Source organism: Chiloscyllium punctatum, chromosome 14, assembly GCF_047496795.1.
Source record: "Chiloscyllium punctatum isolate Juve2018m chromosome 14, sChiPun1.3, whole genome shotgun sequence".
NCBI classification, from domain to species: domain Eukaryota; kingdom Metazoa; phylum Chordata; class Chondrichthyes; order Orectolobiformes; family Hemiscylliidae; genus Chiloscyllium; species Chiloscyllium punctatum.
Genome location: NC_092752.1, coordinates 100,932,552 through 101,004,640, shown reverse-complemented (window position 1 = coordinate 101,004,640; position 72,089 = coordinate 100,932,552). Strand labels below are relative to the sequence as shown.

The following is a 72,089-nucleotide window of genomic DNA, read 5'->3' as shown; positions in this document are numbered from 1 at the left end:
TCCTTTCCTAATCTCGTCCCATCTGCCAGCACTTGGCCCATATCCCAATAAACTGGTTTTATTCATATACCAATCCAGATGCTTTTTGAATGCTGCAATTGTACCAGCCTCCACCACTTCCTCTGGCAGTACATTCCATACATAACCACACCCTGGGTGAAAATGTTGCCCCTTAGGTCCCTTTTAAATCTTTCATCTCTCACCCTAAACCTACGCCCTCCATTTCTGGTCTCCACTACCCGAGGGAAAAGACCTTGTCTGTTTATCCTATCCATGCCTCTCATAATTTTATAAACCTCAGGAATGTCACCCCTTAGCCTCTGAAGCTCCAGGGAAAACAGTCTCAGTCATTTCAGCCTCTCCCAATAGCTCAAATCCTCCAATCCTGGCAACATCCTTGTAAAACTTTTCTAAACACTTTCAAGTTTCACAACATCTTTCCAATAGGAAAAAGATCAGAACTGCATGAAATATTCCAAAAGTGCCCTAAACAGTGTGCTGTACAGCTGCAACATGACCTCCAAACTGCTATAATCAATGCTCTGACCAATAAAGGAAAGCATACCAAACACCTTCTTCACTATCCGCTTACCTAGGTAACACTTACGGGGGCATGGGCATGGACATGGATTGGACGGTGGGTGTGGTGGGCGGGGGGGGCGGTGTTGAACGGGTTTGGGGACGGGCTGAGGGTGATGTCGGACGTGTCTGGGAAGTGGGGGCAGGCGTCGGGTGGATGGTGGTGTCGGACTCTTTTGGGGGCAGGATTCGCTGTTGGGTCAGTTTGGGGGGGTGACATTGAGAGGCAGGTGGGGGCGGTGTTGGATGGGTTTGGAGGCAAGCGAGTTTTTCGGGGTCTGACAGGGTGTGGGGGCTCACTCATGGCTTGCTGCTGCCTAGTCACCTGAACAGGGAGCAGACTAGATGGAAAACCTCGAGCCCCAGAGGAAAGGCATTGAATCGTTTAACCAAATAATGAATTATCCGAACGAAATAGTGCCCGCCCATCTCGTTCAGATAATTGGGGTTTCTCTGTAAACCATCTGGACGATAGCCTGGTGGTGTGTGAGTTTTACCTTCTCCCAATCAACCCCTGCTCGATCCTGCTGAATGGTCCCAATATTGGCCCAGTTCCAGTTTAAGACCGAAATCTGTCAACCTGTCTGATCTTTCTCCACAACTATGTTAAAACAAAGACAGTTGTGGTGACTGGACGCAATGTGCTCTCCGACCGATACTTCAGTCACTTGCCTGACCTCGTTTTCTGATGACAGGCCCAGTGTTGCACCCGCCTGAGTAGCATAGAGCCATCTACGTCTTGGTTAAGGAAACTTTCTTGGACACATTTTACAAATGCCACCCAGTACGGGCCTTTTACACTCTGGGTGAACCAGTCAATCCATGGGAAGTTAAAATCTCCATCCAATACTACTCTGTTATTTTTATAGGTACCTGCAAACTCACGATATATTTGCTCCTCTCGTACCTGCTGGCTATTTGAGGGTCTAGAACACGATTCCAGCAGACTGACCATCCCCTCTTTGTTTCTAACTTTTAAATTTATGGCCTCATTTGATGACTGCTTAACAGAATTGTCTCGATGCATAGGTTTTATGTCCTTCCTAATCAAAAGGACAACTCCCCCTCCTCACTTACTTGCCCTTCTATCACGCCTATAGTTTCTTTAACCTGGAACATTGAGCTGCCAGTCCTGCCCATCTCTCAGCTATGTTGCTATTATGGCTATAATATCCCAGTCCCCAGAGCTAATCCATGCTCTGAGCTCGTCTGCCTTACCAGTCAGGCCTCGTGTGTTGAAATAAATGCCCTTTTAACCAGACGTCTTTTCCCTCCCTCGACTGTGCCCCTGGATATCCTGAATAGGTAACTTTCTCTTGATGGCTGATATATTTCCCCTGTCTTTTCGATGGTCCCTCTCCTCACTCAGAGTCTCAACTCCCTGCCAAACTAGTTTAAATCCTCCTGGGTAACACTAGCAAATCTCCTCCCTGGGATACTTTTGCCCCTTTGCTTCAAGTACAAACCATCCCCCTTGTACAGGTCCCCTCTACGCCAGAAGAGATCCCAATGACCCAAGAACTGAAAACCCTGCCCGCTATACCAGCTCCTCAGCGACACATCCATCCAGCCTCCCTTTCTATTTCTATCCTCACTGGCACTTGGCACTGGGAGCAATCTGGAGATCATTAAGGTCAATATCCTGCTTTTGTAACTTCTCACCTGACTCCCTGTACTCATTTCACAGGACCCCATCCCTTTCTCTACCTCTGTCATGTGGGCCGATGTGCACAATGACCTCTGGATGTTCACCCTCCCCCTTCATAATGTTCAATAACGACTCAGAGACATCCTTGACCTTGGTACCTGGGAGGAAGCACATCATCCTGGGATCTCTTCTGGAACCACACAGTCTCCTGTCTGTCCCCCTCACAACTGAGCCTCCTATCAGTATCACCATCATTACAGAGGATCTGGCAAACATAGACTGGGAGGAACTCCCCGCAGTTGTGTCCATGTTAGGAAAGTGGAGTATTTTAAAGTGATGCAGTGAGAACGCAGGGCCAGTGTGCTCCTTGAAGAGTGAATAGTAAAGGCAGCAAGTCCAGGGAAAACTGATCAAGTGATATGGTGAGTTTGATAAAGAAAATACAGTGCAATAAAATCAGGTGAAGCCCTTCACAAGCATAGAGAGTGCAAGGGGATTGTGGAAAATGAGGGACAAACAATGGTCATTAAATATATTTGGCAGATACAATTGCGGAAAAGCCACAGGTATTTTATCAGCATCGTGAGAGTAAGAGGATTCCCAGCGAAAGAAGGAGGCCTGTGAGAATCCAAAGGGACAATCTGTGCATGGAGCCAGATAAAGCAGGTGAGGTATTCACTGAATACTTCCCACCTGTATTCACACAGGAGAAAGGCATTGTAGCCGGGGATTTCAGTTGGGATGCTAAGATTCCAGAACATGTTAAGATCAATAAGGAGGAGGTATTAAATGTTTTCACAGGCAGAAAGGTGGGGAAATCTCCAGTGCCCAATGAAATGTAGAGAACATAGATAGAACATAGATCAATATCGCACAAAACAGGCTCTTCGGCCCACGATGTTGTGCCGAACATTTTTCCTCGCTTAAACACCCATCCATGTACCTATCCAATTGCCGCTTAAAGGTCACCAATGATTCTGACTCTGCCACTCCCACAGTCAGCGCATTCCATGCCCCCACCACTCTCTGGGTAAAGAACCTACCCTGGACATCCCCACTATACCTGCCACCCTTCACCTTAAATTTATGTCCCCTTGTAACACTCTGTTGTACCCGGGGAAAAAGTTTCTGACTGTCAACTCTATCTATTCTTCTAATCATCTTTTAAACCTCTATCAAGTCACCCCTTATCCTTCGCCGTTCCAATGAGAAAAGGCCTAGCACTCTCAACCTATCATTGTACGACCTATTCTCCATTCCAGGCAACATCCTGATAAATCTTCTCTGCACCCTCTCCAAAGCTTCCACATCTTTCCTAAAGTGAGGCGACCAGAACTGCACACAGTACTCCAAATGTGGCCTAACCAAGGTCCTGTACAGCTGCAACATCACTTCACGACTCTTGAATTCAATCCCTCTGCTAATGAATGCTAATACACCATAGGCCTTCTTACAAGGTCTATCCACCTGAGTGGCAACGTTCCAAGAGCTATGAACGTAGACCCCAAGATCCCTCTGCTCCTCCACTTTACTAAGAACCCTACCGTTAACCCTGTACTCCGCATTCTTATTTGTCCTTCCAAAATGGACCACCTCACACTTGACAGGGTTGAACTCCATCTGCCACTCCTCAGCCCAGCTCTGCATCATATCTAAGTCCCTTTGCAGCTGACAACAGCCCTCCTCACTATCCACAACTCCACCAATCTTCGTATCATCTGCAAATTTACTGACCCACCCTTCGACTCCCTCTTCCAAGTCATTAATAAAAATTACAAACAACAGAGGACCCAGAACTGATCCCTGCGAAACTCTACTTGTAACTGGGCTCCAAGCTGAATCTTTACCATCTACCACTACTCTCTGACTTCGACCGGTTCTCCATTTTTCTATCCAACTGGCCAGATTTCCCTCTATCTCATGTCTCCTGACTTTCAGCATGAGCCTACCATGGGGAACCTTGTCAAATCCATGTACACTACATCCACTGCTCTACCCTCATCCACATGTTTGGTCACCTCCTCGAAGAATTTAATAAGACTTGTAAGGCAAGACCTACCCCTCACAAATCCGTGCTGCCACTCCCTAATCAAGCAGTGTATTTCCAGATACTCATAAATCCTATCCCTCAGTACCCTTTCCATTACTTTGCCTACCACTGAAGTAAGACTAACTGGCCTGTAATTCCCAGGGTTATCCCTATTCCCTTTTTTGAACAGGGCACAACATTCACCACTCTCCAGTCCTCTGGTAACATCCCTGTTGACAGTGAAGACGAAAAGTTCATTGCCAACAGCTCTGCAATTTCCTCTCTTGCTTCCCACATAATCCTAGGATATATCCCATCAGGCCCGGGGGAATTGTCTATCCTCAAGTTTTTCAAAATTCCCAACACATCTGCCTTCGTAACAAGTATCTCTTCTGACTTACCAGTCCTTTTCACACTCTCCTCTTCAACAATACAGTCCCTCTCGTTTGTAAATACTGAAGAAAAGTACTCATTCAAGACCAATCCTATCTCTTCCGACTCATTACACAGTCTCCCACTACTGTCCTTGATCGGACCTACCCTCGTTCTCGTCATTCTCATGTTTCTCGCATACGCATAAAATGCCTTGGGGTTATCCTTGATCCTACCCGCCAAAGATTTTTCATGCCCTCTCTTAATTCTCCTAATCCCTTTCTTCAGCTCCCTTCTGGCTATCCTGTAACCCTCCAACGCTCTGTCTGAACCTAGTTTCCTCAACCTTCTGTAAGCCTCCTTCTTCCTCTTTACAAGACATTCAACCTCCCTCGTCAACCAAGGTTCCCTCACATGACCATCTCTTCCCTGCCAGACAGGTACATACATATCAAGGACACGTTGGACCTGTTCCTTGAAAAAGATCCACATTTCCACGACATTCTTCCCTGACAACCTATGTTCACAACTTATGCTCCTCAGAGCCTGTCTTACAGCATCGTATTTACCCTCCCCCGATTGTAAAACCTACCCTGTTGCACATACCTATCTCTCTCCATAACCAAGGGGAAAGTCACAGAATTGTGGTCACCATCACCAAAATGTTCACTCACTAACAAGCCCATTACTTGTCCCGGTTCATTACCAAGTACCAAATCCAATATGGCCTCCCCTCTGGGTGGACAATCTACATACTGAGTTGGAAAAGCTTCCTGGACACACTGCACGAACACCACTGCAGGTATCCCAGGCTGCTATGTCATTCAGAGAAGGACATCTGCCCATCCTCACGTGGTCTGCACGACACAGCCACAGCAAAGTATTTGCCTCCCAATTACCCTCTTCAAAGGCCAAGCAAGTTACTCAGTTCAAGGGCAGCTAGGACTGGGCAAAAAAGGCTGGTCAGCCAGAGACACCCTCATCCCATACCTGATTTAATAAATAATCCATTAGGATGGTCCCACTGGAACCGTGCTGGGACCAGGGTCCTGGCTGATCATGTCTGTAGGTTTATGAACAGGGTTTTGAGCTGACAGAGAGGATGCTGGGACAGGGTTCAGGTGAAAGGAACTTTCCAAATCCAAAGAGAAAAGGCGAAGCAATGGAACAGCATGGGGATTTAGCTGAAGACAAGCAGAAAGGAACAGGAAGGGACAGAGTTTAACTAAAATTGTATATCAGCGAAAAGATTTGTGACAGAAGATCGTGGGAAAGAGTAAGTTATGCTTTTTTAATGGACAACGTCACTGTAATAAGGTAGATGGATTTGTGACACAGAGATAAAAGAGATTTAGACACCAGGGAGACATGGATACACGGTGAACAAAAATATTCAATGGTTCACAATCTTGCGGAAACTCAGGAAAAATGATTAACACTAGAAATAATGGATAACAAAGACATTGCAGAGAAAGCATTTGGCTGCAGATCATGAAGTAGAGTCAGTCTGAATTTAAATTACTACTTGCCAAGGACACAAGCAGCAGAACAGTTTTAGCCACTGAACAGTATTCCATTGCTCATCATTGAATTACAAAGGGACTCATTGGAATTTTTTAACAAAGGCTTTGTGATAATTTTGGGAAACTGCAATATTCGTATAATGGTGGACAACACACGGTCAACATTGATATTGGAAGAGGAGTTCGGTTAATTGTTTTTAAGTGTTCTTTTGAAAAACACATTGTGCAACTGGCTAGGGACATAACTATCGCAGAGCGACCGTGTAATGAAACTTAGTGAATGAGTAATGTCACCTCGGAGATCTTTCAGGAAATTGTGATAACGTGCAGTTTAAAGAAATGTAAAGTTTTAAAGTGATTCACAGAGAACAAGCTACAACTAGAAACAAAAATAGCCAATTACATGTGTGTGAGAGGGGAGATGACCAAGGTAAACTGGCTAAACAGACTGAGAAATGTGTCTGTAAATGGACAGCAGAAAATATTTGAAGGAACAGTGTAAAACACTCAACAGAATGACATTCCATTGAAACAGTAAAAACCTCAGCAAGAAATCCCCACTGGGCCCTCACTCAGGACAAAAGGGATCATACTAGATTATGAGGCTGAGAAGATCCCCAAAAAGTACTTAAAATCCTGAAGTGAGAGAGTGTTTTAGGAGTTAAATACATTGCAAAGGGTATGCTAGCAGGAGGAGGGCAGTGGGAAGGGGAGCCACGGTCAGGGTTTATTGACACGATAGGAACAGGGAGAGGTGAAGGTGCTGGAGGTGGTGAGAGTGTTACAGAGAGTGGTCAGCGTCTGAATGGTGTTGCAAAGCCAGGACGGATTGCTGCAGCTGGAGGGGTTTGCAGAGGTAGGGAGGGACATATGGATTTTTATTTATTCATTCCTGGGATGTGGGTGTCACTGCCTGGACTAACATTCTTTGACCCAACTGCGAATTACCCAGAGGGTAGCTCAGAGTCAGTCATATTGCTGTGGGTCTGGAGTCAAATGTTGGCCAGACCAGGTTAGAATATTTAATGCCCTTCCTTAAAGCAAGTAAGTGACTAGAGGAGTTCTTCCTCCTGATCAACAATGTTTTTATGGTGACCCCACCAATGTCTTTTACAGATACAACATGACATCCCAACTCTGACTCTTAATGCTCTCCCTAATGAAGGTAACCACCCCAAATGCCTGCTTCACCAGCATGTCTACCTGTGACACCACATTCAAAGAACTGTGTACCTGCATCCCTGGGTCTCTGACTGATAACACAACCCAGGGCCCGAACATTAACTGTACAAGCCCCACCCTGGTTTGTTTCACCAAAATGGAACACTTCACATTTATCTAATTAAACTCAATCTGCTATTCTTCAGCTCACTATCCCAGCAGTTCTGTTCATCCTGTTGTATCATAGATAACCTTCTCCACTGTCCACTTTACCACCAATTTCAGTGACACCCAAAACAATTACTTACCAGGAAACCAATACTTCCATCCAAACCATTTATCCAAATGACAAACAACAGTGGACCCACTCCACCGCTGGTCACATACCTCCAGTCAGAAAAACATGTCTCCCATCACCCTCTGTCTCCTACCAGCAAGTAATTTTTGTATCCAGTTTACTAGCTCCTCCTGAATGCCATATCCTTTTTACACTGATCTGAGCTTTTTATCCAGTTTACCAAACAGAACAGAGAACACAGAACAGTTCAGCCCAAGACCATTCGGCCATCTTGCGATGCCAACCTTTTATCCGACTGTAAGATTAAACTAGCCTACATACCCTTCATTTTACTACTATCCATGTGTCTGTCCAAGAGTCTATTTGATGTCACGAATGTGTCTAATTTTACTACCACCATTGGCAGTCCAACTAACCACCTACTATTCTCTATCCTCTTATCCACCCTCCAATCTCCTTAAAACTATGCCGCCTTGTAATAGCCATTTATGCCATAGGAGAACAAGTCTCTGACTATTCACTCTCTCTGTGCCTCTCATCACCTTGTTCACCTCTACCAAGTCACCCCACCCCCTTCTTCACTCCAATGAGAAAAGCCTTAGCTTCCTCAAACTTTCTCCATTAGAAATGCCCTCCTTTCCAGGCAGCATCCTGGTATATCTCCTATGTACGCTCTCTGAAACTTGCACATCCATACTGTAAAGATGGGATGAGAACTGAACACAATATGCCAAGTGTGGTCTCACCAGGTCGCTGTAAAGATGCAGTAAAACCCAACGGCTCTTTAAATCGATCCCCTTGCGAAGGAAAGCCAACACAACACATGACTTTTTAGCAACCCTATCAACGTGCGTGGCAACTTTGAGGGATCTATGGACATGGACCCCATGATCTCTCTCTTCCTCCACAATGCCAAGTACTTTTGCCTTTTAACGCTGTATTCTATATTCTGAATCGACCTTCCAGAATGAATCACTTCACACTTTTCAAGATTGAACTCCATCTGACATTTCCAGCCCAGCTCTGCGTCCTGTCAATGTCCCATTGAAACCTACAACAGCCCTCCACATTACCCACCACTCCACCAACCTTGGTGTGATTGGCAAACTTACTAACCCACTCTCCAACATCCTCATCCAAGTCATTTATAAAAATCACAGAGAGCAGAGTCCCAGAGCTGATTGTTACAGATCACCACTGGTCACTGAGCTCCAGGCTCAATACTGCCAATCTGCTGCCACACTCTGTCTTCCCTGGGCCATCCGATCCTGCATCCAGATTTCGCTGCATCCCAATCATCCTTCGTTTCTGAATGAGCCATCAACGTATTCTGTCATATCCTCAAAGAACTCAATAAGGTTTGTGAGGCATGACCTGCCCCTCACAAACCCATGCTGTCTCTAATTTAACTATAGCTTTCCAAGTAGTCATAAATCCTTTCTTTAGAGTCCTCGCCAATAATCTGCACACCACAAACATTAGACTAAATCCGTAATTCCCAGAATTCTACCTCCGTAATATGGTCCAGACGCGACAAATCTTCTCTCCTCTGCCATGTTCCCCAGAAGGGCACTGGAGGGTGGTGGGGATTACAGAGTCAGGGAGGGATATCAGGACAGGAGGATTTTGCAGTCAGTAGGAGGGTTGCAGTGCCAAAAGGAGGCTTCAGTAATTGTGAGGTTTTGTGGTGATGAAGGCATTTCAGGAGGGAGGGAGGGAGGATTTTAGGGAAATGAGAGGTTTCACAGTTTATGTGTTTCCTTAAGACTTCAAGAGGTTACTGAGTCGGGGAGGTTTAAGCACTGGAGGTTGTTACATAAACAGGGTTTTGGTTGCAATGGCAGGAAGAGAATTCAGGAAGCTGGTAGAGTATGGGGTCTGAACGAAGTTACACAAATGGGAAGAGTTGTTAGGAATGGAGGTGTTTACAGAGACAGCAATGGTCTGATCTGGAGCAGAGGACCCAGATTGGAAGGGACGTGGGAACTGGAGGTGGTTTCACAGGGAGGGAGGACCATAGAGCCATAGGAGGCTACAGGAATGTGGAGCGCTGTAGGGCTGACGGGTTCATGTAGTTGGGATTGTTGGGAGGGATAGAGAAGGTTACAGGGATAAGGATGTTTGTAGGCCACTGCTGGATTACACAGACAGGGAGTGTTATAGGGAGCTGCACAGATTACAGAGATAAAAAGATGTGTATCATCTGGCGGAACAAACAGAGATATGGAGGGTCATCGTGACTGAAGATGTTTATAGATATAGGAAGGCTTAGGTTCTGGGGTTTATTTAGACATGGAGGCTGTGGAATCTGGATTTTTTTTTGAGATTGAGTAGCACGTTTGGTTGGAGACAGTTTCACAGATAAGGGAGCATAGCACAAACAGAAGGAAGTTCCTGCGGGAGGGAGGGTTCGACTGGACAGTGATGTTTACACAGATGGGGGGTAAGAGCTGGAGAAGGTTATGGAGATGAGTAAATGTTTGGAGATACAGGAGGAGCTTACATTGACAGGGTGGGTGATAGTGACGGGAGGATGTTACATTGTTAATGAGTCTTGTAGGAACAGGATCGGGAGAGGCACAGGCATTGGAGTGGGATCTACAGATCAGGAGTGTTGAAGGGATCTGAGAGGATAACACAGATAGGGATGGTGGTAGGGTCTCCACAGACTGATGGCGTTTTAGGGACTGGAAGAGGTTTGGTAGATTGGGAGGGCTGTAGGAGCTGCAGGAGCTTATGGAGAGTTGAAGAGTTGGAGCCGTTCACAGAGGGAGGGTTCTCCAACAGGAGTAGGTCACAGATAGTGAGGGTTCTGTGGTCTGGTAAAGTTAAAGAGAGGGGAGTTTTCAGGACTGGAAGATATTACACTGATAGGGACAGTTGAAGAGACTGTAGCAAAAAATGCATGGAGAAGGTTACACAGATAGGGAGGTGAGTAGGGACTGGAGGTGTATACACAAACATGGAGGGTTGTATTGTTAGACGGAGCTGAGAGGGATAGGGACTGGTGTAGGGATTTACACAGATAGGGAAGGTTGTGTTTTTGGAGAAGGTTACACTGATACAGACAGTGTTAAAAAGTGTTTAATGGACTACAGAGGAGGTCAGAGAGAATGTATTATGGGGAGTGGAGGAGATTACAGACACAGAGATGGCTGTCGGTTTGAAAAGAGCTTCTACAGATCCGCAGTGCTATAAGGCTGGAGGGAGGTTACAGTAATAAGGGTTACCTACACTTCAGGACTTTTTTGATATAGAGAAAGTCTCAGAACGGGACTGTCAAATGGAAGTACAGACGGTCCAGATAGGTTTACTGAGATATAAATGTTTTTGGGGGTTTCAGGTTGGAACAGTGATTGGGAGTGATGTAACAAATGGCAATAGTTATAGGGAGGGTTCTAAAAGCAGGAAGAGATGACAGTCGTATCGATTGTGGTAAGGACTGGAGAAGCTGACATCGCCAAGGAATGTTTTAGAAACTGTTGGAGATTACACATAAAAGGAGAGTATTGGGGATGAGCTGAAAACATGTTGCCCGAAAAGCGCAGCGGGTCAGGCAGTATCCAAGGAACAGGAGAATCGACGTTTCGGGCATCAACCCTTCTTCAGGAAATGATTTTCAGCTCTGATCTCCAGCATCTGCAGTCCTCACTTTCTCCTCGAGTATTGGGGATAAGGCAAGGTTCAAGAGACAGGGATGGTCGACAGGACTGGACAATAAACTGAATAGAATCTCCACAGTCTGGAAATAGGCCATTCGGCACAACAAGTCCACACCAAACCTCTAAAGAGCATCCTAACCAGACCCATACCTCTCCCTGTCCAATAAACCCTGCATTCCTCATGGTGAACTCACCTAAAACACACTTGCCCGAATACTACAGTCAATTTATGACGGCCCATTCACGTATAATGAAAATGTTGGACGACGGCAGGAAACCAGAGCACCCGGAAGAAACCCACACAGTCGGGGGGAGAACATGCAATGTCCACACAGACAGTCGGCCAAGGCTGGAATTGAAGCCAGGTTCCAGGCACAGTGAGGCTGATTATACAGAGCACTGCAGAGATTGGACTAGGTCACAAAGTTTACAAGGGTTTTTTGAAACAGGAGGAAAATATAGTCAGGAACAGGAGAAGCTTTATAGATGGTGTCCATGAGAGGGACTGGAGGAGGTTAACGCAATAGGGAGGGTTGTGCATTCTCTCGACAATTAGAGGTAGGGACAGTTGGGGACACTGGATGAAGTTAGTCATACTCAGAGTTTTACACACTCTGAGTAATGGCAGATGGAGTTTACTTCTGATCACTGTGAGGTAATGGATTGTGGGAAGTCTCATAAGCGAAGGATATACATCATGAAGGGCAGGTCCTCCTGGAGAACTGAGTAACACCGGGACCTTGGTGGGCAAGTCCCTGGATGTCTGAAGGTGTCAGCACAGGTTGACAGGGTGGGGAAGGCACCTGAACTGGGAGCAGGAGGGGGACCCACATCCTAGTGGGGCGAATTGTTAGAGCTGCTTGAGAGGATATAATCTAATCTGGCAGGGTGTTGCACCTTAAACAGTCATAAGGCCAGAAAGAAGATTGAGGTTGGTGCACAAGTTAAAGACAGCAATTTCCGCAGACAAGGCAGGCAAGAACATAACAGGGAATGGGGGAGGGGGAACTGATTATTAAACTGCATTTATTTCAACGCATGGGGCCTGACGGCTAAGGAAGATAAACTCAGGGCATGGATTGGAACATGGGACTGGGGGATTATAGTTATTACAGAAGTAAAGCTGATGGAGGGGCAGGACTGGCAGTTCATTGTTTCAAGGTAGAGATGCTACAGGAAGCATCGAAGGGGAGGCAAGAGAGGACACGTGGTGGTGGGTTTTCATTACATGAATCATTACATCAGTACCTAGAGAGGATATTCCTGTGGGATCACCCAGTGACGCTATGTTAGTGGAACTGAGAAACAAGAATGGGTCATCACTCTGACACAATTGTCTTACTGACCCCGAATAATCAGTGGCAGACTGAGGAAGAAACATATCAAGAGATCTCAAATATCAATCATAATAATAGGCCTGTTATGGTTGGGGTTTTTAAACTTTCCAAACCTAGACTGGGACTGCCAGTGTTCAGTGTTTGCAAGGGAGGAATTTGGTAATTGTGTTCCAGAAAACTCCCAATCAATATGTAAATGGCCTGAAAAGAGAAAGGGGCAAAACCTGACCTCCCCTTGGATAACAAGGTAGGGAAAGCATTTTGCCAAAGTGACTCAAGTCTATTCATTTGAAAATAGCGATGGAAAAGGACAGGGCTGGTCCACAGGTTCAAGTTATAAAATGGGGCCAGGAATATTAGCCGGGAACTCTCAAAAGGTGATTGGGGAGTCTATTTGCAGGGAATGGGAAGTCTGGCAAGTGAGAATATTTGAAAAGTGAGATAAATTGAGTGATCACCACCTGTTTGTGTGCAGTTCAATGCTGACAGCATTCGGAAACACTGGCTGTCTACTGAGGGTCTGGTCAAGGAAAAGGGGGCACGTGTCAGGTATAGCCAGCTGGATCAAGGGGATCCCTGAGGATCACAGGGGCTGTAGGAATACACTTTGGGTCGAAATCGGGATTGCAGAAAGGGTACATGAAATGGCGTCAGCAGAGAATGATAAGGAGAATCCAAAAGTGATTGTATAAATATATTGAGTAAAAGAGTATCGCGAGACAAAATGCTGTCCATTAAAGATCAATGAGACCATTGCTGTGTGGAACAGCAGGATATGGGTAAGACCTTAAACACATTTTTCCCTCCAGAACTTACTTTGGACAAAGACTGGGGAACTCAGGGAACAAGAGGCATACATTAGACCACATTTGGAGTTCTCTGCAATTCCAGTCTCCCTGCTATAGGAAGGATGGTGTGAAATTTGAAAGTGTTCAGAACAGATTTACAAGATTTTCCCAGGGTTGTTGCTGAATAAGCTGGGGTTATTTTCCCTGCAGCATCAGAGACTGAGGGGTGACCTGACAGAGGTTTATATAAACATGAGGTGTATGGATTTGGTAAGCATTCAAGGTATTTTCCCAGGGGTTGGAGAGTCCAAAACTAGAGGGCATAGGTTTAAGGTTAAAGGGGAAAGGTTTAAACGGCACTGAAGGGACTGATTTTTTTATGCACACGGTGGTGTGTGTATGGAATGAGCTGAGAGAGAAAGTAGCAGATACTGATACTATGACAACATTTAAGAGATATTTGAATGGGTATATGAATAATAAGAGTTTAGAAGTACATGGGCCAAATGCTGGTAAATGGGATGGATTTATTTACAACTTCTGGTCAGCATCGACGAGTTGGACCGAAGGGTCTGTTTCCATGCTGTACATCTCTATGACTTGAAAAGAGTGCATGTTATAGAAGGTTTGAAAACACAAAGCTGTGGAAAAACCCAGGACCTGATTAAGTGTATCACAGGACATTGTGGAGCCCCGAGCAAAGATACTTGTACCATTGATAGCCATGTGAGATGTGCTGGAAAGGCTGGAGGGTGGCATATGGGACAGTGAAGACGTTGCAATCGAGGATAAAGCGGATGGCCCTCAGGACAACGCCATACCACCCTGTCACGGTGGACGCTGCAAGACGTGTCAGATTGTGGATATAGATACCACTATCACGCGTGGGAACACCTCCCACCTTGGACATGGCAGGTACTCATGTGACTCAGCCAACATTGTCTATCTTATACATTGCAGGCAAAAATGCCCGGAAGCGTGGTATATCGGGGAAACCGAGCAAAGGCTATGACAATGGATGAAAGGGCACCGCACAACAATCAATAGACAGGAGGGTTCCCTCCCAGTTAGGAAACACTTCAGTAGTCCAGGACATTCAATTTTGGACTTTCGGGTGACCATCCTCCAAGGTGGACTTCGGGACAGGTAGCAGAGGAAAGTGGCTGAGCAGAGGCTGATAGCTAAGTTCGGTACCCATAGGGAGGGCCTCAACTGGGACCTTGGGTTCATGTCACATTACAGGTGATCACCATTGCACTACACACACACAGATATTCCTACAAACACACATACTCTCACATACACACGGACACAGGTACACACAGCTGGGCACACAGACACCCACACAAACACTCCCACACTCACACGTGCACCCCCTCACAGACTTAAGACACTCTGCACTCACTACATACACACTTTCTCACACTCACAACCCCCACCCCAGACAGACACACACAGACAGACAAAGAGCCACAGACACACATATTTTGTGGGGTGAATTTGTACTTGCAGGATTACATTGTACTTTGCTCAAAAACTGCATGCATTCATGTAGAACTCTGAGCTCAAAAACTGCATGAATTTATGTCAAACTCTTATCTCACTTTTTAGATTAGAATCAATCTAAATATCAGGGCATAGACAGAGAACACAGGGGGCTAACATCTTCACATATTGTCTAGCTATCACCATTGTTAACAGCTAACCCGAGAATGCAACTTTTAAACAATGTTTTGTGAATTACACATGAAAGAAGTGAAACTATCACTGTATTCTAAACGATGAAAGGCTTAACAGACAATCAATTTTTCAATGTATAATGTCAGTTACATCATACTGTAAATTTTTGTTATAAATTCTGTGTTACGATCGAGCTCTCCACTATCACCTGATGAAGGAGCGTTGTTACGAAAGCTAGTGTGCTTCCAATTAAACCTGTTGGACTATAGCCTGGTGTTGTGTGATTTTTAACTCTCTTCAATAAGGTAGATTGATTGGTGACACAGAGATAAAAGAAATTTAGACACCAGAGAGATGTGGTTACAGGGCAAACAAAAGGTGGACATAAATATTTAATGGATCACAACCTTGTAAAAACTCATTCAAAATGGGTAATGCTAACCATAATGAGTCACAAAGGCAGTACAGAGAAATCATTTGACCTCAGATCATGAAGTAGAGTCAGTCTGAATGTAGATTCTGGCTACTACTTGCCAAGGACACAAGCAGCAGAACAGTTTTACGCCATCGGACAGCATTCCATTGCTCATCACTGCATTACACAGGAACTCATTGGAATTTTTTAACAAACACTTTGTGATAATTTTGGGAAACTTCAATATTCCCATAATCTGGGACAGTCACACTAACAACAGTGATATTGGAAGAGTAGTTCAGAGAATTTTTTTTCAGTGTTTCTTTGAATAACAAATTGTGCAACTGGCTAGGGACATAACTATCTCAGAGCGATCGTTGTGTGATGTAACTTATTGAATGAGTAATGTCACCTGGAGAGATCCTTCGGGAAATTGTGATAACGTGCAGTTTAAAGAAATCTAAAGTTTTAAAGTGAATCACAGAAAGGACATGCTACGACTAGAAACAAAAACAGCCAATGACATGTGTTTGAGAGGAGAACTGACCAAGGTAAATAGGCTAAACAGACTGAAATATGCGCCTGTAAATGGACAGTGGAAAACATTTGAAAGGACAGTGTAAATCACTCAACAAAAGAACATTACACTGAAACAGACAAAACCTCAGCAAGAAATTCCCACTGGCCCCTCACTCAGGACAAAATGTATCATATTAGATTATGAGGCTTAGAAGATCACCAAAAAGTACTTAAAATCCTGAAGTGAGAGAGTGTTTTAGGAGTAAGAGTTAAAGGGATTGCAAAGGGTCTGCTAGAAGTAGTTGGGCATTGGGAAGAGGGATCAGTGTCAGGGTTCAATGTCACAAACGGAACAGGGAGAGGTGAAGGTGCCGGACGCGGTAAGAGTGTTACTGAGAGTGGTCAGGGCCTGAATGATGTTCCAAAACCAGTACGGATTGCTGCAGCTGGAGGGGTTTGCAGAGGTAGAGAGGGACATACGTATTTTTATTTATTCATTCATGGGATGTGGGAGGCACTGTTAATTACCCAGAGGACAGCTCAGAGTAAGCCATATTGCAATAGGTCTGGAGTCACATGTTTGCCAGGCCAGGTTAAATGTCAGATGTTCTACACAAAAGGAGGTCAGTGAACCAGATGTGTTCTTTCCACTGATCAACAACGCTTTTATGGTGACCTGACCAATGTCTTATACAGATACAACATGACATCCCAACTCTTACTCTTAATACTCTCCCCAATGAAGATAACCACCCCCAAATGCCTGCTTCACCAGTCTGTCTATCTGTGACACCACATTCAAAGAACTGTGTACCTGCATCCCTGGGTCACTGACTGATAACACAACCCAGGGCCCGAACATTAACTGTACAAGTCCCACCCTGATTTGTTTCGCCAAAATGGAACACCTCATCTTTATCTAATTAAACTCCATCTGCTATTCTTCAGCCCACGATCCCAGCAGTACTGTTCATCCTGTTGTATCATAGATAACCTTCTCCACTGTCCACTTTACCACCAATTCAAGTGACACCCAAAACAATTACTTACCAGGAAACCAATATTCCCATCCAAACTATTTATCCAAATGACAAACAACAGTGGACCCACTTCACCGCTGGTCACATGCCTGCAGTCAGAAAAACATGTCTCCCATCACCCTCTGTCTCCTACCATCAAGTAATTTTTGTATCCAGTTCACTAGCTCCTCCTGAATGCCATATCCTTTTTACACTGATCTGAGCTTATTACCCAGTTTACCAAACAGAACATAGAACACAGAACAGTTCAGCCCAAGACCATTCGGCCATCTTGCTATACCAACCTTTTATCCGACTGTAAAATCAAATTAGCCTACATACCCTTCATTTTACTACTATTCATGTGTCTGTTCAAGAGTCTATTCGATGTCCCGAATGTGTCTAATTTTACTAGAACCATTGACAGTCCATCCGACCACCTACCATCTCGATCCTAATATCCATCTTCCAATCACCTGAAAATTATGCCGCCTTGTAACAGCCATTTATGCCATAGGAGAAAAAGTTTCTCACTATTCCCTCTCTCTGTGTGATTCTCATCATCTTGTTCACCTCTACCCAAGTCACCCCACCCCGTTCTTACTCCAATGAGAAAAACCTTAGCTCCCTCAAACGTTCTCCATAAGAAATGCCCTCCATTCCAGGCAGCATCCTGGTAAATCTCCTGTGTACGCTCTCTAAAACTTGCACATCCTTCCTGTAAAGGTGGGACGAGAACTGAACACAATATTCCAAGTGTGGTCTCAGTAGGTCGCAATAAAGAGGCGGTAAAACCCAACAGCTCTTGAAATCAATCCCGTTCTAAGGGGAGCCAACACAACAAATGTCTTTTTAACAACCCTACCAACGTGCGTGGCAACTTTGAGGGATCTATGGACATGGACCCCATGATCTCTCTCTTCCTCCACAATGCCAAGTATTTTGCCTTTTAACGCTGTATTCTATATTCAGAATCGACCTTCCAGAATGAATCACTTCACACTTTTCCAGATTGAACTCCATCTGCCACTTCCAGCCCAGCTCTGCGTCCTGTCAATGACCCATTGCAACCTACAACAGCCCTCCACATTACCCACCACTCCACCAACCTTCATGTTATTGGCAAACTTACTAACCCACTCTCCAATATCCACATCCAAGTCATTTATAAAAATCACAGAGAGCAGAGTCCCAGAGCTGATTGTTACAGATCACCACTGGTCACTGAGCTCCAGGCTCAATACTGCCAATCTGCTGCCACACTCTGTCTTCTCTGGGCCATCCGATCCTGCATCCATACAAACAGATTTCCCTGTATCCCAATCATCCTTCTTTTCTGAATGAGCCATCAACGTATTCTGTCATATCCTCAAAGAACTCAATAAGGTTTGTGAGGCATGACCTGCCCCTCACAAACCCATGCTGTCTCTAATTTAACTATGGCTTTCCAAGTAGTCATAAATCCTTTCTTTAGAGTCCTCGCCAATAATCTGCACACCACAAACATTAGACTAAATCTGTAATTCCCAGTATTCTACCTCTGTAATATGGCTCAGACGCTTCAAATCTTCTCTCCTCTGCCATGTTCCCCAGAAGGGCACTGGAGGGCAGACATCACCGTCTGTCTTCTGTGGGCCAGTAATCCTGTATCCGGACAAACAGGTTTCCCTGTACCCCATGCCTCTGTACTTTCTGAATGAGCCATAAAGATGTTTTGTCACATTCTCTAAAGATTCAATAAGACTTGTAAGGCATGACCTGCCCCTTACAAAACCATGCTGACTATCTCTGATCAAACTATGGTTTTCCAAGGAATAATAAATCCTGTCTCCCAGAGACTTATCCAATAATCTGCACACCACAGACATAAGACTGACAGGTGTGCAATTCCCAGGATTATCCCTATTCCCTTTCCTGAACAAGGGAATAATATTTTCCTGCCTCCAATCATCTGGTCCGACTCCAGTGGACAGTGAGGCTGCAAAGGTCATCACCAGGTGCTCAGTAATCCACTCCATCGGTTCCTCTAGTAACTTTCGACGCATCCAGTCTGGTTCAGCGACTTAACTATCCTTATCTTTGACAAAATTCTCAGCACATCCTCCTTCTTAACATCCATCTGTTCACATACATCAGCCTGTTTCACGCTGTCCTCACAAACGTCAAGACCGTTCTCAGCAGTGAATACTGAGGCATAGTATTCAAGAAGGACCTCCCTTACCTCCTGTGACTACAGGCACAAGTTCCTTCCACTATCCCAGATTGGCCTTATCCTCACTCTGGCCTTGTTCTTGTTCCTCGCATAAGTGGAGAATGCCTCACGGTTTTCCTTAATCCTTTCCAACAATGCTTTTTCATGCCCCCTTCTAGTTGCCCTAAGTCCGTCTCTCGGTTCCTTCCTGGTACCTTCAGAGAATCCCTACTGTGTGGAAACGGGCCATTTGGCCCAACACCTCCATATCAACCCTCCAAACAGTATCCAACCCAGCCCCATTCCCCCACCCTATTAATCTCCATGCCCTGACGAATGCCCCATACCTACCCATCCATAAACACTATGGGTAATTTAGCATGGCTAAGCCACCAAACTGGCACATCTTTGGCCTGTGGGGGGGAAACCGGAGCACCTGGAGGAAACCCACAGGGAGAATGGGCAAACACCCCACAGACAGTCGCCTGAGGCTGTAATCGAAATGGAGTCCGTGCTGCTATGAGGTCGCAGTGCTAACCACTGAGACACCGTGCCATCCAATGTAACTCTCTGGAGCCCTGTCTGATCCTTGCTTCCTCGACCTTAAGTAAGCTTCCTTCTTCCTCTTGACTAGATGCTAAAGTCCATGTGGACAACGTTGACGACTCTGCCTTCATCTATCATTGGCCACCTCTTCGAAGAGTCAATCCGGTTTGTGAAACGTGGTTTTCCATGCACCAAGCCGTGCTGACCACCTCAAATCAGCCCTTGCCTTTGTAAATGTAAGGAGCTCCTTTCTCTCAGAATCTCCTCCAACAACTTCACCATCACTGGGCTCATGGGGCTGTAATTTCCTGGCTTTTCCCTGCAGTCCTTCAGTGATGGAACAGCATTAGCCAACCTCCAGTCTTCCAACATCTTAAAGTGCCTGTTGATATTATACATATCTCTGTAAGGGATACTGCAATCTCTTCCCTAGCTTCCCACAATATTCTGGGATTGACCTAATGACCTACTGAGGATTGATCTACCTTTATTTGTTTTAAGATTCCAACACTTTCTCTTCTCTGGTGAGGATTCTTTCCAAGATATCGCTATTTATTTCCCCAATTTCCCGAGCTTCCATGTCTTTCTCCACAGTAAATGCTGACAAGACTATTTTGTCCAATATCTCACCCATTTCCTCTGGTTCTACACATAGGCGACCTTATTGATCTTAAGGGGCCCTATTCTCTACCAAGTTACTCTTTAGCCCTTTTTGAAACTTGCATAAAGGCTTATGATAATTCAAATATACCATATCCTCTATACCAGTACACCCCTCCTACGCACGTACAATTCTGCCATTTATATTCACACCAACAAATATAATCCAACAGGCTCGTTGCTGCATCAGTCGGCATGGAAACCACTGTCTCACACAGTTACTGTACTGCCCTTGCCATAAGTACATTCAGTGTCCCGACTGTAACCATATTGACATTCCCATCACTGTTTGGTGCCTACAAAAGAATTCCTGATAACGGTTGCTGCTACTTGCTTATTCTCAGCCCTAATTTTCATATTCAGATCTACATGACTGTCTCATTAATGCATTAACCTCATGCTTCCTTCATAACTTGTTGGCTTTTTGCCTAGTCTGCATATTGGGACTGGATTGGGTTGGGATATCTGCACAGCGTGGATGGGTTGGACTGAAGGGTTGGTTTCCATGATGTACATCTCTCTGACTCTATGACTCTATCCAAACAACCCTTCAGTATTCCCTTCCCAGCGATGATCATTCTGCAGCTACATCTCCGGATTGACAGTTCCATCATATCTGTTCACTGTCATTCCTTCTGCCTTATGGTGAATACAGGGAGTCATTCCTCAGTACTGAGTGTTTGAACGGATGGGGAGAGGTTACAGAGATAGGGAGGCTTACAGGGTCTCGAGGATTTCGAGTTAAACAGAGTTACATCTGGGCAAGAATATCTGTGGGACAAAGGTGTTTGGGCATTGGAAGAATTTACAGAGATCGAGGGAGCTGGATTAGATTCTGGAGATAGGGATATGGATGGAGATAGGAAGAGGCAGGCAGACTGAGAGGCACAGACAGGGGGCTATTTCATCTAGGAGAGTATTGTGTACACTAACAGAGATATGGAAGGTCGTCGTGACTGAAGACGTTTACAGATATAAGAAGGCTTCTAGGCTCTGGAGGCTACATAGATAGGAAGGCAATGGAGAATGCCAGGTTAATGGGTTGGAGACAGTTACACAGGTGGAGAGGATTGCACAAACTGAAAGAGGTTCCTGTGGTCGCGAGGGGTATGGTGTTGGGAATGAGGGTGAAATTTATAAGGTCAAGATCAAAGAATTGGAGAAGGATAAGGAGATTACAAATTTTTCACAGCTGAGGAAGGGTTGTAGGAGCCGGAGAAGATTACATAGGTAGGGACGGATGGAGAGGTTAAAGACAAATACATTGACAAGGAAGGTGGTATTGGTGGGAGGAGCTTACAGGGATAGACAGGGCTGTCAGGGTTTACAGGGATGAAGGAATTTAGTATCTACTGGAGAAGGTTAGGGATTAGGGTGTTAGGGACTGGAGAACCTGACAGAGACAGAGACAGAGACACAGAGAATGATGTGGACTAGAGGAGATTCCAAACAGAGGAAGGATTATCGGGACTGGAGAATATTACAGAGATCACTAAAATAGCATGGGCCAGGATTAATGCAAGCGATTCTCTGTGCTGTCACATTGAAGACCAGTACAGAAGAGGCGAAAGCAGGACCCTCACAAGATGGTGGAAATGAAGCCTACAATGTTGTTGTTCCTTATCCAGCTCTGTATCTATGTCCAGTCTTCCAGGTCCGAATATAGAAGTCTACTACCTCCACCCTGTGCTGTTCACTGTGAGTGATCTTACTGGCTGCAGGAAATACTGAAAGCTCCAGTTCTCCCTCTCCATCTGTCGCTGGCTATCCAACCAGTTTCAATGACGTGATGGATGAGACAGGAGTTAGGAACATCCTGATTACCTGCATGAGACAGAAATAGACAGAATGGGAAATTAGACTGATGCAATGAGGATAATTCATGCAGAGTGGCGCTGAGTCCAGCAGGGATCTCGATAATCCCAGTCTGCATCCCTTGCCTGTGCTGCTGCATCTCTCTGGAATGGACAATTCTGTTGACTCAGGATCTCAGACCATCTGTAAGAGGCAGAAATGCTGACAGAGGCAGTAGATAGACTGAAACAGCGAGGGATACCACACAGAGAGATACTGAGTGATAGCACATTATTAGACACTGTATTAAAAGGGAATTGTTTGAATCTGTAACAAAGGCACTGGGATAATTGTGAGGGGATTCAACCTTCCTATCTCATCATCTCTTTGGCAGTGGCTTACAGACGAGGCTGACTCTCTCCCACTCTCAGTGGGGGTGGGGGAGTCTGGAGTCGTCTGTACAGACCGATGTGGCCTTCCATAGACTCTGTTACACTTGAGGCAGAAGGTGGACATGGAAAGGGGGTGGGTGGGGCGTTGATATGACAGCGCGCTCCTTGTGCTGTTTTCTCCTGGATTCCCATTTTCCCCACAGAAAGTCTCGAGGCTCTCGACACCTTCCCAATGCTCCTTCCCACTTCAGACGGTCTTGGCCGATTTGATTAAGAGATGAAAAAGAACCGATCAATTCTGAAGTAACCAACATTTAGAAATGTGGAGGAGTGCAGTAGGAAGAGGAAATATTGTCAGTGTTTAATCAGAGTAGCGGAACAGGGAGAATAGAAGGTGCTGGAGGTGGTGAGAGTGTTACAGTGAGAGGCAAAGGCCTGAACAACGTTACAAAGTCAGTACGGATTGCTGCAGCAAGAGCTGTTTGCAAAGGGAGGGATGGACATATGTATTTTTTATTGATTCATTCACGGCCTAAGGATGTCACCGGTTGGACCAGCATACATTGCCCTCCTGCCAATTTCCCAGAGGCAGCTCAGAGTCAGCCATATTGCTGTGGGACTGGAGTCACATGCGAGTCAGACCAGGTAAGAATGTCAGATATCCCTCCCTAAAGGACGTACGTGAACAAGTTGATTTTTACCAGATAATCAACAATCCTGTACAGATACACCATGACATCCCAACTCCTACTCTCAATGCTCTGCCCAATGAAGGGTAACCCTCCAAAACGCCTGCTTCACCAGCCTGTCTACCCGTGACGCTACTTTCAAAAAACTGTGTACCTGCATCCCTGGGTCACTGATTGACAACAGTACCCAAGGCCCGAACATTAATTGTACAAGTCCAGCCTGGTCTACTTTACCACAATACAACACTATGCATTTCTCCACCTGTTATTCCGAACCTCACTGGTCCAGCAGTACTGTTGATCCCATTGTCCTCTTCGATAACCCTCTTCACTGTCCACATTATCACCAATTTCAGTCTCACTCACAAAGTTGCTAACCATGGCTCCTGTATTATCATCCAAACTGTTTAAATAAATGATGCACAACAGTGACCAAGCACCGAACCCCACGGCACACCATTGGTCACAGGCCTGCAGTTTGAGCAGCAACCCTCTATGAACACGCTCTGTCTCCTACCATCAATCTGTTTTGTATCCAGTTGGTGAGTACTCCCTGGTTATGTGTGATCTAAACTTACTAACCAGTCTGCCATGCAGAACCTTGTCAAAGGCCTTGATAAAGTTCATGTGGACATCGTGTGCTGCTCTGCTTTGATCTCTCACTTGTCTATCTCCACACTCACATTTGAGGCATGATTTCCCATGCACAAAGCCATGCTGACGATCGTTAATCTGTCCTTACCTTTCCAAAGGCATGACGATCGTTTCTCTCAGAATCTCCTCCAACAAATTACCACCCCTGCATCAGTCTCACTGGTCTATAGTGGCTGTTGATGATGCAAATATCTCTGGGAGGGGCCCTGCAATTTTCTCCCTCGCTTCTCACAAGGCGCTGGGATATATCTGATCATGTCCCAAGGTTTTATCTAACTTTTTGCATTTTAAGACATTCAGCACCTCCTGTTCTCCAATGTGAACTCTTTTCAAGACATCCCTATGTATTTTCCCAAGTTCCCGAGCTTCCATGTCTTTCTCCGTAGTAAATCCGAACACAAAATATTGGTTCAGTATCTCCCCCATCAGCAGTGATTCCACACAGACAGCCTCATTGACCTTTCAGGGGCCCTATTCTCTCACAAGCTAAGTTTTAGCCCCTGTTGAAACTTGTCAAAATGCTTCTGAAATTTCAAATATCGCTCTACCGCAACTAGCCTCCCTCACCCTTATCTATTCTGCATTTACGGTCACACCAAAATATAGAATCCAGATTTAAATTTTACAGATTTAAAAATAAAATCATACATCTCCCATTGTTTCTAAGTATCTAGTTATCATTTATTGTCATATTCTTTATAACACATTCCAGCACGTTCCCGACTTACTGTCAGGCTCACACCGTTTGGTTTCAGACTGACTGCACAAAGGGTTTTGGGAATCCTTGTGAATCAATCTGAAACAGGTAGCTTACAGGATCAGCAGGTCATAGAGAAGGCAAATCAAATGTTGCCATTTATTACAAAGGGAATGGAGTCTAAAAATAGGGAGGCCTTGCTAAAACGATGCAAGGTACAAGTCAGACCACACCTAGATTACAATGAACAGTATGCATCCCCTAAGGAAAGACATTCTTGTATTGGAGGCAGACCAGGGAAGGTTCACTCGGCTGATCCTGGAGATGGCAGGATTTTCCAATGAGAAGAGGTGGAGTAGATTGACCTTGAACCTATTGGGGTTTTGAAGAATGGGAGAGAAATTGAATGAAACATCTAGGATTTGGAGGGGCTTTGACAGGTTAGATGATGTTAAGTTAGAGAGTCGAACAGTACAGCAGAGTAATAGGCCGTGCTGACCATGATGCTATACTAAACTAATCCCATCTGCCTGCACATGGGCGATATCCCTCTATTCTCTGCCTGTTCATGTTTCTGTCTAAATGCCCTTCAAATGTTTGCTCTCGTTGCCACCTCTCCCACCTCCTGAGCAGCTTCGACCCTCTCGGTAAAGACAACTGGCCTCATTCATCTCACTTAAAACTTCTCACTCTCACCTTAAACCGAGGCGCCCAAGTATTTGATATTTCGACATTGGAAGAAGGATTCCAACGATCCACACTATTCACACCTTTCCTAATGCTGTACCTAGTCACCCCTCAGTCTCCGATACTCACGCAAAACAATCCAACTGCGTCCAACCTCCTCACAGTAAACACATTCTCATACAGGTAACATTCTGCCAACCCTCTGTTGCAACCTCCCCAAAACCTTCACATCCTTCCTGTGGTGTGTCAATGAGAACGACACGGAACCTTCCAAACATGGCTGAATGAAGCTTCATTCAGTCACAACATGACATGCAAACGTCTGTACTCAATACTGTGCCTAATAAAGGTAAGCATACCATACTCCCCCTCGACCACCACATCATGTTGTGTTGTTAATTTTAGGGAGCTATGGATTTGCTTCCAACGTCTCTCTGTTTATCAATGTTTCCAACTAGTCAATTAGTGCACTTCTCTCTTCCATTTGACTTCATAAATGCATCACTTCACACCTGTCCCGATGAAATTCAATTTGCCACATCTCTGCAAAGCGTTCCAGCTGATCTACATACTGCTGCAACCCTTGAACACTCTTCCTCACTATCCACAATTCCCCTAACTATCCCTAATCATTACATGCCTTTCCAAATGTCGCCTGCAAGATTACCACTCAAACTGCTGACCTTTTCATCTGAATCACAGATATAAATTACACACAGACATCGCAGGACTGATCCTTGTGAAACAGCATTGGCCACAGACGTCCAATCAGAAATTGGCCACTGCACATGCCTCTGTCTACTATCACCAAGAAAATATTGTATCCAACTTACCAACGAGCATGGATTGTGATTTGATTTTCCAGATCTCTCTTGCTATTTGGAAGCTGTCCATTCAAAATGACTCTATAGTTTGATTCCCAGATTAAATTGGTTGTCTCACTAATGCACTGACTGCGTCCTTTCTTCACAACAAAACGGGACCTTGTTTGGTTTTTTGCTGATCCTGCCTAAATCCCTACAACCCCTCAATAATCACATCCCAGCGATGGTCATGCTGCAGCCACACCTCCACAATAACAGTTCGATCATATCTGTTCCCTTCAGTTAATGCTGTCATTCCATCTGCCTTGTTGCAAATGCATGGCGTGTCACCGAGTGAGGGCCTTTGAGGGATGGATAGAGGTCACAGAGTGGGAGAGATGTTTGGGGGCGCAACAATGTTGCAGTGTTAAACATAGTTACAGTTGCTACAGAATGTTCGTTGGAGAAAACATTTTATTGTTTGGAGGAAGTTAGAGAGATAAAGCGTCTTTGATTAGATTCCAGAGATAGGGATGTGTGTAGGTCGGTGGATCGTTACATGGACTATGTTGATCAGGGTGGAGAAACATTCACATGATTCCAGGATGTCGTACATTTAACAACAATTGTGGGATCTGGAGAAAATCACGGTGAGAGGGAGGATGGTATGGACTGGAGAATATTATAGGGAAAGGGTGGGTAGTATGGACTGGAGAATGTGCAAGCACATGGAAGATGATATAAGCTGGAGAATGGTAATGCAATAGAGAGGAGTGTGTGGACTGGAGGATGTTGCACGGACAGGGATGAAGTTGTAGACTGGATACAGTTAGAAGGAGAGATGAATTTATGCACTGGAAGGTATGTCAGAGAAGGTGAGTGGTGTGCATGCTGCAAGATACGACAGGGATAGGGAAGCTTGTAGAGACTGGAGGAGAGAGTGATAGAGAGTCTTGTGAGAGACCAGATTCACTTATGAGCATAGGATGTGGTACAGTGAGCAGAGCCTTTTGCAGGTGTAAATGAGAATACAATGGCCACAAAGCAGGCACACCTATACATAGGTATATAGGAACTGAAGGAATTGAAGACATTACACATGCTAGGAGTGTTGTATGCAGTGGAGGAGATTAACCTGATAGGGAAGCTTTCAGAGACTCAACAATGTTAGGAAATAATGGGAGTTTCAATGGTGAGAGCAGGTTTCAACAATTTGGAGGATATAGACCTGAAGGAGCTTTGACAGATAGCGATGGCACAGTAAAGGGAATTGTAGTGGCTTCCCTTTCATAAGCAATCCATAAGCACTTAAAACAGCCTGTTTGATGTGCATTATCTCTCGACCATTCATCAGACAGTGCTGCAAATACTTCACTGGCTCTGCCTACCAGTTTAGACAGAACTAGCATTACCCAGAAGACCTCGGGCCACTCTACCTGTCTATGCAATTTTTCAAATGAAATACAGAGTTCCTTGACAGTAGAGTCACAGGTAGTTAGGGTAGCGAAGAAGGCGCTTGGTATACATTCTTTTATTGGTCAGAGTATTGAGTACAGGAGTTGGGAGGTCATGTTGCGGCTGTACAAGACAGTGGTTGGGCCAGTTTTGGAATGCTGCATGCAACTCTCTTCTACTTCCAATCGGAAGGATTTTGTGAAACTTGAAAGGGTCCAGAAAAGATTTACAACAACGTTGCCAGGGATGAGCTATAGGGAGAGTTTGAACAGGTGATGGTTGTTTTTCCTGGAGAGTCAGAGGCTGAGGGTGACCTCATAGAGGTTTATAAAATCAAGAGGGACATGGATAGGGTAAAGAGACAAAGTCTTTCTCCTGGGGTGTGCGAGTCCAGAATTATAGGGTGAGGTTTAGGGTGAGAGTAGAAAGATATAAAAGATAAAAAGGGGCAAAGTTTTCACGCAGAGGATAATACATATATGGAATGAGCTGCCAGAGGAAGTGGTGGAGGCTAGTACAACTGCAACAGTTAAAAGGCATCTGGATGGGTATATGAATAGGAAGGGTTTAGAGGGAGATGGGCCGGGTGCTTGCAGGTGGGACTACATTGGGTTGGGATATCTGATCTGCAGGATGGGACCATGAATGGGTTGTGGAACCTGGAGGATGTTATGATTTGAACCACAGGTAATGTTTGATTGGATCTTTCAGCCAATCTTACAGATGGTACAATTGCAACATTTAAGAAGCATTTGGATGGATATATGATTAGAAAGGATTTGGAGGGAGATAGGCCAGGTACTAGCAGGTGGGACTAGATTGGGTTGGAATACCCTGTCGGCATGGCTGGTTTGGAATGAAGGGTCTGTTTCCATGCTGTACATCTCTATGACTGTAAGATTGACTGAATAGTCCAATCAAAAATTACCTGTGGTTCAAATAATAATATCCTCCAGGTTCCACAAGCCATCCCCTGTCCCATCCTGCAGGTTGAATGAATCCAGGAACCTCTAACTTTCTGCAAGTCCCACGTCCTTTCCGACATTTGTACCATCATCCAGGTTCTGCAGCCCTTCATACCTCGGAACATGGCCCAGACTCTCCAACTCCTCCTTCCTCTGCAATGTTCCCCAGAAGAGCACTGGAGGATGGTGGGGGTTACAGAGGTATGGAGGGACATCAGGACGGGAGGATTTTGCAGACATTAGGAATATATGGACTTGAGGAGGTTTCACAGTTTATGAGTGTTGTAGGGACTGGAGGAACTTACAAAGATAGGGATAGTTTTAGATTGGAGTATTCTGCAGAAAACCTTTACGTAGTTAAAGACAGGATTCTTAGCAGCGTGCAGGAACAAAGGGATCCTGTGTCTCTCAGGTTACCACCCAAGTTGACAGGCTGTTAAGAAGGCGAATGGTGTGTTGGCTTTCATTAGCAGGGGGATTGAGTTTAACAGATGTGAGACTTTGCTGCAGCTCTACAGAACCCCAGTTAGACCACACTTCAAATATTGTGAACAGTTCTGTTCACTTCATTGTAGGGAGGATGTGGAAGCTTTAAATACAGTGCAGAGGAGATTTAGCAGGATGCTGCCTGGACTGGAGGGCATGCCCATAGAAGGTAGATTGTGGAAGCGAGGGCTTTTCTGATCAGAGTGACGGAGGAAGAATGGTGACTTGTTAGAGGTTTACAAGGGAATGAGAGGCATAGATAGAGTGGATAACCAGAGACTACTTCCCTTGGCGAAATGGCTATCACAAGGGGACATACGTTTAAGGGAATTGGCGGAAGGTTTAGCTTAGATATCAGAGGGATATGGGCCAGGTGTTGGCACGTAGGACGAGATTGGGTTGGGATGTCCTGTCGGCATGGAAGGGACTGGTACGTTAGTTACACAGAGTGTGGTGGGTGCGTGGAATGGACTGCCAGCCATGGTAGTAGATTCAGACACATTCCAGACATCTAAAAAACTCTTGAATAGGCACATCAATGATAGTAATATGTAAGGTATGTAGGTTTGTTTCATCTTTAGAGTAGGATAAAAGGTCAGCACAATATTGAGGGCGGAAGGGCTTAACTGGAATGTGCTATTCCATGTTCTAAATAGCAAGGGTTATGATGGCAACAAGAGGGTTCCGGAAGCGGGAGAGGATGTGATCTGAATAAAGTGACACAAATAGGAGGCGTTGCTAAAGTTGTATGAGGTAACAGAGACAGCAATGGTCTGATCTGGAGCAGATGACCGGACTGCGAGAATTGTGGGGACTGGAGGGGCTTTCACAGGGAGGGAGGAGCATAGAGCCACAGGAGGTTACAGAAATGTGGAGAGCTGTCGGGCCGACAGGAGTTCATGGAGATGGGGAGGTTGGGAGGAATGGAACAGTTTACAGGGATAAGAATGTTGGTAGGATGGGGTGTTTTACACAGACAGGAATGTTTCAGGTGAATGGAGCTGAGTACAGAGATAAAGTGGGTTGTAGAGATTGGAAAAACAAATAGACGTATGGAGGGTAGTCGTGACTGAAGAGGTTTATAGACACAGGAAGGCTTAGGTTCTGCAGGTTATTTAGATAAAGAGGGTGCGGAATCAGACAGATTCTCCAAGTGATAAAGACAGCAATTTTGGTTGGAGACAGTTTCACAGATTAGGTCCAGTTTGGTCAGAGTGGGAAGGGTTGTCGGGGAGGGTGATGTTTACACATGGAAGAGTTGGAGAAGATTGTGGAAATGAGTAGATGGATGGAGACACTGGAGGAGCTTACATTGACAGGGTGGGTGCTGGCAATGAAAAGATATCACATCGATAGTGGGTCTTGTAGGAACTGTATTGAAAGCGTCACAGACATTGGAATGACTTCTGCAGATTGGGAGTGTTACAGGGACTGAGAGGATTGTAGGGTCTCCACAGATTGATCGTGTCTTTACGAATATGTAGATACGGAAATCTTAAACCCAATGCATGCAGTCTTCATTTCAAGACCAGAGCCTTATTATCCCTCACCAGCCAAGGATCCCTAATCCTGCCAGCTTTTCCCTTTACCCCAGTGGGGCACACTGGTCCTGGATTCTTGAGATCACACTTTGAAAAGCCTCCCATTTGCCAGTTGTTCCTTTTCCTTCAAACAGACTCACCCAATCGATTGGAATCATAATGTGGAGGTGCTGTTGTCGGACTGGGGGTGTACTAAGTTAAAAATCACCCGACACTCGGTTCCAGTCCAACCTGTTTATTTGAAAGCACTAGATTTCAGAACACTGCTTCTTCATCAGGTGGTTGTGGAGCACAATCCTAAGGTACAGAATTTATAGCAACAGGATGGCAGTGCCATGGAATATAATATCAAACAAATTTAGTTTAAGCCTTTCATCTGTTACAGTGATCACCAGCACTTCCAAAGCGAGTTGGATTATAACTGGGCGTTGTGCAATTTTAAAGTCACGGCATTGACGCCTGCCAGATCCTGCAGAATTGCCCCAAACCTGGCCCTGTTCCAGTATTCCTCTTCAATCTGTGGACCTACTGATCATTTTCCATAACTATGTTAAAACGAAGACAGTTGTGGGCACTGGACCCAAAGTGCTCTCTGAATGACAGTTCTGTGAATTGCCCGACCTCATTTTCTGAGGGGAGTTCCAGTGTTGCACCTGCCTGAGTAGAGTAGGGCCCTCTGCATATTGATTAAGGAACCTTCCTTGGACACATTTGAAAAATTGCCCTCCGTCCAGGTCTTTTTATACTCGAGGTGGCCCAGTCAATACAGGGAATATTAAAATCTCCAGCCTGCACTCCTCTATAATTCCTAGAGTTATCTGCAATCTCTCTACACAGCTGCTCCTCTGGTATCTGTTGGGTCTATAACAGTCTACAATCCAGTCCCAACAAAATGACCATCCCCTTCTTTCTAACTTCTAACCATGTGGAATTTTAAATGAATATATGTTTTAAAAATTGGAATTAACAATCCATAAATAAGTATTGATTAAAAATCCAAACACTTGACCTTCAGAGAAAGACAACAGTTCAATCTCATGTGGACTGCACGACATCCCCACAGCAAAGTGTTTGCCTCTCAATGACCCTGTGAAATGGGCGAGCCAGCTGCTTAGCTCAAGGACAGCAAGGGATGGGCAATAAAGGCTAGTCAGCCAGAGACACCCACATCCCATACCTGATTTTTTAAAAAATCCATTCAGATTGGTCCCAGTGGAACAATGTCCTGGCCAATCACGTTGTTGGATTAATGGACAGGGCTTTAAACTGAGAGAGGATGCAGGGACAGGCTTCAGGTGAAAGCAGCTTTCCAAATCCAAAGAGAAAACGTGAAGCATCAGAGCAGCGTGGGATTGTGACCGAAGACAACAGAAAGGAACAGGATGGGACAAAGTTTAACTAAAACTGTAGATCAGCAAATTGATTTGTGACAGGAAATTGTGGGAACGAGTAAATTATGTTTTTTCATTAATGGACAAAGACTCTGCAACAAGGTAGATGGATTTGTGACACAGAGATAAGAGATTTAGACACCAGAGAGATGTGGTTACAGGGGGAACAAAAGGTGGAACATCATTTGCACATTCTCCCCGTGTCTGCGTTGGTTTCCTCCGGGTGCTCCGGTTTCCTCCCACAGTCCAAAGATGTGCAGGTTAGGTGCATTGGCCATGCTAAATTGCCCGTAGTTTCAGGTAAAGGGGTAAATGTAGGGGTATGGGTGGATTACGCTTTGGCGGGTCGGTGTGGACTTGATGGGCCGAAGGGCCTGTTTCCACATTGTAAGTAAACTAAAGTAAGTAAACTAAACTAAATATAAATATTCAATAGATCACAACGTTGTGCAAATTCAGGCAAAATGGACGACGCTAACAATAATGGGTAACAAAGGCATTACAGAGAAAGCATTTGGCATCAGATCATGAAGTAGAGTCTGTCTGAAAGTAAATTCTGGCTACTACTTGCCAAGGACACAAGCAGCAGAACCAGTTTTATGCGCCGAACAGCATTTCATGGCTCGTTACTGCAATAAATAGGAATTCATTGGAATGTTTAATAAATGCATGGTGAACATTTAGTGAAACGTCAAATTCGCAAAGTCTGGGACAATCACACTGACAACAGTGATATTTGGAAGAGGAGTTCAAAGAATTTTTTTCAGTGTTTCTTAGATAACACATTGCGCAACTGGCGAGGGACGTAACTGTCTCAGAGAGACTGTTGCGTGATAAAACTTAGTGAATGAGTAATGACACCTGAAGAGATCCTCTGGGAAATTGTGATAAAGTCCAGTTTAAAGAAATATAAAGTTTTAAAGTGAAACACAGAAAGGACAAGCTACAACTAGAAACAAAAGTAGCCAGTTACATGAGTTGGAGAGAGAACTGACCAAGATAAACAGGTTAAACAGACTGAAATGTGTGTCTGGAAATGAACAGTGGAAAATATTTGAAGGAACAGTGTAAAATACTCAACAAAAGGACATTCCACTGAAACAGATAAAAACTCAGCAAGAAATCCCCACCGGTCCCTCACTCAGGACAAAATGGATCATATTCGATTATGAGGCTGTGAAGATCACCACAAAGTACTTAAAATCCTGAAGTGAGAGAGAGTTGTAGAGTAAGTTTTAAAGGGATTGCAATGGGTCTGCTAGCAGGAGGGGGGGCAATGGGAAGGGGAATCGTTGCCAAGGTTTATTGACACGATACGAACATGGAGAGGTGAAGGTGCTGGAGGTGGTGAGAGAGTTACAGAGAGTGGTCAGGGCCTGAACGGTGTTACAAAGCCAGTACGGATTGCTGCAGCTGGAGGGGTTTGCAGAGATAGGGAGTGATATATGTATTATTATTTATTCATTCATGGAATGAGAATGTCACTGATTTGACCAACATTCTTTGCCCCACTGTAATTACCCAGAGTATAGCACAGAGTTAGCCATATTGCTGTGGGTCTGGTGTCACGTGCAGGCCAGACCAGGTTAGAATGTCAGATGTTCTTCTCTAAAGGACGTAAGTGAGCCAGATGAGTACTTCCTACTGGTCAACAATGCTTTTATGGTGGCCTCATCAATGTCCTGTACAGCCACAACATGACATCCCAACTTCTACTCTCAATGCTCTGCCCATAGAAGGTAACCATCCCAAACGCCTGCTTCACCAACCTGTCTACCTGTGACACCACTTACAAAGAACTGTCTACCTGCATCCCTGTGTCTCTGACTGACAACACTACCCAGGGCCCGAACATTAACTGTACAGGCCCCACCCTGGTTTGTTTCACCAAAATGGAACACCTCACATTTATCTAATTAAACTTTAATATGCGATTCTTCAGCCCATTATCCCAGTGTACTATTCGTCCTATTGTATCATAGATAACTTTCTTCACTGTCCACTTTACCAACAATTTCAGTGTCACTCAAAAAACTTACCACAAAACCAATATTCCCATCCAAACCATTTATCCAAATTACAAACAACAGGGGACCCACTCCACCACTGGTCACATGTCTCCAGTCAGAAAGGCAACATGTCTCCCATCACCCTCTGTCTCCTACCATCAAGCCCAATTTGGTATCCAGTTGACTAGCTCCTCCTGAATGCCATATCCTTTTACATTGATCGGAGTTTATTACCCAGTTTACCATACAGAATGTAGAACACAGAACAGTACAGCACAAGACCCTTCGGCCATGATGCCATGCCCATCTTTTACCCGACTGTAAGATCAAACTAACTTACTACCCTTCATTTTGCCCATCCAAGAGTCTGTTAAAATGTCCCGTTACACCCACCCACCACTCTCTGTGTGAAGAACCTACATCTGAAATCTCCCCTTACCCATCCTCCAATTACCTTACAATTATGCCCCCTTGTACCATGTATGCCATGGGATAAAGAGGTCTCTCACTGTTCACTCTATCTTTGCCTCACACCATCTTGTTCACCTCTACCAAATCACACCACACTCTTCTTCACTCCAATGAGAAAATCCTTAGCTCCCTCAACCTTTCTTCATAAGACATGCTCTCCAGTCCAGGTAGCATCCTGGTAAATCACCTCTTTACCCTCTCTAAAGCTTCCACATCCTTCCTGTAATGAAGGGACCAAAACTGAACACAATATTCTAATTGGGATCTAAACAGGGCTGTATAGAGCTGCAGCATAACCTCATGGCTTTAAAACTCAATCCCCCAGCTAATGAAAGCCAATACAACATATTCTTTCTTAACAACACTATCAGCTTGGTGGCACATTTGATGGATCTCTGGCCATGAAATCCAAGATCCATCTGTTCCTCCACACTATTCAGCATTCTGCCTTTACCCCTGTATTCTGCATTCAAGTCTCACCTTCTAAAATGGAGCACTTCACACTTTTCCAGACTTGACTTCATCTGCCACTTCTCAGCCCAGCTCTACATCCTGTCAATGTCCCATTGCAACCTCCAGCAGACATCCACACTATTCACCACTCCACCAACCTTCGTGTCATTGGCAAACTTACTTACCCACTCTTCCACTCACACATCCAAGTCATTCATAAAATCACAAAGAGCAGAGATTTTTTGACCTCTCCCTGCAGCAAACCACTGGTCACTGAGCTCCAGGCTGAATGATTTCCATCTGTCATCATCCTCTGTCTTCTATGGGCCAGGAATTCTGTATCCAGACAGGCAGGTTTCCCTGTATCCCATGCTCTGTACTTTCTCAATGAGCCGTAAATGTGTTTTGCCACATTCTCAAAGGATTCAATAAGATTTGTGAGGCATGACCTGTCCCTTACAAAGTCATGATGACTTCCTCTAATCAAACTATGGTTTTCCAAGGAATCATAAATCCTGTCTCCCAGAGTCCTCTCCAACAATCTGCACATCACAGACAGGAGACTGACAGGTCTGTGATTCCCAGGATTATCTCTATTCCCTTTCTTGAACAACGCATGGCTGATTCACCTAACCTGCACATCTTTGGGCTGTGGGTGGAAACCGGAGCACCTGTCGGAAACCCATTCAGACTTGGAGAGAATGTGCAAACTCCACACAGACAGTCGCCTGGGGCTGGAATTGAAATCGTATCCCTAGTGCTGTGAGGCAGCAATGCTAACCACTGAGCCACCGTGCTGCCCCATGTAACTCTCTAGAGCCCTGCTTCTGATCCTTGGTTCCTCAAACATAAGAAAGCTTCCTTCTTACTCTTGACTAGATGTTCTACATCCCTTGGAAAATTATCAAATGCTTTGCTGAAGTTCATGGAGACAATGCCGAGTGCTCTGCCTTCATCTATTTCTTAGCCAACTCCTCGAAGAGTCAATCCGATTTGTGAAACATGGTTTTCCACACACAAAGCCATGCTGACTATCTCTAATCAGCCCTTGCCTTTCCAAATTTATGTAGCTCCTTTCTCTCAGAATCTCCTCCAACATCTTACCCAGCACTGGGCTCACTGGGCTGTGATTTCCTGGCTGCTCCCTGCAGCCTTTAAATGATGGAACAGCATCAGCCACCCTCCAGTCTTCAGGTAACTCATTGTGTCTGTTGATAATATAAATATCTCTGTAAGGGATACTGCAATCTCTTCCCCAGAATCCCACAATATTCTAGGATCGACCTAATAAGCGACTGAGGATTGATCTACCTTTATTTGTTTTAAGATTCCAGCACTTTCTCTTCTCTGTTGAGGATTCTTTCCAAGACATCACTATTTATTTCCCCACGTTCCCGAGCTTCCATGTCTTTCTCCACAGTAAATATTGACAACACTATTTTGTCTAATATCTCACCCACCTCCTGACAGTTAAGGTGCCCTATTCTCTACCAATGTTACTCTTTAGCCCTTATTGAAACTTGTATAAAGGTTTCTGAAAATTCAAATGAACCGTATCCTCGGTACAACCACCCCTACACCGTATCTATTCTACCATTTATATTCTCACCAATAAAAATAAAATGCAACAGATTCAGAAACACATTCTCTTTTTCTTAAAAGCATTTATAAGGGTCCAGTTATTGTTCATTGACATATCCTTTCAAACATATTTCAGCTCCCGACCTACTGTCAGGTTAACATTGTTTGCTTTCAGACTGGCAGCAGAAAGGGTTATGGGAGTTCGTGTTTATCAATCTGAAAAAGGTAGCTTACAGGTTCAACAGGTAATAGATGTTTTGGAAATAAGGAGGGTCGTGGGGATTGAAGGACATTATGGAGATAGGGAGTGATGTGGGGACTGTATGAGATTATGGATACAGAGAGTGCAGTGGTGACTGAAGAACTTTATGGAGATAGGGAGTGCTGTGGGGGCTGAAAGGGTCTAAAGAGATCTGCAGGGCTGTTGGGCCTGAAGGAGGTTGCACAGATCAGGAGGATCATGGGGATTGAAGGAGGTTACTCTGAACGGGAGGGTTGTTGGGTCAGGATGAGATTATGGAGATAGGGAGGGTCGTGGGGCCTTTTGGAGGTTATGGAGTTAGGGAGGTTTGTGGGGAATGATTCAGATTACATGGATAGGAAGAGTCGTGGGGACTGAAGGAGTTTATGGAGAGAGGGAGGGCTGTGGGGACTGAAGGAGGTTATATAGATAGTAAGTTTATAGAGAAGCACAGGAAAGAAAAGCAGGTATCAGCCATTTGACCACAGAGTCAGTCCCACCATTCAATATGATCACGACTGATCATTACCCCAGTACAGTATTCCTGCTTTCACACCTTACTCTGATATTATAGTGACTACTGGCATTTAGTGATACAGCGGGCTGTAGTAACTGGGACAGGGGTGTGGGGTGTGGTGGTGTCTTACAGAGATAGGGAGGGTTGTGGAAGCTGGGACAGCTGACAGATACAGGGCAAGTTTGAGGAATGGGAGGAATTTACAGGGATTTGGAGAATGCAGGGATGGGCCGTGGTAACAATCACAGGGAGGATTTTGGGAGCTCGATCTGAGACGGGTCCAGCTGAGAACAGAAGGGAGTCAAACAGTCAGGACAGACAGGGACAAGGTAAGACTAATACATTAAACTGCATTTATTTCAATGCAAGGGGCCGAACAGGGAAGGCAGATTAACTCAGGGCATGGTTAGGAACATGGGATTGGGATCTCATAGCAATTTCAGAAACATCGCTCAGGGATGGGCAGGGCTGGCAGCGTTATGTTATAGGATACAAATGCTACAGGAAGGATAGAAAGGGAGGCAAAAGAGGAGAGGGAATTACATTTTTGATAAGGGATAGCATTACAGCTGTGCTGAGGGAGGATATTCCCAGAAATACATCCAGGGAACTTATTTGGGTGGAACTGAGAAATAAGAAAGGGATGATCACCTTATTAGGATTGTATTACATACCCCCCCAATAGTCAAAGCGAAATTGCCAAACAAACTTGTAAGGAGATCTCAGCTATCTGTAAGAATAGGAGGGTAGGTATGGTAGGGGATTTTAACTTTCCAAACATTGACTGGGACTGACATAGTGTTAAAGCTTTAGATGGAGAGGAATTTCTTAAGTGTGTACAAGACAATTTTCTGATTCAGTATGTGGATGTACCTACTAGAGAAGGTGCAAAACCTGACCTACTGTTAGGAAATAAGGCAGGGCAGGTGAGTGAGGTGTCAGTGGGGGAGCACTTTGGGGCCAGCGACCATAATTCTATTTGTTTTAAAATAGTGATGGAAAAGGATAGACCAGATCTAAAAGTTGATGTTCCAAATTGGTGAAAGGCTAATTTTGACGGTATTAGGCAAGATCTTTTGAAAGCTGATTGGAGGCAGATGTTCGCAGCTAAAGGGACGGCTGGAAAATGGGAAGCCTTCAGAAATGAGATAACAAGAGTCCAGAGAAAGTATATTCCTGTCAGGGTGAAAGGGAAGGTTGACAAGTATTGGGAATTCTGGATGACTAAAGAAATTGAGTGTCTGGTTCAGGAAAAGAAGGAAGCATATGTCAGGTATAGACAGGATAGATCGAGTGAATCCTTAGAAGGGTATAAAGGAAGTAGGAGTATACTTAAGAGGGAAATCAGAAGGGCAAAACGCAGACATGAGATAGGTCTGACAAATAGAATTAAGGAGAATGCAAAGGGTTTTACAAATATATTAAGGAAAAAAGAGTAACTAGGGAGAGAATAGGGCCCCACAAAGATCAGCAAGGCGGCCTTTGTGTGGAGTCACAGATGATGGGGGAGATATTAAATGAATATTTTGCATCAGCATTTACTGTGAAAAAGGATATGGAAGATATTGACTGTAGGGAAATAGATGGTGACATCTTGCAAAACGTCCAGAGTACAGAGGACAAAGTACTGGATGTCTTGAAACGGTTAAAGGTGGATAAATCCCCAGGACCTGATCAGGCGTACCCGAGAACTCTGTGGGAAGCTAGAGAAGTGATTGCTGGGCCTCTTGCTGAGGTATTTGTATCATTGATAGTCACAGGTGAGGTGCCAGAAGACTGGAGGTTGGCAAAAGTGGTGCCACTGTTTAAGAAGGGTGGTAAAGACAAGCCAGGGAACGAGAGACTGGTGAGCCTGAACTCAGTGGTGGGCAAGTTGTTGGAGGGAATCCTGAGGGACAAGATGCACATGTATTTGGAAAGGCAAGGACTGATTAGGAATAGTCGACAGGGCTTTGTGCGTGGGAAATCATGTCTCATAAACTTGATTGAGTTTTTTGAAGAAGTAACAAAGAATATTGAGGAGGGCAGAGTGATAGATGTGATCTATGTTGACTTCAGTGAGGCATTCGACAAGGTTCCCCATGGGAGGTTGATGAGCAAGGTTAGAACTCATGGAATACAGGGAGAACTAGCCATTTGGATACAGAACTGGCTCAAAGGTAAAAGACAGAGAGTGGTGGTGGAGGGTTGTTTTTCAGACTGGAGGCCTGTGACCAGTGGAGTGCCACAAGGATCAGTGCTGGGCTCTCTACTTTTTGTCATTTACAGAAATGATTTGGATGACAGCATAAGAGGTATAGTTAGTAAGTTTATAGATGACACCAAAATTGGAGGTGTAGTGGACAGCGAGGAGGGTTACAACAGATGGGCCAATGGGCTAACTGGCAGATGGAGTTTAATTCAGATAAATGCGAGGTGTTGCATTTTGGGAAAGCAAGTCTTAGCAGGACTTATACATGTAATGGTAAGGTCCGAGGGAGTGTTGCTGACCAAAGAGACCTTGGAGTGCAAGTTCATAGCTCCTTGAAAGTGGAGTCGCAGGTAGATAGGATAGTGAAGGTGGCATTTGGTATGCTTTCCTTTATTGGTCAGAGTATTGAGTACAGGAGATGGGAGGTCATGTTGCGGCTGTACAGGACATTGGTTTGGCCACTGTTGGAATATTTTGTGCAATTCTGGTCTCCTTCCTATCGGAAGAATTGTTATGAAAGTTGAAATGGTTCAGAAAAGATTTACAAGGATGTTGCCAGGATTGGAGGATTTGAGCTACAGAGAGAGGCTGAACAGGCTGGGGCGGTTTTCCCTGGAGCTTCGGAAGCTGAGGGGTGACCTTACAGAGGTTTACAAAATTATGAGGGGCATGGATAGGATAGGATAAATAGACAAAGTCTTTTCCCTGGGATCAGGGAGTCTAGAACTCGAGGGCATAGGTTTAGGGTGAGAGGGGAAAGATATAAAAGAGACCTAAGGGGCAACATTTTCACGCAGAGGGCGGTATGTGTATGGAATGAGCTGCCAGAGGATGTGGTGGAGGATGGTACAATTGCAACATTTAAGAGGCATTTGGATGGGTATATGAATGGGAAGGGATATGGGCCGGGTGCTGGCAGGTGGGACTAGATTGGGTTGGGATATCTGGTTGGCATGGACGGGTTGGACCGAAGGGTCTGTTTCCGTGCTTGTACATCTCTATGACTCTATCACTCATAGAGGTTATAGAAATAAACTGTGTGGTCGCGTCTGGAGGAGATTAAAGGTATAATGGTTTGTAGTTACCAAATGAAATTACATCATTCGGGACCAGCAGAGTTTACAGAGACTGAGTACATTTTAGAAACAGGAAGAGTTCATAGTCATCATTAGAAATGCAGAAACTAATTTATGAGAGAAGCAGGATCACTCTGCTTTGTGCCCAGAGACAAGGAGGAGTCTACCAGCTGGAGGAGGTTAAGAAGGTACAGAGCTTTTTTGTGGTCATGACGGGGAAGGTTACAGAGATCATGAAGGTCGTAGGAGTTCAAAAAAGTCACAATGACAGGGAGGTTTTTCAGGTCTGGAAAAGACTACACTGACCAGGATTGTTCAAGGAACTGAGGAGTTGTTTTTCTTCAGTTAAGGAGAGATGTGACAGAACCCGGGATTCAAGGCAAAAGCAGAAACTTGGAGAGTCGTAGTGGTAGGAGGAGCTTACAGGGATAGGCAGGATTGTTAGGGCTGATCGAGATAGGGGAAGTGGTATCGATGAAACAGACAATGGAGAAACTGACAAACACAGGGAGGGTTGTGTGAACAATGAATTTACAGACAAGATGGTGATAATGAAGCCTGAGAATTTTCTCATGTTCCTTGCCCAGCATTGTTCCTACATCATGCCCTCAGGGTCTGAATTAAAGTCCACTAACTCCTCCCTGTGCTGTTTACTGTGAGTGATCTTACCGGCTGCAGGATTTACTGAAGGCTCCAGATCTCCCTCTCCGTCTATCTGGCTGACCAACTGTCTTCAATGTGGTGATGGACGAGACAGGAATTGGAAATTCTGCTGAGTCAGGGACATCAGGAATACCTACAGAATACAGAGAAGTGGACAGAATGGGAAATTAGACGAATGCAATGAAGGTTACACATGGAGAATGGCACTGAGTCCCACAGAGATCTGGACATTCCCAGTCTCCATCCATGGCCTGTGCAGTTGCTTCCCTCTGGAGTGGAGAATGCTGTTGGCTCAGGATCTGGAGTAGCTGCAAGAGCGAGAGACACTGATAGAGGCAGCAATTAGACCCACACAGTGAGGGATATCACATGGAGAGAGACTGAGTGATATCACCAGAGTGCTGGAATGTATCAGGATCACACAATGGTATCATCAGAAGTGGTTCTGACCAGTGAGCACTGCTACCAGTACTCAGGGAGGACTGAGCTATTTTATTGGGATAGGCTCCTCTGGTACCAGGATTATGCAGTGTGCTATAAATGGACACAGATGAGAAGGGGGACAGGTCTGAGGTGATTTGAAATTCCCAAGTCCAAAGAGAAAGGTTGATATATTGGAACACCATGGAGATGTGAATGAAGACCAAAAGAAAGAAACAGTAAGGGACTGAGTTTAATTAAAATACGACATTGTCAAATAGATTTGTGACAGGAAATTATTGGTTAAAATATAATAAATGCCATTTCTGCCCCTCACAATTCCTCATACACCACAAGTGACATCACTTCCGCCCCTCACATCATCGCTGATGTCACACACTCAGTGACTTCCATACCCCCCCCCCCACTGCCGTGTTTGCCACCACTTCCGCCCCCACCAACGCCACTCATCTGCATTCTGCTGGCACCACCCCAGGTCCCACCATCACCTTCCCTGCCCCCAGAACCCTGAGGGGAACACCACCCCTGCTCATGACTCCATCCCCATTCCCCCTAACACCACACCCACTCCAGTAACAGGCTCTGTCACCTCCCCCATCTCCACACCTACGCCTGGTCCCAGCTCCCAGTCCTGCTGAGTTTTCACCATTCCCCCTGACCTCCCCCTCACTGAGGACGAATGATCAGTCCTCAGCAAAGGCCTCACCTTTATCCCCCTCCGTCCACACATCAATGAATTTAATACACGCCGTGACATCGAACACTTCTTCCACCACCTAGGCATCAGAGCTTACTTTTACAATGAAGACTCCCACCTATTTTCTGAGGATCCCTTTGCCGGCCTCCAATACACTCCATCCACCTGGACACCCCGCGCTTGCCTATTACCTGTCTTCGATTTCTTCATTTCCAACTTCCACCGAGACATTAACCGCCTCAACCTATCTCCCCCCTCCCCCACTCCAACCTCTCACCCTAACAACGTGCAGCCCTCCACTTCCTCTGCTCCAGTCGCGACCTCACCATCAAACCAGCAGATAAAGGGGGTGCAGTGGGAGTCTGGTGCACTGACTGAAGCCATGATGCCAACTCAAAGACACCTCCTCCTACCACCCCCTCTACCATGACCCACCACCCATCACCAAACCGTCAACTCCCAGACCATACAGAACCTCATCACCTCAGGAGGAGATCTCCCACCCACAGCTTCCAACCTCATTGTCCGGGATCCACACTGCCCGGTTCTATCTCCTTCCCAAGATCCACAAGCCTGACCACCCTGGCCGACCCATTGTCTCAGCATGCTCCTACCCCACCGAACTCATGTCTGCCTACCTTGACATTGTTCTATCCCCCAGTTCAGGAACTACCCACATTCATTCGAGACACCACCCACACCCTCTACTCCTCAAAGACTTCCGTTTCCCCAGCCCCCAACGCCTCATCTTCACAATGGATATCCAATCCCTCTACACCTCCATCCACCATGACCAGGACCTCCAAGCCCTCAGTTTCTTCATCTCCCGACGTCCACAACAGTACCCTTCCACTGACACTCTCATTTGTTTGGCTGAACTTGTCCTCACCCTTAACAATTTTTCCTTCAAATCCTGCCACTTCCTCCAGACCAAAGGGGTAGCCATGGGCACCCGTTTGGGCCCCAGCTATGCCTGTCTCTTTGTTGGCTACGTAGAACAGTCCATCTTCCGTAGTTACAATGGCACCACTCCCCACGTCTTCCTCCGCTACATTGATGACTGCATTGGCACCACCTCGTGCTCCCTCGAGGAGTTTGAGCAATTCATCAACTTCACCAACACATTCCACCCTGACATTAAATTTACCTGGACCATCTCTGATACCTCCCTCCTCTTCCTGGACCTCTCAATCCCCATTAATGACAACCGACTTGACACCGACATTTTTTACAAACCTACCGACTCCCACAGCTACCTAGATTACATATCTTCCCACCATTCCGCCTGCAAAATTCCCAACCCCTATTCCCAATTCCTCCGCCTCTGCCGTACCTGCACCCAGGAGGGCCAGTTCCACCACAGAACACACCAGATAGCCTCCTTCTTTAGAGATCAGAATTTCCCTTCCCACGTGGTAAAAGATGCCCTCCAACGCATCTCGTCCACATCCCGCACCTCCACCTTCAAACCCCACCCCTCCAACTGTAACAAGGACAGAACGCCCCTGGTGCTCACCTTCCACCCAACAAACCTTCCGCAAAGACCATTCCCTCCGTGACTACCTGATCAGTTCCACGCTCTCCAAAAAAACAACCTTCCTTCCTGGCACCTTCTCCTGCCACTGCAGGAATTGCAAAACCTGCGCCCACACCTCTCCCCTCACCACCATCCAAGGCCCTAAAGGAGCTTTCCACATCCAAAGTTTTACCTGCACATCCACCAGTATCATTTATTGTATCCGTTGCTCCCGATGTGGTCTCCTCTACATTGGGGAGACAGGACACCTCCTAGCAGAGCACATTAGGGAACATCTCTGGTACACCTGCACCAATCAACCCCACCGCCCTGTGACCCAACATTTCAACTCCCCCTCCCACTCTGCCGAGGACATGCAGGTCCTGGGCTTCCTCCACCGCCACTTCCTCACCACCCGACGCCTGGAGGAAGAACGCCTCACCTTCAGCCTCGGAACACTTCAACCCCAGGGCATCAATGTGGACTTCACCAGTTTCCTCATTTCCCCTTCCCCATCTCACCCCACCTCCAGCCCTTCCAGCTCAGCACCGCCCTCATGACCTGTCCTAATTGCCTATCTCCTTTCCCACCTATCCATTCCACCCTCCTCTCTGACCTATCACCCCATCCTCACCCCTATTCACCTATTGTACTCTTTGCTACCTTCCTCCACCCTCCTCTCTGACCTATCACCTTCTTCCCCACCCCATTCACCTATTGTACTCTATGCTACTTTCTCCCCATCCCCACCCCCCTCTCTTATTTATCTCCCCACTCTGCAGGCTCCCGGCCTCTGTTCCTGATGAAGGGCTTTTGCCTGAAACGTCGATTTTCCTGCTCCTCGGATGCTGCCTGACCTGCCGTGCTTTTCCAGCACCACTCTAATCTAGACTCTGGTTTCCAGCATCCGCAGTCCATGTTTTTACCTTATTGGAGGAGGAGACTACCGAGATAAGGCATGTTGTAGGCACTGAACCAAGTTACAGGGATAAGGATGGTAGTCTGGAATGCAGTACATTTCAAATATGTGGAGGGACTATCGGGAAGGGAGGAGGTTACAGCGATAGGATCTGTTATAGGAATTAAAAATTATTGAAGACACCGGACCACAAGACATGCCATAGATACACTGTTGCAGAGTAGTGAGTTTTAATATAACAGAACTTACAGTGGGATGGTGATTGAGCCTGGGGGGTGTGTGTGTACTGTGCTCCAGCACTGTATCTGTCATGTTGTGTTAACAGATGTTTGGAGCCCTCTCATTGTTCCTTGCTCTGTGCACTGTGGGTGACCTTACCTCACTACAGGATTTATTGAAGGCTCCAGATCTCCTTTCCCTTTGTCTCTCTCTGGCAGACCAACTGCATTCAATGAGGTGATGGACGATCCACCCAGCAGCTGGGAAAGCTATTGAGTCAGGAGTTTCCTCAGTACCTACAGGAGACAGAGAAATAGACAGAATGGGAAATTAAACAGATGCAGTGAAGGTTACAAATGGAGAATGGCACAGAGTCCCACAGAGATCTGGAAAATGGAGCGATATTAAGTAATAGTCCCAGATTGCTGGAAGATGTCAGGATCACACAATTGTGTCGGAAGAATGGGTTTAGCTTCATGATGCCCTGGTATCAGTGCTCAGGGATGAGCACCCAGTGAGCAGGTGAAGTAATGGCCTAGTGGTATTATTGCGAGAGAATGTATCCAAAACCTCAGCTAATGTTCAGGGGAGGCAGGATTGAATCCCGCCATCTGAAAAGGAGACACTTGAAATCAATAATTTTAAAAATAATAATTAACAATCCACAAATAAGTATGAAACCATTACTGATGTACAACAAATCCAAACACTTGTCCTTTAGAGAAGGACATCTGCCCATCCTCACGTGGTCTGCACGATATACCCACAGCAAAGGATTTGCCTCTCAATTACCCTCTGAAATGGCCGAGCAAGTTTCTCAGTTCAAGGGCTTCTAGGACTGGGCAAGAAAGGCTGGTCATCCAGAGACTCACACATCCCATACCTGATTTTAAAAAAATCTATTAGGATGGTCCCTCTGGAACTGTGCTAGGAGCAGTGTCCTGGCCAATCATGTTGGTAGGTTTATGGACAGGGCATTAAACTGACAGAGAGGATGCCGGGACAGGATTCAAGTGAAAGGATCTTTCCAAAACCACAGAAGAAAGGTGAAGTATGGGAGCAGCATGGGAATGTGACTGAAGACAAGCAGAAAGGAACAGGAGGAGACAGAGTTTAACGAAAATGTTTACGTTGAGGGCGGCACGATGGCACATTGGTTAGCACTGCTGCGTCACAGCACCAGAGACCCGGGCTCAATTCCCGCCTCAGGCAACTGTCTATGTGGAGTTTGCACATTCTCCCCGTGTCTGTGTGGGTTTCCTCCGGGTGCTCCGGTTTCCTCCCACAGTCCAAAAAGTTGCAGGTTAGGTGAATTAGCCATGGAAAATTGCCCACAGTGTTAGGTGTAGGGGAATGGTCTGGGTGGGCTGCTCTTCGGAGGGTCAGTTTTGACTTATCGGGGCGGCACGGTGGCTCAGAGGTTCTCACTGCTGCCTCACAGCGCCAGAGACCTGGGTTCAATTCCCGCCTCAGGCGACTGACTGTGTGGAGTTTGCACGTTCTCCCCGTGTCTGCGTGGGTTTCCTCCGGGTGCTCCGGTTTCCTCCCACAGTCCAAAGATGTGCAGGTCGGGTGAATTGGCCATGCTAAATTGTCCGTAGTGTTAGGTAAGGGGTAAATGTAAGGGTATGGGTGGGTTGCACTTCGGCGGGTCGGTGTGGACTTGTTGGGCCGAAGGGCCTGTTTCCACACTGTAAGTAATCTCATCTAAAATTGTACATCAGCAAATAGATTTGTGACGGAAAATTGTGGAAGAGAATATATTATGTTTTTTTTTTAAACGGACAACGTTGCTGCAATATGGTCGAAGGATTTGTGACACAGAGATAAAAGAGATTTAGACACCAGGGAGACATGGATACAGGGTGAACAAAAATATTCAGTGGTTTGTAATCTTGTGCAAACTCAGGCAAAATGGGCAACGATAGCAATAATGGATAACAAAGGCATTACAGAGAAAGCATTTGGCCTCAGATCATGAAGTAGAGTCAGTCTGAATGTACATTCTGGCTACTACTTGCCAAGGTCACAAGCAGCAGAACAGTTTTAGCCACTGAACAGCATTCCATTGTTCAGCACTGCATTACACACGAACTCATTGGAATTTTTTTAACAAACACATTGTGATAACTTTGGGAAACTTCAATATTTGTATAATCTGGGACAATCACACAGTCACCATTGATATTGGAAGATGAGTTTGGTTAATTTTTTTTCAGTGTTTCTTTGAAAAACACATTGTGCAACTGTTAAGGGACATAACTATCGCAGAGCGACCATGTAATGAAACTTAGTGAATGAGTAATGTCACCTGCAGAGATCCTTCGGGAAATGTGGTAAAGTGCAGTTAAAATAAATAAAGTTTTAAAGTGATTCACAGAAAGGAAATCTGCAATAAATAAAAATAGACAATTACATGAGTTTGACAGGAGAACTGACCAAGGTAAACGCGGGAAACAGACTGAAATATGTGCCTGTAAATGAACAGTGGAAAATATTTGAAGGGACAATGCAAAATACTCAACAAAAGGACATTCAATTGAAACAGTAAAAACCTCAGCAAGAAATTCCCACTGATCCTTTACTCAGGACAAAACGAATCATACTAGATTATGAGGCTGAGAAGATCACCAAAAAGTACTTAAAAGCCTGAAGTGAGAGAGTGTTTTAGGAGTAATTGCAATGGGTCTGCTAGCAGGAGGAGGGCAGTGGGAAGGGGAATCATTGTCAAGGTTTAATGACACGATAGGAACAGGGAGAGATGAATGTGCTGGAGGTGGTGAGAGTGTTACAGAGAGTGGTCAGGGTGTTACAAAGCCAGGACGGATTTCTGCAGCTGGAGGGGTTTGCAGAGGTACGGAGGGACATAGGTATTTTTATTTATTCATTCATGGGATGTGGGTGTCACTGCCTGGAACAACGTTATTTGGCCCCTCTGCTAATTACCTAGAGGGCAGCTCAGAGTCAGTCATATTGCTGTGGGTCTGGAGTCACATGTTGGCCAGACCAGGTTAGAATATTTGATGTCCTTCCCTAAAGGAGGTTAGTGAACTAGATGAGTTCTTCCGACTGATCAACAATGTTTTAATGGTGGCCCCACCAATGTCTTTTACAGCCACAACATGACATCCCAACTCTTACACTTAATGCTCTCCCGAATGAAGGTAACCATCCCAAATGCCTTCTTCACCAGCCTGTCTACCTGTGACACCACATTCAAAGAAATGTGTACCTGGGTCACTGGATCTCTGACTGAAAACACGATCCAGGGCCCGAACAATAACTGTACAAGTCCCACCCTGGTTTGTTCCACCAAAATGGAACACCTCACCTTTATCTAATTAAACTCCATCTGCTATTCTTCAGCCCACTATCCCAGCAGTACTGTTCATCCTGTTGTATCACAGATAACATTCTCCACTATCCACTTTACCACCAATTTCAGTGTCACACAAAACAGTTACTTACCAGGAAGCCAATATTCCCATCCAAACCATTTATCCAAATGACAAACAACAGTGGACCCACTCCACCGCTGATCACATGTCTCCAGCCAGAAAAAAACAACATGCCTCCCACCACCCTCTGTCTCCTACCATCAAGCAAATTTTGTATCCAGTTCACGAGCTCCTCCTGAAAGCCATATCCTTTTTACACTGATCTGAGCTTATTACCCAGTTTACCAGACAGAACACAGAACACAGAACAGTTCAGCCCAAGACCCTTCGGCCATGATTTCATGCCAACCTTTTATCCAACTGTAAGATCAAAATAAACTACATACCCTTCATTTTACTATTATCCATGTGTCTGTCCAAGATTCTATTAAATGTCCCAGATGTGCCTAATTTTACTCCCACCATTGGCAGTCCATCCAACCACCCACCATTCTCTATTCTCTTATCCATCCTCCATTCACCTTAAAGTTACGCCCCCTTGTAATAGCCATTTATGCCATAGGAGGAAAAGTCTCTGACTATTCACTCACTCTGTGCCTCTTATCATCTTGTTCACATCCACAAAGTCACCCCGCCCCCTTCTTCACTCCAATGAAAAAATCCTTCGCTCCCTCACCCTTTTTTGTAAGAACTGCCCTCCATTACAGGCAGCATCTTGGTAAATCTCCTGTGTACGCTCGCTAAATCGTGCGCATCCTTCCTGTAAACAGGGGACCAGAACTGAACACAATATTCCAAGTGTGGTCTCACCAGGACGCTATAAAGATGCAGTAAAACCTCACGGCTCTTACCGTCAATCCCCTTCTAAGGGGAGCCAACACAACAAGTGCCTTTTTAACAACCCTACCAACGTGCGTGGCGATTTTGAGGGATCTATTGACACTGACCCCATGATCTCTGGCAAGTAATCTACCTTTCACCCTGTATTCTGTATTCAAATTTGACCTTCCAGAATGAATCACTTCACACTTTTCCAGATTGGACTCCATCTGCCACTTCCAGCCCAGCTCTGTGTCCTGCCAATGTCCCATTGCATTCTACAACAGCTCTCCACATTCCCCACCACTCCACCAACCTTCACGTTATTGGCAAACTTACTAACCCACTCTCCAACATCCACATCCAAGTCAGTTACAAAATTCACAGAGAGCAGAGTCCCAGAGCTGATTGTTACAGAACCCCACTGGTCACTGAGCTCCAGGCTCAATACTGTCCATCTGCTGCCACCCTCTGTCTTCTCTGGGCCATCCAATCCTGTATCCAGACAGACAGATTTCCCTGTATCCCAATTTTCCTTCTTTTCTGAATGAGCCATCAACATATTCTGCCATATCCTCAAAGAATTCAATAAGGTTTGTGAGGCATGACCTGACCGCTCACAAACCCATACTGACTGTGGCTAATTTAACTATGGTTTTCCAAGTAGTCGTATATCCTGTCTTTAGAGTCCTCGCCAATAATCTGCACACCACAGACATAAAACTAAATCTGTAATTCCCAGAATTCTACCTCCGTAATATGGTCCAAACTCTACAAACGTTCTCTCCTCTCCCATGCTCCCCAGAATGACACTGGAGGGTGGAGGGAGTTACAGAGATAGGGAGGGATATCAGGACACGAGGATTTTGCAGATATTAGGAGGTTTGCAGTGCCAAAAGGAGGCTTCAGTAATTGTGAGGTTTCATGGTGATGAAGGTATTTGAGGAGGGAGGGAGGGAGGGAGGATTGTATGGAAATGAGCGGTTTCATAGTTTAGGTGTTTTGTTAGGACTGCAAAAGGTTACGGAATTGGGGAGGTTTAAGCACTTGAGATTGTTACACAAACATGGTTTTGGTTGCAATGCAGGAAGAGGATTCAGGAAGCTGGAGAGTATGGGGTCTGAACGAGGTTACACAAATGGGAAGAGTTGTCAGGAGTGGAGGTGTTTACAGAGACAGCAATGGCCTGATCTGGAGCAGAGGACCCAGATTGGGAGGGGTGTGGGGACTGGAGGTGATTTCACAGGGAGGGAGGACCATAGACCCACAGGAGGTTACAGAAATGTGGAGAGCTGTAGGGCTGACAGGGGTTCATGGAGTTGGGAATGTTGGGAGGGATAGAGAAGTTTACAGGGATAAGAATGTTTGTAGGCCAGGGCTGAATCACAGACAGGGACTGTTTTAGGGAGCTGAGCAGATTACAGAGATAAAGATATTTGTATCGACTGGAAGAACAAACTGAGATATGCAGGGTATCGTGACTAACGATGTTTATAGACATAGGAAGGATTAGGTTCTGGGGGTTATGGAGGCTGTGGAATCTGGATTTCTTTTCAGAGACTGGGATAGCAATTTTGGTCAGAAACAGTTTCACAGATAAGGGAGCATAGCACAAACAGGAGGAAGTTGTAGAGGAGGGTGACGTTTAAACAGATAGTGGTGTAAGAGCTGGACAAGGTTATGGAGATGGGTAGATGGTGGAGACACAGAAGGAGCTTACATTGACATGGGGGTGATAGTGACAGGAGGGTGTTAAATAGATAGTGCATTTTGTAGGGACCGGATTGGGAGAGGCACAGGCATGGAGTGAGTTCGACAGATCAGGATTACTGCAGAGACCTGAGAGGATTACACTGATAGGGATGGTGGTCGGGTCTCCACAGACTGTTGGTGTTTAGGGACTGGAAGAGATTTGGTAGATAGGGAGGGATGTAAGAGCTGCAGGAGCTTATGGAGAGTTGGAGCAACTGCAGAAGTAGGTTTCTCAGACAGGAGTAGGTTATAGATAGTGAGGGTTGTGTGGTCTGAGTAAGTCAAAAAGAGGAGAGTTTTCTCGTCTGGAAGAGGTTACACTGACAGGGACAGTTGAAGAGACTGAAGCAAAAATGCATGGAGAAGGTTACACAGATCGGGAGGAGAGTAGGGGCTGAAGGTGAATACACAGACATGGAGAGTTGTATTGTTAGACGGAGCTGAGAGGGATAGGGTCCGGTGTAGGGATTTACACAGATAGAGAAGGTTGTGTGTTTTGGAGAAGGTTATACTGATACAGACAGTGTTAGGGAGTGTTTAGTGGACTACAGAGGAGCTCAGAGAGAATGTATTGTGGGGAGTGGAGGAGATTACAGACACAGGGATGGCTGTCGGGTTGAAAAGAGCTTCTACTGATCCTCAGTGCTGTAAGGCTGGAGGGAGATTATAACAGCGAGTTGTTGCCAAGACTTAATTTCTTCACTGATATAGAGCAGGTCTCAGCATGTAACTGTCAAAGGGAAGTTGAGACAGTCCAGATTAGTTTTCAGAGACACAAATGTTTATGGGAGTTTCAAGAGGGAACAATGATTGGGAGTGCTGTACCAAATGGTAATAGTTATAGGGAGGGTTCTAAAAGCAGGAAGAGGTGACAGACATATCGATCTTTGTAAGGACTGGAGAAGGTTACATAGGCAAGGAGTGTTTTAGAGTCTGGAGGAGATTACTGTGTTGAGGAGAATACTGGGGATAAGGCAAGGTGTAAGAGACGGGGATGGTTGACAGTGCTGGACGATAACCTGAATAGAATCGCCATCGTGTGCAACCAGGCCATTCGGCCCAACCAGTCCATTCCAAAACTCTGAAGAGCATCCTACCCAGACCCACCCCTCTACCTATACATTAAACCCTGAATTTCTCGTGGTGAACTTATTTAAACCACACATTCCTGAATACCACAATCAATTTATGATGGCCAATTCACTGAAGGTGCAAATTTTGGACACACACACACACACACACAGTGAGGGAATACACGCAGACACACAGTGAGGGAGGGACACATACGCAAATCGAGGGAGGGACACACACACACACACACGAAGCGAGGGAGGGACACACACACACAACGAGGGAGGGACACACACACAGCGAGAGAGGGACACACATACACAGCGAGGGAGGGACGCACATACACAGCGAGGGAGGGACACACATACACAGCGAGGAAGGGACACACATACACAGCAAAGAAGGGACACACATACACAGCAAGGAAGGGACACGCGCACACACACAGCGAGGGAGGGACACGCGCACACACACAGCGAGGGAGGGACACGCGCACACACAGAGCGAGGGAGGGACACGCACACACACAGAGCGAGGGAGGGACATGCACATACACAGCAGGAAAGAGACACACACAGACATGCAGCGAAGGGACACACACACACACACTCACAGACAGTGAGGGAAGGACATGCACACACAGCGAGGGAGGGACACGCTGAGACACGCAGTGAGGGAGGGGACATGCACATACACAGCGTGGGAGGGACACGCACACAGCGAGGGAGATACACACACACACTCACACAGCGAGGGAGGGACACGCACAGACACGCAGTGAAGGGAAACACACACAGATACACAGACAGAGAGGGAAGGACATGCACACACAGCGAGGGAGGGACACGCTGAGACACGCAGTAAGGGAGCGACACGCACACACACAGCGAGGGAGGGACACGCTGAAACACGCAGTAAGGGAGCGACACGCACACACACAGCGAGGGAGGGACACGCACACACACAGCAAGGGAGGGACACGCACACACACAGCGAGGGGGAAGGCATGTGCACACAAATTGAGAGGGGGCACACACACACAAAGCGAGGGAGGGACACGCAAACAGACACACAGTGAGGGGAATACAGACAGACACACTGCGAGGGACAGGAACACACACACACACAGCGAGGGAGGGACGCGCACATACACACAGCGGGGGACGGGGACACACACACGTAAAGCGAAGGAGGGACACGCACACATACACACAAACACAGAGCAAGGGACAAACACACACTCTTACAGTGAGGGGAATACACGCAGACACACAGCGAGGGAGGTACACGCACATACACTGCAAGGAGGGACACGCACACACCGCGAAGGAGGGACAAGCTCACACATGTCGAGGGGGAGGGCATGTGGACAGAAATTGAGAGGGGGCACGCACACACACAGCGAGGGAGGGACACGCACACACAGCAAGGGGGGATGCGCACACACAATGAGGGGATATACACAAAGAGCAATGGAGGGACACATACACACACAAAGAGCGAGGGAGTGACACACGCACACAGAGCAAGAGGGACACACACACACAAAGCGAGGGTGGGATACGCACATACACTCCTAGAGGGACACACATTCTCACAGCAAGTGGGGGGCACACACACAGTGAGGGAGGGACATGTGCAAGCACAGAAACACAGACACATGCAGCGAGGGAGGAACTCGCGCACAGAAACACGCACACACAGAGCAAGAGAGGAACACTCGCAAACACACAAGCGAGGGGGGAGGCACACGCACACACACAGCGAGGGAAGGACACGCACGCACACACAGCGAGGGTGAGACACATGCACACACAGCGAGGGAGGTCCACACAAACAGAGCAAGAGAGGGACACTCACAAACACAGCGAGGGGGAGACACATGCACCCACAAGAGGGAAGGCCACACACACGCGTGCACATCTAGAGGGACACACACACACACACACACAGAGCAAGAGAGGGACACGCACACACGCAGCCAGGGAGAGGCATGCACACACAGCGAGGGAGGGTCACACACAAACACACACACACAGAGCAAGAGAGGGACACACACACACACACACACAGCGAGGGGGAGACACATGCACACAGCGACGGAGGGCCATGCACAGCAAGAGGGACAAACACACACACACACACACACAGCAAAGGGGGGGATCTCACACATACACAGCGAGGGAGGGACACGCACACACACACAACAGCAAGGGGGACACGCACACTCACAGCATGGGAGGAGACACACTTACACACACACACACACACACACACACAGCGAGGGAGGGACACGCAGTGAAGGGGGGGACACACAAACACATATAGTGAGGATATGACACGTACACACACACAGCAAGGAAGGGACACACACACACACGGCGAGGGAGGGATATGCACACACACAGCGAGGGAGGGACACCCACACACAGGGAAGGAGGGACAAGTAGACACACGGCGAGGGGGAGGGCAAGTGCACAGAAATTGAGAGGGTGCACGCACACACAGCGACTGGGGATACGCACAGGCACAGCGAGGGAGGGATACGCGCACACACAGCGAGGGGGGACATGCACTCACACACCGAGGGGAGATGCACACATACAGTGAGGGGGATATACACAAAGAGCAAGGGTGGGACACACACACAGCAAGAGGGACACACACACACATACACAGAGCAAGGGGAGAAAGTCACACATACACACACACACACATCCAGGGAGGGACATGCACACACAGCGAGGGAGGGACACACACAAACACACACACACAGAGCTAGGGAGGGAAGGACATGCACAAACAGTGTGGGAGGGACAGGCACACACAGCGAGGGACAGACATACACATACACAGCGAGGGACACACACACACACACACACGGAAGGAGGAACAAGCACACACATGACGAGGGGGAGGAAATGTGCACAGAAAGTGAGAGGGGGCACGCACACACAGTGAGAGGGGACACACACTGACACGGCGAGGGAGGGACACAGGCACACACAGCAAGGGGGGACATGCACTCACACAGTGAGGGGGATGTACACAAAGAGCAAGGGAGGGACACACATACACACAAACACACACAAACACACACAGAGCAAGGGGGAAAAGTCACACATACACAGCGAGGGAGGGACACGCACATACACAGCAATGGACACACACACACACACACACACAGAGCGAGGGAGGGACACACACACACTCACACACACAGCGAGCAAGGGACACACAAACAGCGAGGGAGTGAAACGTACACATACAGTGAGAGAGTGACACACACACACAAACACACACACAGTGAGGCAGGGAAGGACATGCACACACACAGAGCAAGTGAGGGACACACACTCACAGCAAGAGAGGGACACGCACACACACAGCGAGGGGGGAGACACATGCTCACTCAACAAGGGAGGGCCAAGCACACACTCGCACAGCAAGAGGGACACACACACACACACACACACACACACAGAGCAAGCGTGGAAAGTCATACATACACAGCGAGGGAGGGACACGCACATACACAGAGCGAGAGAGGGACACACACACACACACGCACAGAGTGAGGGAGGACGTACACACACAGTGAGGGAGGGACACTCAGCGAAGGGACACACACACAGGCACAGTGAGGGAAAGACATGCATGCGCACATACACAGAGAGAGAGTGAGGGACACACACAGAGCGAGGGACGGGGACACACACACACGCAATGTGAAGGAGTGACATGCAAACACACACAGTGAGAGGGGGATACACGCAGACACACAGTGAGGCAGGGACACACAAACACAGACACACACAGAGCAAGAGAGGGACACTCGCAAACACAGCGAGGGGGAGACACATGCATACACACGCACAGCAAGAGGTACACATACACACACACACACAGAGCAAGAGAGGGACACGCACGCACACACACAACCAGGGAGGGATATGCACACACAGCAAGGGAGGGTCACACACAAACACACACACACACACACACACACAGAGGGAGGGACACGCACATACACACATATATACACACAGCGAGGGAGAGACACGCGCACACACAGCGAGTGAGGGACACGCAGTGAAGGGGTGACACAAGAACACATACTGTGAGCATGTAACACGTACACACACACACACAGCGAGGAAGAGATACACACACACACAGCGAGAGAGGGACGTGCTGAGACATGCAGCGAGGGAGGGACACACACACAGGGAAGGAGGGACAAGCACACACACGGCGAGGGGGGAGGAAATGTGCACAGAAAGTGAGGGGACACGCACACACAGTGAGTGGGACAGGCACTGACACGGCGAGGGAGGGACACAATCACACAGAGCAAGGGGGGACATGCACTCACACAGCGAGGGGAATATACACAAAGAGCAAGGGAGACACACACACACACACACACACACACACACACACACACGAACTCACACACACACACACACACAAACTCACACAGCGTGCGAGTGACGCACAGGCACAGTGAGGAATTGACACGCATGCATACACACACACACACACACACACCGAGGGAGGGACACTCACATACACTGCAAAAGGGACACACATACTCACAGCAAGAGGGGGACACACACAGTGAGAGTGGGACACACACACACAGACGGAGGGAAGGACATGCACACACACAGCGAGGGAGGGATATACACCAACACACAGAGCGAGAGACGGACACGCACATAAACAGCAAGGGAGGGACACGCGCACACACAGGGAAGGAGGGACAAGCAGACATACGGTGAGGGGGATGGCATGTGCACAGAAATTGAGAGGGGGCACATACACACAGCGAGACGGGACACACGCACACACAGCAAGGGGGGACAGGCACTCACACAGCGAGGGGCGATGCGGACACACAATGGTGGGGATATGCACAAAGAACAAGGGAGGGATACACACTCAAAGCGAGGAAGTGACACACGCACACACAGCAAGAGGCACACTCACACACGCACAAAGCAAGGGAGGGACACGCGCATAGACACACAGCAAGGAAGGGGCACACACACACACACACACACGCAGCGAGGGAAGGACACTCACATACACTGTAAACGGGTCACACATACTCACAGCAAGAGGGGACACGTACACACAGCGAGGGATGGACACGCTCATGCCCAAGCACACAAACACAGACACACAGCGAGAGAGGGGCACGCACACACACAGCCAGTGAGGGACATGGACACACACACACACACACACACACACACAGAGCAAGAGAGGGTCACGCACACACACAGTGAGGAGGAGACTCATGCACACACAGCGAGGGAGGGCCACACACACACATGCAGAGCAAGAGGGAGACACACACAGAGCAAGGGAGTAACTCACACATACACAGCGAGGGAGGGACACACACACACACACACACACACACACACACACAGTGAGGAGGGACACACACACACACACACACACAGTGAGGAGGGACAGACACACACACATACACACACACAGTGAGGAGGGACACACACACACGCGCACACACACGCACACACACACACACACTGAGGAGGGACACGCACACACACACACAGTGAGGAGGGACACACACACACACACACACACACACAGTGAGGAGGGACACACACACACACACACACACACACACAGAGTGAGGAGGGACACACACACACGCACACACACACACATACACACACACAGAGTGAGGAGGGACACACACACACACGCACACACACACACACACACAGTGAGGAGGGACACACACACACACACACACAGTGAGGAGGGACACGCACACACAGCAAGGGGGACGTACACACAAGTTGAGGGAGAACACACACACACGCACAGCGAGGAAGGGACACACACACACACAGCGAGGGAGGGACACGCAGTGAAGGGACACACACAGACACAGCGAGGGAAGGACATGCCCACGCACATACACAGAGAGCGAGGGACACACACACACAGTGAGGGAGGGACACACACAGAGTGAGGGAGGGACACGCTGATACACGCAGCGAGGGAGGGAGCATGGACACACACAGCGTGGGAGACACACACACACACACACACAGCGAGGGAGCGACACGCACACACACAGCGAGGGAGGGACACACAGCGAAGGAGGGACAAGCACACACACCACGAGGGGGAGGGCATGTGCACACAAATTGAGAGGGGGCACACACACGCAAAGCAAAGGAGGGACACGCACAAATACACACACACACACACACAAACACACACACACACAGAGCGAGGGGTATACATGCAGACACACGGCGAGGGAGGGACACGCACACACAGAGCGAGGGAGGGACACGCACACACAGACAGTGAGGGAGCGACACATGCATGAGAAAGCACACAAACACAGACAGACACAGCGAGAGAGTGACACACACACACAGACACACACAGACACACACACACAGCAAGAGAGGGACACACGCCCAGACAGCGAGGGGGGAGACACATGCTCACACAACGAGGGAGGGCCAAGCACACACTCGCACAGCAAGAGGGACACACACACACATACACACAGTGAGGAGGGACACACACACACACACACACACACACGCACACACACGCACACACACACACACACAGAGCAAGGGAGGGACACGCACACACACAGCGAGGGAGGAACACACACGCGCAGAGTGAGGGAGGGACACGCAGCGAAGAGACACACACACAGACACAGCGAGGGAAGGACATGCACAGTCAGTGAGGAAAGGACATGCATGCGCACATACACAGAGAGTGAGGGACACACACACAGTGAGGGAGTGACACACACACACAGAGCAAGGGAGGGACACGCTGAGACACGCAGCGAGGGAGGGAGCATGGACACACACAGCGTGGTAGGGACACACACACACAGCGAGGAAGCGACACGCACACACATAGCGAGAGAGGGACACACAGTGAAGGAGGGACAAGCACACACACCGCAAGGGGTAGGGCATGTGCACACAAATTGAGAGGGTGCACACACATGCAAAGCGATGGAGGGACACACACATACACACAGTGAGGGGGATACATGCAGACACACGGCGAGGGAGGGACACACACAGTGAGGGACAGGGACACACACACGCAAAGTGAAGGAGGGACACGCAGACACACACACACAGCGATGAGGGACACACACACACACACACAGCGAGGGAGGGACACAGACACACACAGCGAGGGAGGGACACACACACAGCGAGGGAGGGACACACACACAAAGCAAGTGCGACGCGCACACAGTGAGAGAGGGACACACACACACACAGCGAGGGACGGACACACAGACACACAGTGAGTGAGTGATATGCATACACACACATACAGAGCGAGGAGAGGACACCCTCACACACTGCAAGAGGGGCACACGCACACACACACAGCGAGGGTTGGACACGCACACACACAAGAAGGTTGAGACACGCAGACACAGCGAGGGTGGGACATTGCTCAGAAAGCGAGAGGGGACACACACACACAAAGTGAGGGATGGTGACACACAGACATACGCACACACAAACAAAAACACAGAGCGAGGGAGGGACATGCACACACACAGTGAGGGAGGGATATGCTCACACACATAGTGAAGGAGGGACATGCTCACACACAGCAAGGGAGGTACAAACACACAAGTGAGGAGAGTTACACACACACAGCGAGGGAAGGGGATACGCACGCATACACACACAAACACAGAACAATGGAGGGACACGTGCACACACAGTGATGTGTATCCTCGGACATGTCATTATCCAGCTCTCACTCCAGTCTGCGCCCTCACAGTGTCAGCGTCTCTGTGACTCCCAGGTACAACTAGGCCTCGATCCTCAGGGCTGATTTATATTCTCCCAGGTGTGAGTCAGCCTCAAGCTCCTGCTCCAAGTTGCTCCCTCACACGGTCACTCCCTCTGTGACTCAGTGCTGATTTCGAGCCTCCTGCTCTGCTTTATATCCAACGCCAAGTCCCAGTCGGCCTTGACCCTCGCTGCTGATTTATATTCTCCCACTTTGTGCTGCTCTCTCTCAGCTTCTCTCCCCTTGTGATTCCCAGGTAATGGTAGGCCTCAAGCCTCAGCTGAGATTTATAACATCCCATTCCACACTGCTCTCTTACAGGATCGCCGTTGTGCCTGGAAGACAGTGGGAAAGGGGAGGATTAGACAGAGCAGAGGGTGTTACAGTGATTGAGGGAGCTGTAGGGGATGAAACAGGTTATCTGGGGAGCTAGGCAGACCTGCAGTATCTAAAGAACTTTACTGGAAGATACAGCGAAAGTTGCAGACACTGAACAAGGCAAAGGAAATAGAGAGATGGTGGCTTGTTCATGACTGAGCTTAGTAGAGTCTAAAGGGCTTCAAAGTTTGGGAGAAGATTTGTAGCACGGGTGCTCCTTGTTGTGGTTCTGTTCGCCGAGTTGGGAATTTGTGTTGCAGACGTTTCGTCCCCTGTCGAGGTGACATCCTCAGTGCTTGGGAGCCTCCTGTGAAGCGCTTCTGTGATCTTTCCTCCGGGATTTATAGTGATTTGTATCTGCCGCTTGCGGTTGTCATATCCAGCTGTCCGCTGCAGTGGCCAGTATATTGGGTCCAGGTCGATGTGCTTATAGATTGAATCTGTGGATGAGTGCCATGCCTCGAGGAATTCCCTGGATGTTCTCTGTTTGGCTTGTTCTATAATAGTAGTGTTGTCCCAGTCGAACTCACGTTGCTTGTCATCTGCATGTGTGGCTACTAAGGATAGCTGGTCGTGTCGTTTCGTGGCCAGTTTGGTGTTCATGGGTGCGGATCGTTAGCTGTCTTCCTGTTTGTCCTATGTAGTGTTTTGTGCAGTCCTTGCATGGGATTTTGTACACTACATTGGTTTTGCTCATGCTGGGTGTCAGGTCCATCGTCCTGGTGAGTTGTTGTCTGAGAATGGCTGTTGGTTTGTGTGCTGTTATGAGTCCTAGTGGTCGCAGTAGTCTGGCTGTCAGTTCGGAAATGTTCCTGATGCATGGTAGTGTGGCTAGTCCTTTGGGTCGTGGCATGTCTTCATTCCGTTGTCTTTCCCTGAGGCATCTGTGGATGACATTGCGTGGAGTTTGACCCCACACCGCAGCTCACCAATAGGATAAACAACACACTGAGAAACCTACAATAAAAAACGGACAGATAACCAGGTTTGACCGACAGGGAATGAAAACTGAAACCAACAACACCCCCAGATTCTATGGACTACCCAAATTGCACAAACCAGCCATCCCACTCAGACCCATAGTATCACTACCAGGGACACCATCACACAAACTGGCTAAAGAACTACAGCAGAAACTGAAACACCTGATCAGCGGATCCAGACACTCTATACAATCGACACAGGAATTCTTGGACATCATCAGAAATATACACATAGACAAGGAAGAAACTATGGTCTCATTCGATGTAACGGCACTGTTCACCTCTACCGACAAAACCCTAGCCAGAGAAACAATAGCCAACCTGCTGGACATACAGAACAGACAACAGGACGTTGAACCTATCAACAAAGACGGCATACTCAAACTACTGGACCTGTGCCTCACAACACACTTCACATTCAACAACCAAATATATGAACAAATCAACGGCACACCCATGGACTCACCCATCTCTGGACTCATAGCAGAAGTGCTAATGCAAAGATTAGAACAAACAGTCTTACTGCAAATTCAACCCAAACTCTGGGTCAGATATGTGGAGGACACCTTTGTAATCATTAAAAACACAGAAATAGAGAACACACACCGGATCATCAACGCCACACTCACCGCAATCCGATTCACAAGAGAGAAAGAAAAGGGCAACCAACTCCCATTCCTTGACGTGACGGTACAGAGAACACCGAATGGAGAATTCACCACAAAGGTATACAGGAAAGCAACACACACAGACCAAGTCCTGATCTATGAAAGCAACCACCTCAACACACACAAAAGAAGTTGCATCAAGACACTGTTCAAAAGGGCCACAACACACTGCAGTACACAGAACTGCAAAAAGAGGAAGAATGTATCCACCAAAAACGGATTCCCCCCGCAATTTCATGAGGGATTGTCTGTATGGATTTGCTAGACGACTGTCCTCTGATATTGATGAGGGCCGTGCAGATGATGTGGTTTATATGGAGTTCATTAAGGTCTTTGACAAGGTCCCACACGGAACGCTGGTCCAAAAGGGAAGATCCCATGGGATCCAAGGTCAGTTGGTAAATTGGCTCCACACGTGGTGGAGGGTTGGTTTTGTGACTGAAAGCTTTTGCCCAGCGGATGTACCACAGGGATCTGTGCAGGAGCCATTGCTGTTCATTATGGACATTAATCACTCAGATGTGAAAGCAGACGGTAACATTAGTAGGTTTGCCGATAACATGAAAGGTGAGGGTGTTGTCCACAGTGAGGGGGATGGACTCAGGCTGCAGTCTGATATCGATCAGATGATAAACTGAGCAGAGTAATGGCAGACAGAGTTTACTTCTGGTCACTGTGAGGTAATGCACTGTGGGAAGTCTAATAAATGAATGATATACATCATGAATGGTCGGTCCTCCTGGAGAACTGAGGGACACAGGGACCTTGGTGGGCAAGTCCCTGGATGTCTGAAGGTGTCAGCACAGGTAGACAGGGTGGGGAATACACCTGAACTGGGAGCAGGAGGGGGACCCACATCCTGGTGGGGAACGTTGCTGGAGCTGCTCGAGAGGATTTAAACTTGTCTGGCAGGGCTGTGTGACCCCAAAGAGTCATAAGGCCAGAAAGAAAGTTGAGGCTGGTACAAAGGTTCAACAGAGGAATATAAGTGGACAAGGCAGGCAAGAACATAGCAGACAATTATGGAAAAGTGGTGGATTAAACTGCAGTTATTTCAATACAAAGGGCCAGACAGATAAGGCAGATGAACCCAGAGCATGGATGGGAACATGGGATTGGGATCCCATAGATATTACAGAAACACAGCTGAGGGAGCAACAGGAGCAGCAGCTCAATGTTCCGGAGACAGATGCTACAGGAAGGAGAGAACAGGAGGCAAAACAGGAGGAGAGCTGGTGGGTTTGATTGGGGGAAACATCCCAGCAGTACCTCAAGGGAGGATTCATGTAGGATCGCCCAGTTAAACGATATTAGTGGAACTGAGAAATAAAAATTGGTCATTAGTTTTCTACGGTCAGACTACAGCGATAGGCAATGGGAGATGGAGGAGCAAATATGTCAGGAGATTTCAGACATCTCTTAGAATAATAGGGTTGTAATGATAGGGGATCTTAACCGTTCCAAACCTGGACTGGGATTGTTTCTAAGTTAAACATTTGGATGGAAGGTATTTGTTAAGTGTGTTCCGAAAACTCCCAGTCATTATGTAAGTGGCCCAACTGGAGAATGGGGCTATACCTGACCTCCCCTTGGGAAACAAGGGAGGGAACGGGACTGAGGTGTTAGTGGGGGAGCACTTTGGAAAGTTACTACAATTGTATTAGTTTGAAAACAGCGATGGAAAAGGACAGGCCCGATCCACAAGTTAAAGTTATTCAATGGAGCAAGATAGTATTAGACAGGAATTTTTAAAGTAGATCAGGGGAGAGTATTTGCAGATAAAGGGAAATCTGGCAAGTAGGAATATTTTAAAATCGAGATAAAAGGAGCGTTCAGCGCCAGTGTGTTCCTGTTAGTGTGCAGCTGAATGCTGACTGAATTAGGAAACACTGGCTGAGTTGAGGCTGTGGTCAAGAAAAAGGGGGTCACATGTCAGATATAACTGGCTGGCTCAAGGGAATCCCTTCAGGAGCATCGGGGCTGTAGAAATACACTTAGGATAGAAATCAGGAATGTAAAAAGGGGACACGAGATAGCGTTGGCAGAGAAAGTTAAGGAGAATCCAAAGAGACTCTACAAGTGTATTAAGAGCAAAAGAAGAGCTCGGGACAAACCCGGTCTCCTTAATAATCAATGAAGGCAACAATGTGTGAAACTGCAAGATCCAAAACAAATATTTCACTTTGGAACTTACTGTAGATAAAGACTGGGGCGCTCAAGGAACTAAACAGTGTTTGGCCTGACCACTATTGGAATAATGTGTGCAATTCTGGTCTCAATGTCATCGGAAGGATGTCGTGGAACATGAAATGGTTCAGAAGAAATGACCAAAGATGGTGCCAGTGTTGGAGGGTTTGTGCTTCAGGGAAAAGCCTGAATAGACTGGGGCTGTTTTCACTTGAACATGGGAGGCTGAGGAGTTAACCGATAAAGGGTGTTTAAAATCATGGTGGTCATCGACAGGGTCAATAGACAAGGTCATTTCCCCAGGCGAGGGAAACTTTTCAAAGGGGTCTAAAGGACAACTGGCTCCCGCAGAGTGGATGGAATAAGCTGCCAGAGCAAATAGTGGAGGCTGATAGAAATACATTTCAAAGGCATGTGGATGGGTGTATGAATAGGAAGAGTTTAGAGGGATATTGGCAAAATTCTGGCAAATGTGACGAGAAACGTCATGCAGGAGTTGGTCCGAAGGGCCTGTTTCTGTGCTGTACATCTCTATGACTCAACGTCTTGAAATGAGTCCACATTATAGAAAAGGAGGTGCTGGAGGTTTTAAAACACAAAGGTAGAGAAATCCCCAGGACCTGATCAAATGGATCTCAGGACATTGTGGGAAGCTGGTGAAGAAATTGAAGGGCCCCGAACAGAGACATTTGTACCATAGAGAGCTAGGTGTGATAGGCTGTTAGACTGGAGGGTGGCATTGTGGACAGTGAAGAAGGTTTTCTGGGATTACAAAGGGATCCTGATGAAAGGTGTGAATGAATGGCTGAAAAACTGTCGATGGAGTTCAATCTGAATAAATGCGAGGTAATGCATTTTGTACAACAAACCCGGGTAGGGCTTATAAAATTAATAGCAAGACCTTCGGTAGTGTTGTAGAACAGAGGGACCTCAGGGTTCAGCTACATAATTCTTTGAAGTTTGTAACATGGAGAGACAGGATAGTTTAAAAAAAGGTGCTTGTCTCACTTGCTTTCATTGCTCAGTCCTTTGGATATAGGAGTTGGGAAGGCGCATTGAGATTATACAGGCCATTGGTGAGTCCTCTTCTGGAATACTGTGTCCAGTTCTGGTCTCCCAGTTATAGGAAGGATATTATTAAGCTGGAAAGGGTTGGGAGGAGATTTACTGGGATGTGGCTGGGTACGAAAGGCTTCAGTATAAAGAAAGGCTGAATAGGTTGGTATTTTTCACTGAAACCTGAATGTTGACAGATGACCTCATAGAAGTTTATAAAATCATGAGGGGGATCGATAGAGTTAATGGGAGTTGTCTTTTCCCATGGACAGGGGAGTTTCAAGACAAGGCACTACATTTTTAAGTTTAGAGAAGAGACATTTTAAAAAAAAGACTTGAGAGGCACATTGTTACACAGAGGGTGGGTTGTGTGTGAAATGAACTTCCCAAGAACATGGGGACAATTACAATGTTTAACAGACATTTAGATTAGTACAGGAATAGGAACAGTTTGAAGGGATATGATCCAGAAACAGGCAGGTGGGATGAGATCTGTTTTAGAGTATGGTTAGCGTTAACTGAACAGTGCGGAGTGCGGTATGCCTCCAACTATGATTATAATGTTGTGTCATTAATTAAGAAAGGCTGCAAGAGAAAGCCAGGGAACTACAGACTGATGAGCGAGACATCAGGGTGGGTCAGTTGTTGGAGGTCATTCTAAGAGGTAGGCCTTACATGCATTTGGAAAGATAAGGCCTGATTACAGACAGCCAGCATGGCTTTGTGCATGGGAAAACGTGTCCCACAAACTTGACTGGAGTTTGCTCAAGATGTTACCAAAATGATAGACGAAGGGGCCAAGGAATGAAAGATGGAGTTTAATTCAGTTGTTGGATTTAGTTCAGACAAACCAAGGAGGACTAACACGGGTAATGGTTGGGCCCTGAACAGTGTTGTAGAAAAGAGAGAGACCAAGGGGTGCAGTTACATTGTTCCTTTGACTGGCATCACAGGGTGACAGGTTGTTGAAAGCGGCAATTGGCACACTTGTGAGAGCATTGGTGAGAGCATTGAGTACATGAGTTGGAGATATTGGTAACACTGTCGTCAATATTTTTCCTGGGCAGAGGAGGCCACGGGGTGACCTTATACAAGTTTATGAAACCATGTATGGTCTAAGTAAGGTGAATTGCCAAGGGTAGGTGTGTCCAAAGCTAGAGGCATAAACGTGACGTGAGACAGCAAGGATTTAAAGAGGGAGCTGAGGGGCAACATTATCCACAGAGGATGGTGCATAGACGGAATGGACTGCCAGAGGAAATGGTAAAAACAAGTACAATTACAACATGGAAAAGACACTCGGGCAGGTACATGGAGAGGAGAAGGTTTGAAGGGATATGAGCCAAACACAGGCAAACCCGACTCATTCCATTTAGGAAATCTCAGCCAAAGAGTCATGCAGCACAGAAACAGACCCGATGTCTCCAGTTATTGGAGGAGGAGACTATCGAGACAAGGCATGTTGTAGAGACTGAAGCAAGTTACAGCGATACGGATGGTCATCTGGACTGGAGGTTTCAAATATGTGAAATAATTGGAGAGAGGGGAGGAGATGACAGAGATAGGAACTGTTATAGGAGTTAGAATGATTGAAGACACTGGTCCTCAATACAAGCCATAGATACAATGTTGGAGAGGGAATAGGGAACAGAAAGATCCCAGGCTGCATTACCACCCTCTCGTGGGAGGCCTGCTTTCCCCTCAGTTGTTCTGATGCTCCCTAAGAAAGCACAAGCCTGGACTGATAACTGGGAACTCCCGATGCTGTCTCATTGCAACAAAACTTGCAGCAGGCGTGGTGATTATTACTTTCTGCTCTGTGCACTGGAATGATCTTACCTGGCAGCAGGATTTATTGAAGACTCCCGACCTCCCTGACTTTGTCTTTCTGGCTGACCAACCATCATCCCAACCAGCAGTTGGCAAGTCTATTGAGTCTGGAACTTCATGAGTACCTGTAGAGGACACAGAAATGGGCAGAATGGGCAATTAGATGAATGCTTTGAGGGTTACACATATAGAATGGCACTGAGCCCACAGAGATCTGGAAAATCCTGACCTGTGTTGCCTCATCTCTCTGGAGTGGAGAATTCTGTTGGCTCATGATCTGGAGTAGCTTCAAAAGTGAGAGACGCTGACAGAGGCAGCAATTAGACCCACACAGTGAGGGATACCACATGGAGAGGTACCGAGTCACATCATCAGAGTGCCGGGTCAAACACTTGTGCTGGAAGAAAGAGTTTTGATTCATGTTGCACTGGGATATACAAACTGTGAGCAGGCGAAGTGATGGCCTAGAGGCATTATTGTGTGACAATTTATCCAGAAACTCAGCAAGTGTTCTCTGGACACAGGTTCAAATCCCAACATTGCAAATGATTGAATGTGAAGTAAATGCTTCAAAAACAATGTAATTAAAACCTGTAAGTGAGTATTAAACAATTGCTGATGTTAAGAAAAGTCCATCGGGTGCACTCCTGTCTTTAGTGAAGTAATCTCAGGTGGGACTGGGATATCACAGGTATTACAGAAACACAGCTGAGGGAGGGACAGGACAGTCAGCTTAATGCTCCAGGGGACAGATGCTGCAGGAAGGACAGAAGGGGAGCTGAGAGAGGAGGAGAGCTGCTGGTTCTGATGGGGTGAAACATCCCAGCAGGACTGAGAGAGGATATTCCTGCAGGACCGCCCAGTGACGCTGTGTTCGTGGAATTAATCAATAACAATGGGGCTTCCCTTTCCTCTGATTGTTCTACAGACCCCGAGAGCCCCGCCCTCCTGCACCTTGACCTTCTCAAGATGGCGGCCCTGAGGCCCGCGCTCCTTCTTCCCTCAAACAAATGGCGGCCGTGACCCTGGGCCGCTTCGCTGATCAGAGACCGCCACCTCCTTACCCGGGCCTGGAGGGCCTTTTTAGAGTTATTTTTAACCTGTATCCAGGAATTGTGAATTCTCTTCGCTCCTTTTTCCCAGCGAGGCTCCCTCACACCGGCTCTAAGCGCGACTCTCTGAATCCGATCGCAGCCGCTGCCGGAGAAAGCAGCTCCATGTCTCTCTCTCTCTGTGTCCTGATCAATGTGACACTGCGCATGCTCCACATAGAATCCAAACCGCGCGTGCGTCTGAGATTATCGGTGAGTTTATAGAGAATATTCATATCTACACAGGATCATGGGTGAAATATTAGTCATTAACAGTTGCTCTGTCGAGTTACAGTCATTGAGATCATTAGTATGCAAATAGATTGTTCGGTCCAATTTAACCATACTAGCCAGGTATGTAAATTACCAATCGTTCTGGGAGTTTGAAAATAAATTTCTTACTCGCATTGTGTTAACCGACCTGTGAATTATTCACGCCGACCTGTGAATTATTCTCAGCTCGTCGCCCTAAACTTTTGCAAAATCACCCATGTATTTATCCAAGGATTGTTTAAATCTCCCTAATGTACGTTATCAGATTTACATCTCAACTATTTTGTAAAAATCTCACATTGATTCATGAGAAAGGTTGAATGCTCCACTATGTAGTGAGAATGATCAATCCTGCAAAATAGTTTGCTTTCTGACCAATCCTGAAGCGTTCACTCCCGAGAATGCTTTGGCCCCGCTCCTAACTCACTCTGGTTAGCCGACCGGCTGCTGCTCGGTCCTCCTGTTCCGCCCCTTCCTCCCAATTGCGGAGTTGATTCAGGCGCGACTCAGTAGGCTAAGGGACAGGGGAGGTTAGAGTCGATGCCTTGTGATGTGGTGAAAATATCCTGAATCTTGGATCGAGAGGGCTGAGTTCATTTCACAGCTTGTGCAGGTGTGTATAATAACAACTTGATTAAGAAAAAACAAGGGAAGGCAGGAACAGTGTAAAAACAATAGAACATGCAAACAATGTGGTGGGGCTCTCAATGCTCTGGTGATTTCAGTCTTTACCATGTGTTTCAGGGCCCCAGTGCATCTCAGTACAGACTGTGCCACTCCTCCTTCTGTACAACCAGATACCACGATTGTGGGGCAAAGTGATGTGGTGGGGTACAGATTCTGGATTAGAGGTGCTGGAAGAGCACCGCAGTTCAGGCAGCATCCGAGGAGCAGTAAAATCGACGTTTCGGGCAAAAGCCCTTCATCAGGTATAAAGGCAGAGAGCCTGAAGCATGGAGAGATAAGCTAGAGGAATATTGAACACAATATTCCAAGTGTGACTGCACCAGTGTTTTGTAGAGTTGCAGTATGGTATATCAACTTCGGAACTCAATCCCTCCACGAATGAAACCTAACACACCGTTTGCCTTCTTAACAGCACTATCAACCTGGGTGGCAACTTTCAGGGATCTATGTACATGGACTCAAAGATCCCTCTGCACACCACACTACCAAGAATCTTTCCATTGACCCAGTATTCAGCCTTCCTGTTATTCTTCTCAAAGTGCATCACCTCACATTTAGTTGCATTGAACTCTATTTGCCACCTCTCAGCCCAATTCTGCAGTTTATCCATGTCCCCTTGCAACCTGTAACATTCTTCCACACTGTCCACTACTACACTGACTTTAGTGGCATCTGCAAATTTCCTAATCCATTCACCTATACCTGCAGTGGTTCCAAAATAGATCCTGGTGACACGTGACTAGTAACTGGAATCCAGGCTGAATATTTTACATCAACCACCACTCGCTGCCTTCTTTCAGAAAGCAAGTTTCTAATCGAAACTGCTAAATCACCCTCAATTCTATGGCTCTGCATTTTTTCCAACAGCCTACCATGTGGAACCTTGTCAAAGGCTTTACTTTTGTCCATGTATACCATGTCAAATGCCCTACCCTCATCTACATGCTTGGTGACCTTCTCAAAAAACTCAATGAGGTTTGTGAGACATGACCTGCCCTTGACAAAGCCAAGTTGACTATCTGAAATCAAATTGATGTTTGCCAGATGATTATAAATCTTATCTCTTATAATCCTTTCCTAAACATTTCCTACAAAAGAAGTAAGGCTCTCTACTGCCCTTCTTGAACAAGGGCACAACAGTTGCAATCTTCCAGTGCTCTGGTACCAAATCTGCAGACAATGGCAACTCAAATATCCAAGCCAAAGGCTATGCTACCTTCTCCCTAGCTTCCCAGAGAATCCTCTGATAAATCCCATCCAGCCCAGGGGACTTGTGTATTTTCACTCCTTCCAGCATTGATAACACCTGTTCGTAACTAACCTTGATAATTTCTAGTCTAATATCTCATACTTCATTCTCCTCCTCCAAAATATTCTCCTTTTCCTGAGTGAAAACTGATGAGAAATGTTCATTTAGCATCTCTCCAATCTCCACAGGGTCAACACTCATCTTCCCATTCTGTCTGTGATTGGCCCTATTCCTACCCTAATCATCTTTTTATTCCTCACATACCTATACAAAGCTTTAGGGTTTTCTTTTATTCTATTTGTTAAAGACTGCTCGTGTCCTCTCTTTGCTCTTTTTAACTCTCTCTTTAAATCCTTCTTAGCTGATCTTAATTCTCCATCGCCTCATCTGAACCATCTTGCCTCATCAACATCTTAGCCTTCTTCTTCTTCGTAACAAGAGATGCAGTTTCCGCAGTAAACCAAGGTTCCTTTACCTTATCACTTCCGCCTGCCTGACAGGGACATACCGCTGAAGGACACGCAATACCTTAAACCAGCTCCACATTTCCATTGTCTGCATACCCTGATTCCGGAGTTGAGGGGGTTAGCTTAACAGAGACTGAGTAGATTGGGATTATATTCATTGGAAATCAGGAGAATGAGAAACATATAAAATAATGAATGGAATAGATAAAACAGAAGTAGAGAGAATGTTTCCACTGGCAGGTGAATCTAGGACAAGAGGGCATCACCATAAGCCTAGAGGCAGCAAATTTAGGACTGAATTGAGAAGAACTTCTTGACCTCTGTGGAATTCATTGCCAAGGAAATTGTTGATGCTAGTTCAGTAAACGTTTTTAAAGCTAAGGTAGCTTTTTTTTAAAAAAGAATTACTTAATTAATTAAGGGATATGGTGAGAACGTTGGTAAATGGTTCTGCGTCCACAAAATGATCAGCCATGATCTTAATGAATGGCAGAGCAAGCTCAAAGGGCAGGACGGCCTTCTCCTGTTCCTAGTTCTTTTGTTGTTATATTTTGCATTCCTCCCACACTCTTGACTTTCAGGTGCTGGTGTTCGATTAGGATGGACAAAATTAAAATTCACAGAACACCAGGTTATAGTCCAACAGGTTTATTTGGAAGGACTAGCTTTGCAGCTTCTTCATCAGGTGGTTGTGTGATTTTTAACTTTGTGTCTCACTCTTGTAACTGATAAACAGCAACAAAAGCCACGAAGCAGTGCGCATGCTCCAGGCAACAATGGGCCCCTGGTAGTTGATGTCAGCGGAAGACCAATGGAAAGGCAGGGGCAGAGCTGGAGGACCTGGCGGGGCATTTGGTCCTCCGACCAATCAGAGTAAAAGAAGGACGGGACGAGACTATACCACGTGATCATCCTTGCGGTGGGCGCGGATGTGCGGGACATGTGGATGGAGAGCTGTTGGTAAGGAAAGAAATAAACAGCAGGAAGTGGGAGGGAAATGGTATTGGTATGGGCTGAGAGGTTTTACAAACATTTGGTGCACATCGGAAAATACAAATTTGAAACATACAGTCCCGTTTTTGCAGTAAACTGGAAAATAACCTCATTGTGTGATCGCTGCCATCTTTATTCGGGGCAAAGATTCACTGGACACGTGCGCAGCCGCCAGCTTTGTTGGGGGCAAAGTTCAGAGGGATGTATGTGCAGCCCTCCCTGGTAGAGATTCAGAGGGTAGGATTTACCAAGAGCACATTCAAACCCAGAGAAATTGATGTTTTGTTTTCTTGGATTTGTTTCTTCATCCATTTAAATGATTTGGATGTGAATAGAGCCGGTACTGTTCGTAAGTTTGCAGATG

The 72,089-nt window shown here is 46.5% G+C and overlaps 1 long non-coding RNA gene across 1 annotated transcript; it reads right to left on the bottom strand.

Moving 5' to 3' along the window:
- Positions 1-14,878: 14,878 nt before the first annotated feature.
- On the bottom strand, positions 14,879-68,198 carry LOC140485794 (uncharacterized). The gene is made up of 5 exons (XR_011962459.1): positions 68,066-68,198; positions 66,975-67,090; positions 45,135-45,271; positions 41,190-41,316; positions 14,879-22,251 (listed from the first exon to the last, which is right to left on the bottom strand). It is a non-coding gene; the product is annotated as an uncharacterized lncRNA (long non-coding RNA).
- Positions 68,199-72,089: the final 3,891 nt, after the last annotated feature.